General features: G+C 36.1%; 1 long non-coding RNA gene and 1 pseudogene across 1 annotated transcript; one reads left to right on the forward strand and one right to left on the reverse strand.

The window, feature by feature from the left end:
- Positions 1-23,777: 23,777 nt before the first annotated feature.
- Positions 23,778-26,124, reverse strand: LOC111781066 (uncharacterized). Its single transcript, XR_015422292.1, has 5 exons — positions 25,909-26,124; positions 25,738-25,815; positions 25,188-25,535; positions 25,028-25,105; positions 23,778-24,005 (listed from the first exon to the last, which is right to left on the reverse strand). It is a non-coding gene; the product is annotated as an uncharacterized LOC111781066 (long non-coding RNA).
- A 30,298-nt stretch (positions 26,125-56,422) lies between these two features.
- LOC147791432 (14 kDa proline-rich protein DC2.15 pseudogene) lies at positions 56,423-56,833 on the forward strand (annotated as a pseudogene).
- Positions 56,834-72,089: the final 15,256 nt, after the last annotated feature.

The following is a 72,089-nucleotide window of genomic DNA, read 5'->3' on the forward strand; positions in this document are numbered from 1 at the left end:
CGACAACATAGTATGAACAGATAAAAGAAGTAGTAAGATAGACCAGCAAGCATACCAACATGGAGTAGAAATCTCATCAAGGCAGCAAGTCCAACAGATAAAATTTTAATTCCTTAAGTACAGAGGATCATTAGATCTAGCCACCCAGGGATAATCTGCTGTAGCATGCATGCAAAACCAAGTGCACCCTACAAGTATTACTTCCTAAATCCGTGTGGTTACGTACAGGAATGAAACGTGCCCTTTGAAGCTTACTTTTTGGCTAATTAAGAGCCCAAAATTCTTGAAAGTTTGCTAATAGGTCCTAAATCAAGTTAGACTTAGATCAGTATCAAAACGGGGATGAAAAATAGTCGAACGGAAGTCAAATCGGGATAAAAACAGAGTTTCACGCGCTGGTTCAGGCGCTCACGCGCCAGAGGGAGTCACCCACGCGCACATGCACGCGCGCGTACGGACGCGCATGAGGGGAAGGAGTCGCGCGCTGGTTTGTCGCCACGTGGTGCAATGTTGTTGGTCAGCCGAGGTTGGGGTCGTTGGTTCGAAACTGGAAGAACGCGCTGGAAATCTGAATTCTCTTACGCTGACGCATGGCACGAGAAGCTGGGTCGGGAATCCGGGTCACGCACGGGTTATTAGGTCGTGGACTCGGGTAGCGGGCTGCCGGCCTTCGAATCCTGCCCGACGCGAAGTATTTCCTTGAATTTCTCTGCCAATACACGCCGGACACGTGTCCCATCTTTCCGGCGACGCGCGGCCCTCTCCCTGCCTGACATGCAGCCCTCCGTCGTTCGACTTCTTCCTCTCATCTATCCACGTTGGTGAAGACTGGAACTCCTATTTTCGATCTGAATCGATCAAGACTTCCTTCACGGATTATGAGCTCAATCCTCTCTTGATTAACATACTCAAATACATAAGGAGGTGTTAATTACTTTGATTCAAGGGTTCTTGCTTCAACAAAAGCTTGGATCGTTGGGCTGAGGATTAGGGTTGCCTTATCAATACATAAACTCTTGTTAAATAATTTATGTATTTGTGCTCCGGGTATTGATGGATGTTACCGCCCTGTTGAGCTTGTATGATTGTATGCATTGTTAATCATACATAAACTCCTGTTGAATGATTGTGTGAACTTATGATATGATTGATAAGCTGTAGTGTTGTGCTACGCCTATGGTGAACTCTTGTAGGGATTGAGTTGGGTTTAGTTAGGGGATCCTCCTGATGTTACAGTCCATGGTGTCATGAGCGACGCTTAGAGGGAGAGACCCTTTAACCCTGGATTGTTATGAACTTAGAAGTCTTGATTGAGTGAATCTGGAAGCTAGGACTCCTAACTCAATAGTTTTAACTACTCTTGAGATATAGAGAACCACATTAGGACCCCGAGGTGTAGACAGATGACCTCTTAGCCGATAGTATCTGGTTTAGCGTTCGAGTATGCCCCGCTTCCCGTCCTACTCTAGTGTGGTACTGTTGAGCTAGGCGAGACGTCAGTTAGGGAGATGTCACCCTCCCCTTCCTACTCCGGTGTGGTACTGTTGAGCTAGGCGAGATGCCAGTTAGGGAGATGTTACTCTTCCCTTCCTACTTCGGTGTGGTACCGTTGAGCTAGGCGAGACGTGATATGAACCAAGAGACATCAATCATACAATATGCTTCAATGAAGATGTGAAGAAAAGGTTGTCAAAATTATCAAAAGATGATAAGGCAACCCTAATCCTCAGCCCAACGATCCAAGCTTTTGTTGAAGCAAGAACCCTTGAATCAAAGTAATTAACATCTCCTTATACGAAATTTGGATCAACCAAGAGATAAGGCTAGAATTAGATTACCTCTTATGATCGAAGATCTAGAAGAAAGATTTGGAAACCTTGTTCTAAATTGAGTCACTCCACAATCGAACTTGATCAAGACTTGATTGAATGGCTCGGGTGCAATTCTACCACAAAAATTGCTTGAAACATAGAAACGGCAAATATGATGCTCGGGTTTCTAAGGAAAACGTCTCAATTTGAGATCTGAATTACATTCATACACGAATCTGATTTTTACATATAGTCTCCCGACAAAAGACGTTTGTGGACGGGATTCATTCGAGATATTTTTGGACGGGATTTATTCCCGATCCCCTTTAATCTCCACAAAGAATAAGTCAAATTGACCATTTGACTTTTACATAATTTATCAAATTAAACATAGTTTTTTTTTAACAAATGTTGATGTGTTTGAGTGGCTAATGCGGCAGACTTGAAATCAATTGAGCTCTTTGCGTGTAGGTTCGAATTCTGTTGTTGACATATTTTTTTGAATCTTCTTGGCAATAGGTTCATTTGGACCGTGATTCTTATCAAAAGATGTTTCAATTCATGCCACATTGAAGAAGAATGAAGTTTGATTGTTATAAATTTTGGGTGGGTTACAATTTAGAGTTATTATATTTTAAGACATTTTCTTTACTTTAGGTTACATTTACATAATGGCTAATTATGGTCATTAAGGATGAATGTTACAACTTTTGGAATGCCTTTAATAGTTTCATTTTGAGGCTATATAAAGCCATGTATGTTTTATTTGTAAGGTAGACTTGGAAAATGTAGTAAAAGAAGCATGTGTGCTCTTCTTTAGCCAATGGCTAAGTTTCTTTGCAATTCTATGTAGTTTAGGTTGCATGTAGAATCATTCAAGCTCGACATGATCAATCTTTCTTGTGGAGTGATTCGAATCTCAAGCAAGTGTTCTTGCCTTGAGATATTTGATCAACAAGAATCATTCAAGCTAGACATGATCGATCTTGCTTGTGGAGTGATTCGAATCTCAAACAATGTTCTTGTCTTGAGATATTCGATCAACAAGGTAATCCGAATCTTATTCCCCTTGTATTGATTTCCTTATCCTATCAAGACGCCAGTTAGGGAGGTGTTACTCTTTCCTTCCTACTCCGGTGTGGTACTGTTGAGCTTGGTGAGACGCCTGTTAGGGAAGTGTTACTCAGTGGTAGATTGACTACTCTGCATGGGGATCCGTCTTATGGTAAGATGTTGATCACGCGAGTGGGTCAAGGTCGCCTGCATGATGGGTCCGTCCTGTGGAAGGACGTTGACCATGCAGTGACTAGTTCTAGCTGGGTTGTACGAGGGGTATATGTAGTTATGAGGGAGCACCTCATCCTCAAACGCTGAAATACCACTTCAAAGGTTAAGTCCTTCCACCCCGATCTGTGTACTGAGAGTATGGAGACTCTAGGGTCTAGAGTATAGTTGGTGGTTCTCTCCTAAACTTGGATGCGATTAAGAGCCTACAAGTAGGTTGCTTACTAAGTATATTTTTATACTCACCCCGTTTTCCTTTCTTTTTTTCAGGTACCGGTCGAAGTGGGGAGGTGTCCGAGAGCTGCACTGTCATAGAGGGGTGTCGTTCCGGAGTGTCGGTCCCTTGTCGATCTTATAGAGTATTTTGTATTTCATTTTATTCTTATAATTCCTTTTTATTAATTTGAAACAAAACTTTTCTCTATTTTGTTTTAATTAAATGATATTTTTACCTTTTACTTTACTTTACTTTTCTCTTCTTTTCTTTCTGTTTATTTTCGATTTTGTCTTTTTAGTCACGATTTGATTTTTCGAAGGCTAAAAAACCGGGTCGTGACAGATTGGTATCAGAGCAGTCAAGTTTTAGATTCTGTAGACTTTTTCTAGGATAGAGAGTCATACACCTCTGTGACTCAGCTTGACGATACGCCTCGCTGCGACCAGGTATGTAGTCTAACCCTTTTAGTAGGTTTTGATATGATGTAAAACATGTGAACTTGATGTTTGTCTTGGGTTACGTGGTAGCTGTAATTATGCCTTAGGGTGATAAATAATGAATGTTCACTCTATACGTCGATGCTATATTTGAGTTATTGTGAGGAGGCCAAGAGGGGTCATGTTATAACTTACTAGCCTTAGGAAGACAGAGAAGTGATGCCGCTGAGTGCGAAACGTCCAAAGATGTACATGAGACTTTTCCAAGGCTTAGTATGAGGTGAATTACCTAGGACTCAGCCTCCTGTAACCATAAGCCTAGATGTCAAGCATGTCTCCGTAGAGGCCACGTAGGCCTAGACAGTATAGATTTGCCTTGGTGCAAACCACATAGTAGACCCAAACAATATCGTTCTTACAAGTAAGGCGGCCACTGTAAGAATTAAGCACCCCTCAAACAAACCATTTTCACGAGTGAGTTTGGTTAAGTTGGAAGTCGAGAAATAAGATTCACCACCAGAGAGAGTGAAGTTATGGAGGCCATGGCTTCAAGGTTGGTTGGAGTCATCATGATATAAGATCAGAGTTATTGACTTCCATAAGTGAGATGTGCGCTTTTATGCCACTAAAGAGTCATGGGGTGTAGGATATTCGTACTGAAGGATCACGTAATGAATGACAAGTCGCTTTGGACCTTGGTGGAGAGGACCAAGTCCAAAAGCAACCAGTGGTTATCAGGACCATAAACTTGTGTTATAACCTATCCTTTGGTCAGGGCATGTCTGCTCACAAGGTGAAGGACATAGAACTGTCAAGGTAGTCCAGCGAACCTCAGGGTTGAGAACGGCAAGAAAAGAGGTCTAGCTATGGCCATGCCTTCATCGTCTGAAGGAAGAAAGTTCAGATGGGTGTTAGTAAGAACTACCCTTGTGTAGGTTATCCGGATTACAAAGAGTAGAACTCCAGTTTCATACACGAGTGTAATGCCAGACTTGTGAAGCATTCTCAAGTAGAGGTAGAACTTCCAAACAACGTGATTTTAGAAACTACCTGAAGGATAGTGAGATGGTAACTTGTAAACAGGTAAGAATAGCAAAGACATGATATGTCTTAGAGAAGATACTGAACGTAGAATCCTCAGAGTTTGAGGGAGGCTAGCTACCAAATAAGAGTTTTTAGAGAGTTCCCTAGGATCCTGTACAAAAACTTGAAAGGTTAACGTGCTTGAAAAAGCCAGTGATGAGATATCACTATGAGGGAAAATGTGACTAGCTTAGTCATAAAAGACACTACAGGGGCTAGCCTAGGTGAACATAGAGAACTTATGCAAGGATCCTTTACTCCCAAAGAGCCCGTACTTGGCCCAGATGAGTATTAGTACTCAAGCGAGTTACGTAACAGGACGTCTCGCTGAGAAGAAAGTTGGGCAAATGAGAGGAAACTACGAGGCTATTTTGGAGAAGTAGTAAAGAACGTCTTGATAAGGTAAGGATATCACCAGACGAGAATTAAAGAGGTTTAATACCTAAAGCAACCTTTAGAAGCCGCTATGAACATTATGAGTTCATAGTCATGTCCTTTGGGTTAATTAACACCCTCGTAGTATTCATGGAGTTGATGTACAAATGAGGAGTTCTGGATTATGTTCATTAACGACATCCTGGTGTGTTCTAAGTTTGAAGTGGAGCACGAGGAACGTTTTAATTCTACTGAGAACCTACCTGTTATATGCTAGTTTCACGAAGTGCGAATTATGACTGTAAGAGGTGGCCTTCCTTGGACATGTGGTATCTAGTCAGGGAATAACTGTGGACCCTGCTAAGACCAAGGCAGAGCATGAAGATTGCCTGCAAATGATTTTAACCGTGTTGAGAATGCCCCTGTTGTATGTCAAGTTTTGTAAGTGTGAATTTTGGCCGTGAGAAGTAGCATGTTTATGACATGTGGTCTCAAGAGGGGAAATTATTGTGGATCCAGCTAAGGTTGAAGCTGTCATGTGGTGGCCAAGGCTGACAACTATGGATAGAGGTTAGAGGCCTTTTGTGTTTGGCTAGCTACTACAGGAGATTTGTCCAAGACTTCCCAAAAATATCGACAGCGATGACTCAGTTTACCAAAAAGGGGAAGCCCTTTGTGTGGACTCTCTAGCTTGTGAAGAGAGCTTCCAAGAGTTGAATAGGAGGTTGGTGACTACATGAGTCCTCACAATGCCCTATGGAATAGGCAACCTCATTGTGTTCAGTGACGCCTCAACTAAGGGTTTGAGTTGTGTGCTTATGCAGAATTAGTAATTAATTGTGTTCGTTTCTCTAGCCAGTTAAAGGAATATGAGTGGAATTATCCTACCGATGACTTGGAGCTAGCTGTCATGGTGTTTGCACCGAAGACATGGCGGCATTATCGGTATGGTGAGAGAATCAAGTGTACATTGACCACAAGAACCTTAAATATTTTCTTTTCACCGAGAAGGAGCTGAATATGAGACGAAGGAGGTGGCTCGAGCTAGTGAAAGACTACGATGTTAAGATCCTATATCATCCTGGCAAGGCTAATGTGGTAGCTGATACCTTGAGTAGGAATACAGCTCACACCTCTGCGTTGGTCACTCAATAGAGCAAGCTAAGATGAGATCCGATGTGCTGGGATTGATATAGTAGTTAAGAACATCACCGCACAACTAGCTCAATTGACAGTACAGTCCACACTTCGTAAATGCATCATTGATGTAATGTCTATAGATGCCCAGCTCCACAAAGTTTGTGACACCCAAAAAAATCGAGTAACTGTCCATGGTTTTCGAAACTTTTGTGGGGAGTGAGTAGGCATGATGATTTACACTAGAATGTCGAAGAAACGGAGTGTATAATGCAGTAAAAAAGTGTATTAAATCGTACCCAAGTTCGGAAACCCTAAAACGAAACGTTTCAAACACATGCTAAAAAACCGAGTAATTGAACATATTTTTCGAAACATTTGTGGGAGTGATTAGTTATGATGATTTACAATAGAATGCCGAAGAAATGGAGTGTACAAAGCATTGCAAAAGTGCTTAAAATCGAAACCCTAATTCGGAAACCCCAAACGGGGACGTTTGAAACACGTGCTAAAAAACCTAGTAACTGTCCATGTTTTTCAAAACTTTTGTGGATAATGATTAGGCATGATGATTTAGAATAGAATGTCGAAGAAACGGAGTGTATAAAGAAGTAAACAAGTGCTTAAAATCGAAACCCTAATTCGGAAACCCCAAACCGGGACGTTTAAAACACGTGCTAAAAAAACCGAGTAACTGTCCATGTTTTAAGAAACTTTTGTGGTGAGTGATTACGCATGATGATTTAGAATAGAATGTCGAAGAAATACAGTGTATAAAGCAGTAAAAAAGTGCTTAAAATCGAAACCCTAATTTGGAAACCCCAATCCAGGACGTTTGAAACACACCCTAAAAAAACCGAGTAACTGTCCATGTTTTTCAAAACTTTTTTGGGAAATGATTAGGCATGATGATTTAGAATAGAATGTCGAAGAAACGGAGTGTATAAAGCAGTAAAAATGTGCTTAAAATCGAAATCCTAATTCGAAAACCCCAAAACGGAACGTTTGATTACATGTGCTAAAAAAACCAGGTAACTGTCCTTGTTTTAAGAAACTTTTGTGGGGAATGATTAGGCATGATGATTTAGAATAGAATATCTAAGAAACCGAGTGTATAAAGCAGTAAAAAAGTGCTTAAAATCGAAACCCTAATTCGAAAACCCCAAACCGGGACGTTTGAAACACGTTCTAAAAAAACCGATTAACTTTCCATGGTTTAAGAATCTTTTCCAGGGAATGATTAGGCATGATGATTTAGAATAGAATGTCGAAGAAACGGAGTGTATAAAGCAGTAAAAAAGTACTTATAATCGAACCCTAATTCGAAAACCCCAAATCGGGACGTTTGAAACACGTGGTACAAAAATCGAGTAATTGAACATGTTTTTCGAAACTTTTGTGGGGAATGATTAGGGATGATGATTTAGAATAGAATGTCGAAGAAACGGAGTGTATAAAGTAGTAAAAAAGTGCTTAAAATCGAAAAAAATAATGTTTCGTTCCTCCTTCCAACTAACGTCTCGAGTTGATCCATACAAATATATGTGGACCAATTAACCCCGAGTCCTTCAGCGGAAAGAGGTATTTCATTTCCTTTATCAATGATTACTCACGAAAAACTTGGGCTTACTTTCTAAAAGAAAAATCCAAGGCATTCGAGGTGTTTAAAAAGTTCAAAGTAATGATGGTTAAGGAAACTGGTAGACACATCAAAGCTGTACGATCCGATAGAGGTGGCAAGTATACTTCGACGGCTTTGATGGAGTACTGCGAGGAGCAAGGCATAAGGCAATTTTTAACTGCATCGTTCACCCCTCAATAAAATGGTGTGGTCGAGAGAAAGAACTGGGCCATTCTCGACATGGTTCTCTCAATGTTTAAGAGCAAAAGGATGCCGAAGGAATTTTTGGCAGAAGTCGTGCAATGCACCATCTACGTACAAAATCGATGTCCACATGCAAAGTTAGATGATCAAACACCACAAAAGGCTTGGAACGGACAAAAGCCTACAATTTCTCACCTCAAAGTGTTCGGTAGTGTGGCTTATGCTCACGTACCAGACCAACGAAGAACGAAGCTCAAAGACAAAAGCAAAAGGTATATCTTTATTTGATATGATGAGAAGAGAAAAGGATACAAGCTACTTGACCCGATTAGCAAGATGATGATAGTGAGTCACAATGTGCGAGTAAATGAAGCAAGTGAATGGGATTGAAATAATTCGACGAAAGTCAATATAGAAGTAGGAGAATCATCAGTCGCTGCACCAACAAATGCACCAACAGACTCAAAAATTTCCGATGATGAAGATGATGGTGTTAATATAACACATGCGGAAACAATTTGGATCTTAGGCACTTTTAGAACATCAATTATAATAAATAACTAGCATGTTCATAAGTATTAAAACTTAATGAGTTTGAATACTAACCTTTTGTAGTTCAAACTTCTTTTTCCTCACGAACCGGTTTTGAACCACCACTAGTGTCTTCTCCACTATCCTCCGGCCTTAGAACGGGATTGTGGAATCCGGTGAGTGACTAAACTTGGGAGGGATTTTGTATATGGGAAGAGAGTGTTTGTGAGAGGTTTTTCTCAAGGTTTTTCACCAAGAAGAAGAAGACCTTCCATGTACCATGATCACTCTATTTAAAGAGTCATGTTTGCATGTTCATACAAATTTGAGATCACCAAATTTTGACACTTAAAATTTCACTCAAATGTTTGGGATTATGTGGCAAGCATGCATGTTTGAGTTAACCAAATTTTGACACTCAAAATTCCACTCAAACTTGTGGGGTTTATTTGGCAAGCATGCAAGTTTGGTTAAACCAAATTTTGACACCTCAAAATTTCACTAACGTGGATTTTTCTATTAAATGAAGTCAACATTTTGACTTTCTTCATTTTAATTCAACAATTAATTTGAATAATGAATTTCAAATTAAAGTAACATTAAATGATTAATTAAAATATTTAATTAATATTTAATATTAATTCAAATGCCAATCCCAATCAATTCCGACACATAATTGATTAAGATATTTAAATCTTATTTAAATATCTCAGATTCTCTCCTTTTGTTTAATTCGTAAATAAAACAAAAATGCGGTTAAATATATCGTATATATGTAGCGCATATTCCCTAATTTGAATTCGAACACTTCGAACTCACTCGTCACACTTTCTATGGTTTAGTCCGATATGAGCTAGCAGAGGGACCTAATGAACCTATAGATCATGGGCTCCAACAATCCAAGATTAACCGGCTAAACTCATTAACCTTGTTAACCAACATTCGTTAACTACTAGGACACTCCACTATAGCCTAGTAGTTGCACTCCCCTCACTATAGATATATTTCTGTCCATTTGATATAACCATGATTAGTAAGTCGATCCTTCACAGGTTGTTCGTAACTAGAGCTGGGTCAATTTACTGTTTTACCCCTAAAGTTACTTCTTGTTCCTTATGTCTCACTGATTCTCTAATGAACAATTGGTTTGTGGTCCAACCAGTAAACCGAATCCCTCTCAGGCCAATGAGAGGGTGGGGCCCCTTGTTCAAGACCTGAAGTTAGTGCTTAAGGGAACTACCTTTCTTCTATCTCTAAAAGTGGGTAGGAGTGAATTCCATCTTGCACCCCACGTCCCCAGCCATTCACCCAGTCTTACCCCTGAAATGGGAGGCCTATTGAGTCGGCGAACTAGAGCCACTCTCACCCACTCTCACCCATGCCAATTTATTCACATTGAAAGGCGTTGAAGCGAGTCCTACGATACGTCCAAGGAACGTTGTCACTTGGGTTATTCTACTCAAAAACATAATATTACAAGTTAGTCGATTACTCTGACAGTGCTTGGTGCGGAGACATAGATGATCGAAAAAGTACATCGGGTTAAATATTCTTCATGGGCAACACATCATTTACTTGGCTTTCAAAGAAACAACCGATTGTGACACTCTCGACGTGTGAAGTTGAGTATGTAGCAGCATCTTGGTGTGTGTGTCACGCAATATGGCTTAGAAACTTGTTGAGTAAGATGGAGCTAAAGCATCGAGGTGCAACCGTAATACAAGTTGACAACGAATCAGCAATTGAGTTGCTCGAGAACCTAGCCGTGAAAGAAGCAAACACATTGACGTTCGATTAAATTTAATCTGAGATCATGTGAAGGAAGGAAACGCGAAATTGCTGCATGTGGCAAGTCAGGATCAAGTTGCGGACTTCTTTACAAAACCGCTACTAAAAGTGATTTTTGACAAATACAAGAAGACGATTGGCACGACAGACGAAGGAGCATTGAAGTTTATGAGGGAGTTTTGTTGGGAATAAACTTAAATGAAAAAAAGAAAAGAATGGTAGTTTTTTATTTTGTTAAACTTAGTAAGACTTTTGAAATTTGAGTTGTAAGAAGGAAAAGGCCAAAGAAATAAAGAATCATTCCAGGAGAAAATGGGTTATGGGATAGCTAATTTTATATCTTAGAAACCCTATAAATTGATTCGTTTTTATTGTAAAATTCAAGAGGCAGAGAGTAAGAACAAGAGAGAGAAAGCAAAGTGTACAGTGTAATAGAAAAGAGTTTTTCCATAATTTCTTTTGTCCCATTGTCTCTCCCCTCTCGACACCTCCTTCACAGGTTCGTGAGAGTTATTTAAACAAGTTGATTTCAGAACGAGCATCTATTTTCTACAAGTTGGTATCAGAGCGATTGTTATTTTCAACAAACTCAAAATCCCTAATCAAATTCCGGACTTTCATTCCACGAATCCTCTCATCTCCTTCATATTCAGCCTTGAGGTAATCCCAGATTTCCTTTGCTGCTTTGAGAGACATTATTCGCATGAAGATCATTTGAGATACAGTTGCAAATAGGCAAGCTTTTGCCTTTGATTTTCTTGTCTACTTTTCCTTCTGTGCTTTGATTTATGCTACAATAGGATTTGCTGGAAGTGGAGGGACCTCGTAATCCTCTTCTATTGATTCCCAAATATCCAAAGCCTCCAAATAAGTCTCCATACGAACTTTTTACATTTGATAATTGTCTCCATCGAAGACTGGTGGTGCAACAGTTGAAAAACTAGATTCTCCTTCCATTTTGATCTCACAGATCCTTAAGAAGATGACTTTGATACCAATTTGTTAGTGAAAGAATGAGTGATTGAATGGTTAAAGAGAAAATTGTATTATGAAGACCAAGAAAGGTCTAAATATATATAGAGAATATAAAAAGATATTAAAAAATCTACCTATAAATGTGCAGTAACAAACCAGTAAACAAATTAAAACTAAATCAAATAAAAACTAAATCAACTCCAAACTACAAGGAGATTTAATTAGATATTAGCTAATAGCAATCTAAATAAACACGTGATCTTTAACAGTCCAATTGATGATACAAAGGTTGTTTCTCTTACAATTTCATAATTATTTCATCTCTTGCATCATCTTAGGGTTGTTGGTTGCCTACGCACGTTATTTGGTTGTCATAGTCTATATTTATTAAACGAAAGGTCTCCCACATTAAGGTAGTCGTAGTGGGGACCGACACTACTAGAGGCATCGATGGTGCCACTTGTGGTACTCTAGGTAGTGACAAGGCTAGGCCTATACGACCCTAATTTTCCTAATCAAATATAGATACTACTACATGCATGACATGGCTAATACGTGTGGAAAAGTCTATGAAAATATTTTATAAACAATGTCGTGGACTTAAACGTTCATAATAAATTCATTAAAACAATATTGCTATGAACAATATAGCAGAAAATATGATATGAACCAAAAGACATCAATCATACAATATACTTCAATGAAGATGTGAAGAAAAGGTTGTCAAAATTATCAAAAGATGTTTCAATTCATGCCCCATTGAAGAAGAATGAAGTTTGATTGTTATAAATTTTGGGTGGGTTACAATTTAGAGTAATTTAGAGTTATTGTATTTTAAGACATTTTCTTTACTTTAGGTTACATTTACATAATGGCTAATTATGGTCGGTAAGGATGAATGTTACAACTTTTGGAATGCCTTTAATAGTTTCATTTTGAGGCTATATAAAGCCATGTATGTTTTATTTGTAAGGTAGACTTGGAAAATGTAGTAAAAGAAGCATGTGTAATCTTCTTTAGCCAATGGCTAAGTTTCTTTGCAATTCTATGTAGTTTAGGTTGCATGTAGAATCATTCAAGCTTGACATGATCAATCTTGCTTGTGGAGTGATTCGAATCTCAAGCAAGTGTTCTTGCCTTGAGATATTTGATCAACAAGAATCATTTAAGCTAGACATGATCGAACTTGCTTGTGGAGTGATTCGAATCTCAAACAATGTTCTTGTCTTGAGATATTCGATCAACAAGGTAATCCGAATCTTATTCCCCTTGTATTGATTCCTTATCATATCATTTGCTTGAAACTTAGAAATAGCAAATATGATGCTCGAATTTCTAAGGAAAACGTCTCAATTTGAGATCTGAATTACATTCATCTACGAATCTGAATTTTACATAACATATTGTGGGTATTTATAGTCTCCTGACAAAAGACGTTTGTGGACGAGATTTATTCCCGATCCCCTTTAATCTCCACAAAATAATAAGTCAAATTGACCATTTGACTTTTACATAATTTATGAAATTAAAAATAGTTATTTCTAACAAATGTTGATGTGCTTGAGTGGCTAATGCGATAGGTTAAAATTCTGTTGTTGACATTTTTTAATCGACATTTTTTGAATCTTCTTGGCATCAACATTTTTTGAATCTTCTGGGCAATAGGTCCATTTGGAACACCGTGATTCTTATCATACTTCCGTCGAATTGTTCCAATCCCATTCGCTTGCTTCATTTACACGCACATTGTGACTCATTATCATCATCTTACTAATCGGGTAAAGTAGCTTGTATCCTTTTGTCTTTTCATCATAGCAAATAAAGATATACCTTTTTCTTTTGTCTTCGAGCTTTGTTCTTCGTTGGTCCGGTACGTGAGCATAAATGATAAACGCCAACAATGCTGGATTTTGCAAAGCTAGAAGTCCTTCTAGAATCCTTGCAAAACGTTCACAGAGAAAGCGAACTTAACAGATTGATTCCAACCAAGAGCTGGTTAGAAGATGAATGACTCTTAGATCGAACTTGGAATCTATGATGGTCACTCTTAGATACCAAGACAATTCACTCCAGAATTAGCTTGATCAAAACTAATTCAATGAATAGGTTTAAACATCAAACCTAAAGCAAGGTTTGAAAAAGAATAACACCAAAAGGGTATCAAGAAAACACAAAGGTTTTTTCTGTATTCAACCAATCCCTAACATCAGTATTACATGCCTTTAAATAGGTCTAAAAGGTAACCCTAACATAATAAAGTTCAGCCACCAACCACAAATTACTAATAAATGCTATTAAATACAATTGAAGCAAATAAGGCATTAATAAATTTCCTTAATTGGTAATTTTCAACTAACAAAAAGTCTTCTAATTACATTCCATAAATTTCTTTAATTGATAATTCAACTACCAAAGGCAAGTCTTCTAATTACTTTCCAATATTAGCCACCCTATTATTTTCTTGATTTGATTCTTGAATCTTCTTTGTATTACTTCTTGTAATTGCTCGTTCGGGTACATGAAAGTGATCAGTTGTTGGATTCATATTAATAAGCCACACTACCGAACACTTTGAGAGTGAGAAATTGTAGGCTTTTTGTCCGCTCCAAGCCTCTTGTGGTGTTTGATCATCTAACTTTGCATGTGGACATCGATTTTGTACGTAGATGGTGCATTGCACGGCTTCTGCCCAAAATTCCTTCGGCATCCTTTTGCTCTCAAGCATTGAGATAACCATGTCGAGAATGACCCGATTCTTCGACATGCTATTCTAAATCATCATGCCTAATCATTCCCCACAAAAGTTTCTTAAATCATGGACAGTTACTCGGTTTTTTTAGCACGTGTTTCAAACGTCCCGGTTTGGAGTTTTCAAATTAGGGTTTTGATTTTAAACACTTTTTTACTGCTTTATACACTCCATTTCTTCGACATTTTATTCTAAATCATCATGCCTAATCATTCCCCATAAAAGTTTTGAAAAACATGGACAGTTACTTAGTTTTTTTAGGAAGTGTTTCAAACGTCCCGGTTTGGGGTTTTCGAATTAGGGTTCGATTTTAAGCACGATTTTACTGCTTTATATACTCCGTTTCTTCGACATTCTATTCTAAATTATCATGCCTAATCATTCCACACAATAGTTTCGAAAAATATGGACAGTTACTCGGTTTTTGTAACACGTGTTTCAAACGTCCCGATTTGGGGTTTTCGAATTAGGGTTTCGATTTTAAACGCTTTTTTACTGCTTTATACACTCCTTTCATTCAACATTCTATTCTAAATCATCATTTCTAACAATTCCCCACAAAAGTTTCGAAAAACATGGACAATTACTCGGTTTTTTTAGCACGTGTTTCAAACGTCCCGATTTGGGGTTTCCGAATTAGGGTTTGATTTTAAGCACATTTTACTGCTTTATACACTCTGTTTCTTTGACATTCTATTCTAAATCATCATGCCTAATCATTCTCAACAAAAGTTTCAAAAAATATGGACAGTTACTCAGTTTTTCTAGCACGTGTTTCAAACGTCCCTGTTTGGAGTTTCCAAATTAGGGTTTCGATTTTAAGCACTTTTTTACTGCTTTATACACTCCGTTTCTTCGACATTCTATTCTTAATCATCTACCTAATCATTCCCCACAAAAGTTTCTTAAAACATGGAAAGTTACTCAGTTTTTTTAGCACGTGTTTCAAACATCCAGATTTGGGGTTTCCGAATTAGGGTTTCGATCTTAAGCACTTACACTCCGTTTCTTCGACATTCTATTGTAAATCATCATGCCTAGTCATTCCACATAAAAGTTTCTTAAAACATGGACAATTACTCGGTTTTTTTAGCACGTTTCTCAAACGTCCCGGTTTGGGGTTTCCGAATTAGGGTTTCGATTTTAAACACTTTTTTACTTCTTTATACACACCATTTCTACGAAATTTTATTCTAAATCATCATGCCTAATAATTCCCCACAAAAGTTTCGAGAAACATGTTCAGTTAATCGATTTTTTTAGCACGTGTTTCAAACATCCCGGTTTGGGGTTTCTGAATTAGGGTTCGATTTTAAGCACTTTTTTACTGCTTTATATACTCCGTTTCTTGGACATTCTATTGTAAATCATCATGTCTAATCATTACCCTCAAAATTTTCTTAAAACATGGATAGTAACTCGGTTTTTTTAAGCACGTGTTTTAAACATCCCAATTTGGGGTTTACGAATTAGGGTTTCGATTTTAAGCACATTTTACTACTTTATACACTCCATTTCTTCGACATTCTATTCTAAATCATCATGCCTAATCATTCCCAATAATAGTTTCAAAAAACATGGACAGTTACTCAGTTTTTTTAGCACGTATTTCAAACGTTCCGGTTTGGGGTTTCTGAATTAGGGTTTCGATTTTAAGCACTTTTTTACTGCTTTATACACTCCGTTTCTTCGACATTCTATTCTAAATCATCATGCCTAATCATTCCACACAAAAGTTTCTTAAAACATGGACAGTTACTCAGTTTTTTTAACACGTGTTTCAAACATCCTGGTTTGGGGTTTTCGAATTAGGGTTTCGATTTTAAACACTCCGTTTCTTTGACATTCTATTATAAATCATCATGCCTAATCATTCCCCACAAAAGTTTCAAAAAACATGATCAGTTACTTGATTTTTTTTATCACGTGTTTCAAATGTCCCGGTTTGGGGTTTTCGAATTAGGGTTTCTATTTTAAGTACTTTTTTACTTCTTTATACATTCCGTTTCTTCGACACTCTATTCTAAATCATCATGCCTAATCATTTCCCACAAAAGTTTCGAAAAACATGGACAGTTCTCAGTTTTTTTAGTACGTGTTTCAAACGTCCCAGTTTGGGGTTTCTGAATTAGGGTTTTGATTTTTTTCACCTTTTTACTTTTATATACCGTCCGTTTCTTGTTCATTCTATTGTAAATCATCATGCCTAATCATTCCCCACAAAAGATTCTTAAATATGAACAGTTAATCAGGTTTTTTAGCACGTGTTTCAAATGTCCTAGTTTGGGGTTTTCGAATTAGTGTCTCAATTTTAAGCACTTTTTTACTGCTTTATACACTCCGTTTCTTCGACATTCTATTCTTAATAATCATGCCTAATCATTCCTCACAAAAATTTTTGAAAAACATGGAAAGTTACTCGGTTTTTGCATAATGTGTTTCAAACGTCCCGGTTTAGGGTTTCCGAATTAGGGTTTCGATTTTAAGCACTTTTTTACTGCGTTATACACACCGTTTCTTCGACATTCTATTGTAAATCATCATACCTAATCATTCCCCACAATAGTTTCGAAAAACATGGAAAGTTACTCGGTTTTTTTAGTACGTGTTTCAAATGCCCCGGTTTGGGGTTTCCGAATTAGGGTTTCGATTTCAAGCACTTTTTCTTTGTTTTATACACTTTGTTTCTTCGACATTCTATACTTATTTATTATTCCTAATCATTTCCTACAAAAGTTTCGAAAACACATGGACAGTTACTCGGTTTTTTTAGCACATGTTTCAAACGTCCCGGTTTGGAGTTTCCGAATTAGGGTTTCGATTTTAAGCACTTTTTTACTGCTTTATACACTCCGTTTCTTCGACATTCTATTGTAAATCAAATATATGTTAACAATGAGTTTTTGTATATATTGATGTTAGTATGACATAACAATACAACTTCTAAAACATGACAAGACTGTGATTGTTATTACATGCATGCTTTGAAAGTCTTTTAAATTTTACTTAAGATGAAAATGGTTATAAGATAAAAGATCTAAAAAAACAAAAAAAAAGACTTTTATTCAGGATCCCAAAAAGGAATTTTAAAACATAAATTAGATCCTTAAACTTCGATAACATGAAACCCATCCTTGTTTCAAATAAAAACATGTTTGAATAAGATATTAAAAGGATGAAAAATTGAAATATAAACAAAACTCTATCGAAACTCTCTCGCAACTTCTATAGCAATCACTTTGCTGCTTAAGATGTCTTTGCCTTTTACCTAAAAAATAGAAAATATTGAGTATAAAAAATATTTAGTAAATAATCTTACTTCTAAGGTTAGGAGATACAATCATAAACAAAGTCTTAATTAGAGGATTAATGTTACTTAAGGGGTAGAATGTAATAAAGGAGTAAAACAAAGTTCTGAAAAAAAATATACCATAAATAGAAGTGAGTTATTGGATCCAATGGCCTAATTTGCGTTGGATATCAACATCAATTTTTTGAAGGAAGAATCGCCGTTTAAGGAGGTCATCCGAGTAAGTTCTATTCTTGAACCCTCTTTTTGTTCATTGTGTTAATTTTGTAGCAATAGTTCAAATTTGAACTAGGGGATCACGTTTTAGTTTTAGAATTAAATTTTGTAGCAAGCAGGAACTAAAACATGTTATATACCTAATGTTATGTCATGTCTTGTAAAGTAAAGCCATGTTATAGATTATATTATACTAATGATGATGCATGATGAAAGCCATGATGAATACTATGCATACATGTCTCGTATGTGTACTATGACATGAATAAAAGGATAAATGAAATGATTCTTACTATATGTTATGATTTTAAGCCATGGGGACCTCACGCATTTATGTATATCATGTGCATCATGATACATCTTCGTTATGTTAGTACATATGTGTACATTCGATATTTATGTTCGTCATGATATCATGTGGGTCTTTCCCTCCGTGGTGTTCGGCGCGTCAGCACATTTAACCCAACGAGTCAAGCCTTGGGGGTATGTAAACGAGTCCATCCTTAAGGGTCCATGTGCGCATGTGAGCCTTGTGAGAAAAAGTACCACGCATCCAACCCTACCTAGACTAGAAAGAGCCCAATGTCATGTTATATTGTTTTAAAGCATAGGTCCTATCATGTATATATTTGTTTGCATTATCTGACCTCAATAGTAGGGTTACTGAGTATTTCTTAAAATACTAGCCACATACTACCCTTATATTTTAGGTAAAGGTAAAGCACCCCTACACATATGACCGTGATTCTAGAATGGCCATAAAAGCTAAGTTATGATAGTAGTATTGTAGCAGCTCAAAAATAAATAAATAAATAAATAAATAAAAATTATTATAAACAAAAAAAAATATTATTATGTAAAAAAAAAAAAATTAATAAATAAGTAAATAAAAATAATTATTCCCATCTCTCCACTAACTGTAATCACTCTCCCCAATAATCTTTCCTTAACACACCTGACAGTTCCTCTAAAAATGAAACAGAAATGAAAAATGTCAGATTTGAGAAAACTGAATGCCTGCATCAAATTTATAGGAGATGGGTTTGTAGAGATGATCAAGATTTACATGGGAGAGAGATTTGAGATTTCTCTGTAAGTTATATCTCAGATCTTCCTTTCTTTATCCAATTGGCCAAAATAGAATCAGGTTCAATAACAGAAAAAAATAGTTAAATTGGCCAAAATAATTGCTAACGTAATTGAAAAGGTAATAAACAAAAATAAAAAGGAAGGGTTAAACAGATTTAACTTATCAGAATTTCTTCTCTCCGCAAAAACAAACACAAAAAAAGGTTCAGATTTAGTTTGGCTAGCAAGAGATATTTTGCTAGAAAGAGATTTTGCATTTGAAGAGGTCAGTGGTTTCCTTTTATTTTATTTAATGATATTAAAAGTCATCCTCAAACACAGGGGATAATTAAAAGAAGGGAAATACAGCCAGAGACAGGGAGGGAAGATTGTGAATATAATTGAAATTATCTGGAAAATGTTAAAGAGTATTAAAAACTGTAATAGAAAATAGAATATCTAGAAAATTTTAATGGGTATTAAATGGTTTGTATGAAAATAATACTATAACAAACATATATAAATATTTCAAGACCTAACTCAAGCAAAGACTCTAACGTTCACATGAAGTATAACACATGGATCAATATAAATTAGAGAAACAATTTTGTAGAAATTCAAACTCGAAACTGATGTCATGGGCTCACATAGGTTGACTTGGAGTTCAATGGACTTTAATTAAGGATAACGACAGAATCGAACTTTCATTAAGGATATATTCGTGACAACGACTTAAGCTAACCAAGTAAGTGGCCTTACTATCGGCATGGTTATATTTGATGTTGACACGTGCCCTATGGTTCTGCACGTGTCATATATACTAATATGTGTGAATTGTCTATGGATCGATATGCTTCCTATATGTTATGTATAGGTTATAATATCTAAATTGTATGATAATAATTACGGTACGATGTGTTCAAGGATATGTTTGAGATAGGATACAAGAAGGATGCACAAAACGAAATGTAACGATAGGAGTAAAATACGTTCATGAAACGTTATGGTTAGGTTACAAACCAGAGTATATGGATAAGAGAGATTGATGGAAGAATACGGTTAGGTTTAGTTCTTGTGATGAGATGACTAAGGTACGTTCACGTAATGATATGTCTGTGATAGGTATAAGAATGTTAAGGCTATGATAAGTTACAGCACGATATGACTATGAAGTGTTTACGTTATAACTTGTTTATGATATGATACATTGTGATGCAATATGTCATGGTATGATGTGTATATGATGAAATGTTATGTTAAAAGCATAGAACGTTATGTTAGGTCTCTTAAATTGTGTGTATACAGCATGATATGAATGACATGAAATTACAATAAATGGCATGAAATATAACACCGTTAGAATTATGTATGATTTGAGAACTGAAGAATGACAAACGATATGACATGAATGATGAACGATAACTGAAACGATATGAAAATGATATTGATAAGATAAGGAATCACTACAAGGGGAGTAAGATTCAGATTACCTTGTTGATCGAATATCTCAAGACAAGAACATTGTTTGAGATTCGAATCACTCCACAAGCAAGATCGATCATGTCTAGCTTGAATGATTCTTGTTGATCAAAATATCTCAAGACAAGAACACTTGATTGAGATTCGAATCACTCTACAAGCAAGATTGATCATGTCGAGCTTGAATGATTCTACATGCAACCTAAACTACATAGAATTGCAAAGAAACTTAGCCATTGGCTAAAGAAGAGCACAAATGCTTCTTTTACTACATTTTCCAAGTCTACCTTACAAATACAACATACATGGCTTTATATAGCTTCAAAATGAAACTATTAAAGGCATTCCAAAAGTTGTAACATTCATACTTAATGACCATAATTAGCCATTATGTCAATGTAACCTAGTAAAGAAAATGTCTTAAAATACAATAACTCTAAATTACTCTAAATTGTAACCCACCCAAAATTTATAACAATCAAACTTCATTCTTCTTCAATGGGGCATGAATTGAAACATCTTTTGATAATTTTGACAACCTTTTCTTCACATCTTCATTGAAGTATATTGTATGATTGATGTCTTTTGGTTCATATCATATTTTGTCAAAAAGTACTTTCGGTAGCGGTTTTGTAAAGATGTCCGCAACTTGATCCTGACTTGCCACATGCAGCAATTTCGCGTTTCCTTCCTTCACATGATCTCGGATTAAATTTAATCGAACGTCAATGTGTTTGCTTCTTTCACAGTTTACTAGGTTCTCGACCAACTCAATTGCTGATTCGTTGTCAACTTGTATTACGGTTGCACCTCGATGCTTTAGCTCCATCTTACTCAACAAGTTTCTAAGCCATATTGCGTGACACACACACCAAGATGCTGCTACATACTCAACTTCACACGTCGAGAGTGTCACAATCGGTTGTTTCTTTGAAAGCCAAGTAAATGCTGTGTTGCCCATGAAGAATACATAACCCGATGTACTTTTTCGATCATCTATGTCTCCGCACCAATCACTGTCAGAGTAATCGACTAACTTGTAATATTCTGTTTTTGAGTAGAATAACCCAAGTGACAACGTTCCTTGGACGTATCGTAGGACTCGCTTCAACGCCTTTCAATGTGAATAAATTGGCTCATCCATGAACCGGCCTATTATGCCGATACTTAATGAAAGATCTAGGCATGTAAGATAGCGAATGCTTCCCACCAGGCTTCTGTACCTATTTGCATCTACTCGTTCTCCTTCATCGTACTTTGAGAGCTTTGCACCTGGTTCCATTGGTGTAGATACCAGGTTGCAATTTTTCATATTGTACTTTTTCAAAATTTCCTTTGCATATTTCTCCTATGATATGAAAATACATGTTTCTCCTTGTTTAACCTCCAAACCGAGGAAAAACTTCAACAAGCCCAAGTCTGTCATTTCAAATTCTCGTGTCATTGTGCTTTTGAACTCTTCTATCATTTCATTATTGTTAACAATGAGTTTTGGTATATATTGATGTTAGTATGACATAACAATACAACTTCTAAAACATGACAAGACTATGATTGTTATTACATGCATGCTTTGATAGTCTTTTAAATTTTACTTAAGATGAAAATGGTTATGATAAAAGATCTCAAAAAAAAAAAAAAAAAAAAAAAATTAGACTTTTATTTGGGATCCCAAAAGGGAATTTTAAAACATAAATTGGACGGTTAAACTTCGATATAGGCTATAAAGTGTTGTTTGAGAATAAACCGTGCTTGATTAGAGATGCTAGCGGCAAAGACTTGTTCAATGTCTAAATGAAAGGAAAAAGCTTTGCTCTAAATCCGATGGAGAAAGAGCAGATGACTTTTATATCCAGAGCCTGAGATTTGGCACAAAAGACTTGGGCACTTTCATCATCGAGGTTTGTTTTAGATGCAGTCAAAGAAGCTGGTAGAAAGACTCGCTGACATTGATGATGACATTCCTCTTTGCCATGCTTGTAATTTTGGGAAGCAACATAGGCAACCCTTTCGTAAACATGTATGGAGAGCCTCGAAAAAACTGCAGTTGGTTCATACTGATTCTTGTGGTCCTCAACGAACACTATCATTGAATGTATCTTTATTACATTATTTTTATTGATGATCTAACAAGAATGTGTAAGATTTTCTTGCTGAAGCAAAAGTCAGAAGTTGCAGGTGTATTTGGAAATTCAAAGCCAGAGTTGAGAATGAAAGTGCATGTTTGATTCAGACTATAAGATTAGATAATGGCAAGGAGTACACACTTCAGAAACTTTTAACAAGTTTTGTGAAGAGGCTGGAATTGAACATCAATTGACAGCACCATACACTCCTCAACATAATGACGTTAATGAAAGGAAGAATAGATTCATAATGGCGATGATATTTCATCTATTGAAGAGTTTAGATGACCATAAAGTATCTTGTGCATCGTTCATGTTGTAGGATGATGCAAAAATATGTTTCTCAGTTCTAATGGTGGTGTAATCACACGACTTTATGAGAAGAGTATTACTTGAGCATGGCCATATGTATAAAACAATAGGAATTCACCAAGAATTCATGAGGCGAATGAGCTTAGCCTAGCCTCGAAATTTGTCTACATTAAGACAAACAAGATAGAGAGATTCATCATAGACTTGGATGAAGGTGTTTGCCTCGACCTAGGCTTACTCGGTAAAGCTATTCATCAAGATTTTCTCAACTCGACTGTAACGACCTAAAATTTTCTACTTAATTTAATGTAACGACCCGAAATTTTCTACTTAATTTAAGGTCGCTACTGTATACATACCATAAACATTGAATGCGGAAGACTTCATTTAAATTCCATAAAACATAACCTTTATCTTAAAACACAGCCATGGACTTACGTGTTTCGAAAACATCTTTAAAACGACACAACAAAAGACTAAATAAAATGAATAAGAGTTTAAGTTTAAAAAAAACATCATATTCTAGCCTAAGACTAAGAAAATAAATACCACTACCCTATGCATGTGTCATGGTCTCGAGTTGCAATGCCGTCGTCAGCCGTACAGGAATGCCTTGCCTTAAACTGAAAAATGTAGTAGCACATGGCTTTAGTATTTAAAGAAATACTCAGTAAGTGACCCCACTATTGGGGTTAAATGCAACAATCACATGCAATGAAATGATGGGACCTATCTTTCGTTTCGTTTCGTTTTCGTTTCGTTTCGTTTTCGTTTCGTTTTTCCTACGGTGTAATCCTAACAGGTAATCGTGGACGTGTACCATATACTCTACACGCAGCCCATACGTGCGAGTATGGGCTCACCAGCTAGTTTGCACACCGCTGGGCCACTGTCCCTAGCTGGTGGGCATGCTCTGGGAGCCCTTATACCGGGACCCGTTAAAACTAGAACCGTCACGGCAGCTGTCAAGACCGGATTTTTGAGGCTTCAAAAATCAGACCGTGACTCAAAAGACAAGATCGCAAATAAATAAAATTTAAAAGAAGATAAAATGGGAGATGAAAATCTGATAAAATTTAAATCAAGAAAAATGAGTCAACGACACCAAAATTAAATACAAAATTAAAGTCAAATAAGATTTGTTTGGAAAATATTACAAAGGAAATTACAAATGTAAAATGAAACACAAAAGACTCGAAAAGACCGACAAGGGACTGACGCTCCGGAACGACCCTCTCTGTGACCGCATAACTCTCGAACGCTCCTCCACCTCGACCGGCACCTGGAAAAAAAAAAGAAGGGGTAAAAAGGAATGAGTACAAAAAATTATACTCAGTAAGCCACCTACTTGTAGGCTCTTATCGCATCCAAATTTTGACAAACTTCCACGGTCTTTTCCTTTGGCTCTAGGACATCTAGTTCAAGTCTTAGCTCTTTAGGTCTTGCCCCTTGGAACTTGCTCCTTGGGGCTCCTTTGGTCTTCGTCCTTTCATTTATACCCCTAGAGTTCCTTTTATGCTAACCTGTGTTGGACTGGTGACTTGCGAGTGGCTACCTCGGCATGGGTATGAGATTACCTGGGGTCTTGCATAAGAAGTGAGCTGCAACCCCCTAGTCCCATGGAAATCCCCCTGTATTTGGGAGGGCTACCTCCCCTATCCCGTCCAGCTAAACGGTCGATTACGACGTGGGTATCCCGTTTCCCATACTAAACGGCTATCGAGCAGTCGAGTCCTGATCAGGAACCCGCTGGTCCCCCACGAAGCTATAACACCACCCACACACAAGTAGCCTAAGGGTACTCTAGAGGTGGTTTGTTTACCGTGGAAGTTTCTTATGCCCCTAGGGAAGGTTAGGTCTATGCTAGTGACTGGTCGCTCTAACCAAAAACCCCTAGACTTTATCATTCTTGTGAACCGTGGAAATTAACTGAGTGTGCACACAACTATCATCCAGTATCATCATACAAAATTCATGCAAAATAAACATACATGCTCAACGGGGCGATAACATCATACAAAATTCATGCAAAATAAACATACATGCCGGAGCGCAGAGTTCACAAGTTTCCATTCTCCTCTCAGCATGAATTAAACATTTACATATAAAGCCGAAGCTTAAAACATAGTAGCAACACTCAAATAATTCTCATAATATTTCACATAATACATCCATACTCTTAACAATCAAATTATTTACATTCAATCATGGAAAGCTACCACCTAAGGTAATTAAACTAGCATGCATGTATAACCAAGCGACTCCTACAAGTATTTCTTCCTAAAGTTCCGTGAGGTGACTTACTTGATTGACGCGTGTTCTTCGTTTAGCGCTTCTACACCATTAGCGTGTCTACAAATACTGATTTTCTCTATTTAAGTCCTATTTTATATAAAAATAGGGTTAGAGTTGGAATCGGAAGGAAATTCGGATAAACAGAAGTCGAACGGGCTGAAAATAGCACCTCACGCGCATGCACGCGCTCACACGCGCATGGCCACGCGCGAGTACGAACGCGCGCTGCGGTGCTGCCACGTGCCGCCCGCTGAGCGGTCAGCCGAAGCCGAGGTCGTCGGTTCGAAACCGGAAGGACGCGCTGGAAATTTGAATTCTTTTACGCTGACGCGTGGCAACGAGAAGCCGGTTCGGTGGTCCGGGTTGCACGCGGGTCATCGAGTCGCGGACTCGAGTAGCGAGCCGCCGACATTCGAATCCTGCCCGACGCGAAGCATTTCTTTGATTTTCTTTTCCAATAGACACTTGACACGTGGCCCTTCTTCTCCGGCTAGGCAAAGCCTCCTCCTCCTTTCTCCTGCGATTTCCAGCATACGATTACTTTTTCCATTTTCTTTGCATTTTCACATTTCGTTCTACTTAACTCGGATCAACATGGTTCCTTCACAAGATTTGTAGAGCGTATATTCATCTTTAGGGAGGTATTTTTCTTGTAACTTATTTCTAATCCCCGGGATAGTTATCTTCGTCTGAAGATGGCAAGAAACAGCAATACCTACCTCTTTGACGAACGCCGGAACTCCCATTTTCGATCTGAATCGATTCCAACTTCCTTCACAAGTTTTGAGCGTAATCCTCTGTAGATTAACATACTCAAATTTCAGGTTCTAACTCATACTATATCTCACAGATCGGAAGGAAATCCGAGAATCTAGATTCAAGAACTTTACCTTTAGATTTTTTACTCGTTTCTGGATGGTTTTGGACGATCTAAAAGTTAAGAATGTTCTCCTCTAAGTTCTGTGAAGATTTCATGAAGAAGGCTCGGCCGGATTCGGACTCCTCGTGGCTGGAGCGACGGTTACCTCCCTCTCTCTCTCTAGAACTTTCCTTCCCTCTCTAGAATTTTCTTTCTCTCACTATTTATATTCTTTTCTTTCCGCCAGTTTTCCTTCTCTTCCTTTTCCCCTTTATTTTTTTTTCTTTTTCTCTTTTATTCGTATGTACTAAAAAGGAGGGTATAACGACCAAATTACCCTCCCGGGATTAACCTTGACCATCCTTCTAATTTTCTTTCATTCTTCTTTTATATTTTTCTTTAAGTTCTTTTATTTTTCATCATTTTTCTCTTCGGCCTCATCTCGGATTTTAGTCTCTAAGACCTTCAATAAAATCGAGAGAGATCGACTTTAAAGGTAAACTTAGATTTTAAACTTTCCATTGAGGCTCGGGTATTACAGCAGCGCTATGCAAAGCATAACGATCGTTGTCCTGTCATTGGATGTACGCGTCCGTATCCTCGTGATGGGATAGGGGTATCCCCCAAATGTATGAGCACACAATATGCATGAGGTCCCACTAGTCCTACAGTTATCATTAATGAACATAACCCCATGTCACGTTTTCATGCTTACATGTCATTCTCATTCTCATTTCTTTACATATCATACATATTCCTAACGGTGCTATGTTTCATGCAATTTACCGTATTTCATGTCATACAATTCATGCAGTTACATTCAAATATTCATACAAACAAGCCATAATCGTTCAAGGACCACACATCGTTACATGCATTACACATCACATCAGACTAAAAGCATACATTCACGTTCACATAACTACGTACTTAAGCACAATAATCTAGCATACAATGCATCATATCATAAACAAGTCAAAACGTAAACACTTCATAGTCATATCGTTCTCTAACTTACCATAGCCTTAACGTTCTTATACCTATCACAGACATATCATTACGTAACGTACCTTAGTCATATCATCACCAGAACGTATCCTAACGTCATCGTTCTATCAATCTATCACAAACCTATCCCTTTCTACCCATAACCTAATCGTATTCTTTCATCAATCTCTCCTATCCATAGCACTCCGGTATGTAACCTAACCTTAACGTTTCATGAATGTATCTTACTCCTATCGTTACATTTCGTTTTGTGCATCCTTCTCGTATCATATCTCAAACATCTCCTAGAGCACATCGTACCATAATTATTATCATACAATCCACATATTATAACATAACATAACATATAGGAAGCATATCGATCCACAGACAATTCACACATATCAATATATATGACACGTGCAGAACCACAGGGCACGTGTCAACATAAAAAATAACCATGCCGATAGTAAGGACTTACCTGGCTCGCTTAAGTCATTGTCACAAATATATCTTTAATGAAAGTTCGATTCCGTCCTTTGAAATCCGAGTCAACCTATATAAGCTCATGACATCAGTTTCAAGTTTGAACTCTATCAAATTATTTCCCTAATTTACATTGGCCATCTTAAAATTTTGATCTTTTTGTGTTAGACAAAATTTAAAGAAGCTCACTGCCCTCAGATAAAAATTCTGATCTTTCCTGTTATACAAAATTTAAAGGAGCTAAAGGAGCTCACTGTCCTCCCATATTTTCTTTTATTATTAAATATTGTTGAGCAAATCTTTCCTCAATCTCCCTCCCTCTCTCTCTCTCATTTTTTTTTTTTCATTTTGATTATTACAGATGGTAAGATAGGAACGAAGATTTGATCCTAAATTAATTTCTTATCACCATAACTATAAAGGAGAAGGAAATATGAGATAAGATTTTACCGTAATAACTTACAAACTCTGAATCTGCAATCTGTTGAAAGCCATTTTACTTCTCAAATCTGACAATGGTTGTTTTTATGTTTCTTTCTTTTTTGCAGTTGGCTTAAGATGGGTAACTGACAAACTCTGAATCTGCTTGAAAGCCATTTTACTTCTCAAATCTGACAATTGTTGTTTTTATGTAATTCTTTTTTTGCAGTTGGCGTAAGATGGGTAGAGGAGAGATAATTGTGGGAAGGGATGAGAGGTTAGTGGAGAGAGGTGGGAAAGAATTTTTTTTTTTTTTATTTTAATTTTAATTAATTAATTAATTAATTATTATTATTATTATTATAACTATTCTTTTTTATATTCTTTTTTATATTTCTTTATTTCTTTATTTCTTTATTTATTTTTGGGCTATTAGTTGATATTGTAAACGTACCATAAACATTGAATGCGGAAGACTTCATTAAAATTTCATAAAACATAACCTTTATCTTAAAACACAGCCATGAACTTACGTGTTTCGAAAACATCTTTAAAACGACACAACAAAAAACTAAATCAAATGAATAAGAGTTTAAGTTAAAAACATCCTATTCTAGCCTAAGACTAAGAAAATAAATACCACTACCCTATGCATGTGCCATGGTCTCGAGTTGCGATGCTGTCGTCAGCCGTACAGGAATGCCTTGCCTTAACCTAAAAAATGTAGTAGCACATGGCTTGAGTATTTAAAGAAATACTTAGTAAGTGACCCCACTATTGGGGTTAAATGCAACAATCACATGCAATGAAATGATGGGACCTATCTTTCGTTTCGTTTCGTTTTTCCTACGGTGCAATCCTAACGGGTAATCTTGGACGTGTACCATATACTCTACACACAGCCCATACGTGCGAGTATGGGCTCACCAGCTAGTTCGCACACCGCTGGGCCACTGTCCTCATCCGGTGGGCATACTCTGGGAGCCCCTTATGCCAGGACCCGTTAAAACTAGAATCGTCACGGCAGCGTTATGCAAAGCATAACGATCGTTGTCCTGCCATTGGATGTACGCGTCCGTACCCTCGTGATGGGATAGGGGTATCCCCCAAATGCATGAACACACAATATGCATGAGGTCCCCACTAGTCCTACATTTATCATTAATGAACATAACCTCCTATCACGTTTCATGCTTACATGTCATTCTCATTTTCATTTCTTTACGTATCATACATATTCCTAACGGGGTTATGTTTCCATGTAGTTTACCATATTTCATGTCATACAATTCATGTAGTTACATTCAAATATTCATACAAACATGTCATAATCGTTGAAGGACCACATATCGTCACATGCATAACATATCACATCAAACTAAGCAGCATACATAGCATACATTCACGTTCACATGATTTCGTACTTAAGCACAATAATCTAGCATACAATGTATCATATCATAAACAAGTCATAACGTAAACACTTCATAGTCATATTGTTCTCTAACTTACCATAGCCTTAACGTTCTTATACCTATCATAGACATATCATTACGTAACGTATCTTAGTCATATCATCACAAGAACGTATCCTAACGCTATCGTTCTATCAATCTATCACAAACATATCCCTTTCTACCCATAACCTAACCATATTTTTTCATCAATCTCTCCTATCCATAGCACTCCGGTATGTAACCTAACCTTAACGTTTCATGAACGTATCTTACTCCTATGGTTACATTTTGTTTTGTGCATCCTTCTCGTATCTTATCTCAAACATATCCTTGAGCACATCGTACCATAATTATTATCATACAATCCACATATTATAACATAACATAACATATAGGAAGCATATCGATCCACAGACAATTCACACATATCAATATATATGACACGTGCAGAACCACAGGGCACGTGTCAACATTAAATATAACCATGCCGATAGTAAGATCACTTACCTGGTTAGCTTAAGTCATTGTCACGAATATATCCTTAATGAAAGTTCGATTCTGTCCTTTGAAATCCAAGTCAACCTACGTGAGTCCATGACATCAGTTTCAAGTTTGAACTCTATAAAATTATTTCTCTCATTTACATTGTTAAAATTGTGATATTTACTGTTAGACAAAATTTAAGGGAGTTCCATGCCCTCTGATATTTACTGTTTTATTTTTAAATTATGTTTAACAAATCTTTCCTCAATCTTCCCTCTTCCTTTGTAATTATTTTTAAAGAGGTATTATTCAATTTTATTAATCTATTCCTACTTCCAAATCTTCCATTTTTATTATTATTATTATTTTTCTTTTCCGTTAACAGTGTTCTCGATTTCCGCCTCTATTTCATTTTTTCTTATTTCCTTTGTCTTCCTTCTTATTTATAGCTTTTAATTTAATCGATTTATTTGGTTATATTCTTTTCCTATAATTCATATAAAATTACAAGCAACAATTCAGTAGATCTAAATCATTGCAATAATTTAGTAGATCTAAAATATAATTGGTTGTGATTTTCTAAACTCATACAGAATTCTTTCCATTTTATCTCTAATTCAAAACTAAAGAATTGTAACCAAATTAATATTATTTAATAAAATAAAAGGAAGATTTAACATAGGACTACTGACCTCTTCAAATGACATATCTCCTCCGGCCGAACTAAATCTGCTTAAACCTTTTGTTTTTTTCTATTTGTTTTTGTAGAAGGAAGAAATTCTAGGTAAATCTCTTGTTGTTTTGACAGAAAAGGAATTCCCCAATGGTTGCCAGATTTATTTTGAGGGAAGGAGTGGTGAGAGATTGAAGGAAGGAGGAGGGATCACTTACCAAATGTTTTTCTTCTTATATTTTTATTATTTATATTATTATTATTATTATTATTACTATTTTATTTTATTTTTCCAGTTGTTACATCGACCAAGGTGGCCTCAACCTAAGTGATTTATTTCTAGCCTCGATGGCTTAGGCCTCAACCTTGACTCTAAGTTCATCCCTTATCATGGCTTCCTAATACTACATGGGTAACAAATTTTGATTTGTTAACTTATTTGATTCGGTTTGGTGTTTCTCGTATTTCATTCACTCATTCCCACAAAGGTTTAGTTTCTCCTTTAGTTTCTCTTTTAGTCTCAAGTTAATGTTTTATGTAACGACCCTAAATTTCTACATACTTAGAGTCTCTACTAACGTCTCATGTTTATCTCTTAAATGCGGAATATAACTCTTAATATTCATCATAAATTAATGAAAAATTTAAAACACATTCACAACACTTCAAACTACTAGAACACATTTTCGGTCTTACGTGTTTCAAAACATAATGCTAGGATTTAAAATTAGAACAAAAACAATTACAAATGAAATCATTTAAATAATGAAATGCAAACGTCCTATACTGACTTAAGACTAAGAATTTAAACATGTAACTACCCTATGCACATGCCACAGTCTTTATTTTTGATGTCGCCATCATCCGTATATGGGCGTCTTGCCTTTACCTAAAAAACGATATGTGGCACACGGCCTGAGTATTTCGAAGAATACTCAGTAAGTGACCCCACTATAGAGGCCATGTTGATGCAAACACATGCAATCATGCTCTTGGGATCTAGCTGACCTCGAGTCTCCAACAAAATGGATGTGTGCGTATGTAGAGAAATATTATACATTCAACTCTGTCCAGACTAAAAAGTAGAGATTGTTGCATGTGTTTGCATTTTCCGACGGCAACAGTGTGATTACCTACTGAGTATTTTTAAATTCTCAAACCAAAGTGCTATTTTTTTAAAAAAGTAAAACGACAACCATGTAGTGTCACTTATATAGGCTATGGAAATGAAGTCGTGATAGTTGCATTTTCTACTTAAGTTATAGTCCTTCGGTTAGATGTCATCTTTATAAGTTAATTCATTACTGTAAGTTTCATTTTTTTTTTTTTTTTGTAAGATTTCTTTAAATATCAAAATGAGTTACTTAACATTAATGTTTAAAATGTTAATGTTGACAAAAATATCGAAGTCTCGATTTTAAAGAAATGTCAATGTCAATAGATAATTTTGAAAAAAAAAATATAAAAAACAAAAATAATAATAAATTAAATTAATTAAAAATTGACCGTTATGTTCTTTTTTCATTAATATGTCGATATCTAATATTGTCAACCAAATCCACTTTTTAATCATATGGTATAAAAATTGACCTTATATTTAATAAAAATATTAACCCATAATATTAGTAAATTCTTATACGACGATTTAAATATTCTTATAAATTTTTCAAAAGTGCCCACGGACCAGATCCCAGTCGGTTGAAAAAGAGAACAAAGCATTTCTTAAAATAATGTGGAAACCTCTCTAACAGACACGTTTTAAAATCGTAAGACTGACGGCGATACATAACAGGCCAAAGCGGATAATATCTGCTAGTGGTGAGCTTGTGTTATTACAAATGATATCAGAGTCAGACACTGAGCAGTGTGCCAACGAGGACGTTGGGCCCCAAGGGGAGTAGATTGTAAGGTCCCACATCAATTAGAGTGGAGAATGAAACATTCCTTGTAAGAACGTGGAAACCTCTCCTTAACATACGTGTTTTAGAACCGTGAAACTGACGGTGATACATTACCGACCAAAGCAGATAATGATGCTAGCGGTGGGCTTGGGCTGTTATATTGACATCCATATTTTCATTAAATTGAGATCTTTACATTTTCGTCAACATTATCATTTAAAACTTGAGTGTTAATATTACTCTCTTTAATTTTTCGTCATGAAAATTTTGAAGTTAATGGTTTATTATGATTTCATGCAAGTAACATAGGTGAAACAAGATTTGTGGTTTCAAACATATGCATCGTTAAATTTGTAATAAGACACAAGACAAACAACTTTGTTTATTTGAAAAAAACTACGTACCATTATGTTAAATTGCATTGTAATGAAACTATAAAAAGATGGTGAAATTCTGAAAAGATTTCCAAACGCATCATAACACGACATACGACCAAACTAATTATTTAAACACGACATACGACCAAACTAATTATTTAAACACAACATTGAAATGGAAATTGAAGAATAAACAAGTAGTTCAAAAGCAAGATGAGGGAAACTGAGAGGTCAATCTTGAGACCCAAGGTTCTGGCCTTCACCGCAGTGCAAAGGCACACAGTAGCTTCCAAGTCAACAAGGCCTTGGATTAGGGTGCAGCATGGGGATTTTGGTGGTGAGCCGATCACTACGTGCACTAGATCGTCCGGCAAGTCGGCTCAGACGCCGAGCTTGAGGGTGTCCCTAGGGCACTTGGGGAATGATGGTGGCTGCCTTGACAGGGTGGGCTTGTGGGGCTTGGGTGACGGCGGTGGGCAAGGGACATAGGTGGAGCTGACCATAGTGAAGAAGAGGAGGTTGAGGAGGAGGAGGGCAATGAGTGAAGAGAGCTTGGACGCCATTGGTGGAGAGATATTGAAGGGTTTGTAGGTTTGTGTGATGACTTGTAAAGAATTATGAGAAGGGTTACGGTTTTTATTGATGGGGTTTGGGAATTTATTGTATTTTAAAATAAAAATTCTTTATAAATTGCCCCATATGAAATACCCAATTTTTTCATTTACTTTATTAAGTTTTGAGGAATTTATTTGAGAGAGATGAGTTTTTAATTAGTTTTTTTTTTTTTTTAAATATTATAAAAATGTCAAATGGCCTACCAAATAGACCAAATGATGTTTGATAATAAAATATCAAATACTTTTTAAAAGAAATTATTGTGGGTATGTATGGTTGAAGAATAATATTTGATAGAAGCCATTCAAGACAAGTGGGTAATGAGTCAAAGTGGATAAATATATGTTAACCATGAGTTTTTGTATATATTTAGTATGACATAACAATACAACTTCTAAAACATGAGTGATTTAACTCACATGCATGCTTTGAAAGTCTTTTAAATTTTACTTGAGATGAAAATGGTTATAAGATAAAAGATCTTAAAAAAAAAAAAAAAAAAAAAAAAATTAGACTTTTATTTAGGATCTCAAAAAGGAATTTTAAAACATAAATTAGACCGTTAAACTTCGATAACATGAAACTCATCCTTGTTTCAAATAAAAACGTATTTGAATAAGATATTAAAATAATGAAAAATTGAAATATAAACAAAACTCTATCGGAACTCTCTCGCAACTTCTATAGCAATCACTGTGCTGCATAAGATGTCTTTGCCTTTACCTAAAAAATAGAAAAGATTGAGTATCAAAAATATTTAGTAAATAATCTTACTTCTAGGATTAGGAGATACAATCATAAAAAAAGTCTTAATTAGAGGATGAATGTTACTTAAGGGGTAGAATGTAATTAAAGGAGTAAAGCAAAGTTTTGAAAAAAAATATACCGTAAATAGAAGTGAGTTATTGGATCCAATCGCCTAATTTGCGTTGGATATCAACATCAATTTTTTGAAGGAAGAATCATCGTTTAAGGAGGTCATCCGAGTAAGTTCTATTCTTGAACTCTCTTTTTGTTCATTGGGTTAATTTTGTAGCAATAGTTCAAATTTGAACTAGGGGATCACGTTTTAGTTTAAGAATTAAATTTTGTAGCAAGCCGGAACTAAAACATGTTATATACCTAAATGTTATGTCATGTCATGTAAAGGAAAGGCACGTCATAGATTATATTTTACTAATGATGATGCATGATGAAAGCCATGATGAATACTATGCAGACATGTCTCGTATTTGTACTATGACATGAATAAGATGATAAATGAAATGATTCTTACTATATGTTATGATTTTAAGCCATGGGGACCTCACGCATTTATGTATGTCATGTGCATCATGATCTATCTCCGTTATGTTAGTACAAATGTATACTTTCGATATTTATGTTCGTCATGATATCATGTGGGTCTTTCCCTCCGTGGTGTCCGGCGCGTCAGCACATTTAACCCAACGAGTCAAGCCTTAGGGGTATGTAAACGAGTCCATCCTTAATGGTTCATGTGCGCATGTGAGCCGTGTGTGAAAAAGTACCACACATTCAACCTTAACTATACTAGAAAGAGCTCAATGTCATGTTATATTGTTTTAAAGCATAGGTCCTATCATGTATATGTTTGTTTGCATTATCTGACCCCAACAGTAGGGTTACTTATTGAGTATTTCTTCAAATACTAACCACATACTACCCTTATATTTTAGGTAAAGCACCCCCTACACATACGACCGTGATTCTAGAATGGCCATAGAAGCTAAGTTATGATAGTAGTATGCATTGTTTTTCTTCATGGGTAGTTCAGGGTTCTCATCTTCGTACTGGAATCATGTTAATTTTTCTTTTCTAACGTTGATGGTACTTTTTATTTCTTATTTTTAAATTGAATGGGTAAATTCATAGCTTCATAAGAAATATTCTAATGAGTATTTCGTTGAAGAATCGTACGTGTAGTGACACCTCTCATCCAGGTTAGTGAATTTAAGGCATTACCGTAATTTAAAAATAGAGACTATTGTCAACTAATCAAAATTTATTTGTTTAACCTAATAGAAGTTAGGATAATTCATCAAAATTAAAACCATTAATTGAGAGTGACGCACAAATAATCTACTAGTATGATTTGATTGATCGAAAACTATTTATTATCTCACCGACATAATATTTTAATAGATCGAAAATAGAAAGTTTATAATTAAAATATATCATAAAAAGAAAAAAGATGAACTTGAAAAATTAGAAGGCATCACTCCAAGACAATCTAATTAAAAGAAAGTCAAAGTAATGGACAAGCAAAGAGGTGTGTGACACATCCAAGAACTCCACCAATCATATATTGCATAATCAAATATAAAAACATTAATTAGTCAAATTAATGACTTTTATTTCTTCCATTTTTTTATATTCTTAATTTAAACTTTATTCTTCACTGAAACCATAAAAAGTCAAACCTTCATGATTTGTTCCATTCAAAAACATTATATTTCCTTTATGGTTCATTTTTAATCGATTCCAAAAAATCCATATCAACTCTACCAATAGTTTCTCTTTAACTATTCAAATATTGTAGTTTTGCATGTCAATAACTAAACTTAAATTTCTACTAATCATAATTTAGAAATAATGTTTAGGTTAAATATTTATCTTTGTATAAGTTTTTTTTATTATATTTTTCTTTATGATCGAAACAGTAAACGCAGGTTAAGTAAATTGTTGAACAATGAATGTATATGTCAACTATCGATGAAAATGTCATAACGGTTCGTATCAGTTATTTACCTTAGGGACCATTACGACTAATAAATTAAAGTATTAAAAAAAAAAAAAAAAAAAAAACTGAATGAAATTGTCATACAAGAAATTAATACCCATATATTTATTTATTTATTTTTAAATTCAAATCTAACATTATAGTCAATGAAATAATCCAATCCAATGATATATGTTCATTTTGGTTAATATTCTTTATTAATAAGATATGTTTCATATTTATAATTTTAATTTCATGTGAAATAAACTTAATTCTTTTAATTAAAGTAGATTTTAAAAATTAAGAGATGGAATTTATAATTATTTTAAATTAAGTTATTACTACGCATAAGGATCTTGAAACAAATTCAAATTTACTTCTCAATAAAAGAATGTTCACCCTACCTCATGTGTTCCATGTGTTTATGCTCGGTAAGTACATGATCGACAAGACTCTAGTGATATATTATGAGCCTTTGCAGTTAGACAAAAGCTTGAGTAAAGAAAAAAAATATCTATATAGATTTTAGCTCGATAAGTGAAGAAATTGCACATTAGAGACTTCGAGTTATTCCAAGCTTAAGGTGTGTGTTATTCTCAATCTCCATACTATCATTTCTTTTATTTTATTTCTAGCCAACGCCAATTTGGAGAACATGATGAAGAAAAAAGAAAATGGAGGAAGTCGATTGGAGTTAGTTTTGGAACTATTCCTCGACGAGTAGGATAAAACGAACATCAACTCAAGAAATTTATTGAACCCTACACATGTCATTATTATGCATGTTTGCATGTATTATGTGATGCTATGCTATGTTATAAATTACGCTATGTCGTATTATGTTATGTTATAAGCTATGCTAATACGACTATACCATGTTACCATGTTGTGGAATTATATTTATGATATTGATGATATGATGCATAAAACTCCCTATACCAAGCTATGTAAATTATGTTAATTAGGGAAGATATGACAATTATTACGTATGCATGTCTCACAAACTTGTTATGTCATGAATGAATGGAGGTATGACTTGAATCATAAACTTATGTCATGGTTTTAAGCCATGGGGACCTCATGCATTTATGTGTGTCATTTGCACAAGGATACTTTTCCATTGTGATTAATACGAATGCGTACATTACGATATCTATGTTTGTCGTGATATTACGTGGGTCCTTTCTCTATGGTTTCCTATAGCATGAGCGTAAAGTAACCCGATGAATGAGGCCTAGGGAATATATACATGAGTCTGTCAGGTGAGACTATGTGCACGTGGTGGGTCGTGTGTATGAAAGTACTACACTCTGTTTGCACTCATTTACACAAATGAAGCTCTCATTCTCACCTCTCAAATTTTTTAGTGGAGCCCAGATTGGATTTTTTTTTATTCTGGATCGATTAAAAACTAAAAAGATAAAAAACAAACGCAAAGGAAACATATATCCGATCTTGAGCCTGAAGCTCTGATACCAAATGATAAGATAATGAATCAATACAAGGGGAATAAGATTCGGATTACCTTGTTGATCGAATATCTCAAGGCAAGAACACTTGATTGAGATTCGAATCACTCCACAAGCAAGATCGATCATGTCTAGCTTGAATGACTCTTGTTGATCAAATATCTCAAACACTTGTTTGAGATTCGAATCACTCCACAAGCAAGATTGATCATGTCGAGCTTGAATGATTCTACATGCAATCTAAACTACATAGAATTGCAAAGAAACTTAGCCATTGGCTAAAGAAGAGCACAAATGCTCCTTTTAATATATTTTCCAAGTCTGCTTACAAATACAACATACATGACTTTATATAGCCTCAAAATGAAACTACTAAAGTCAGTCCAAGAGTTGTAACATTCATACTTAATGACCATAATTAGCCATGATGTAAATGTAACCGAAATTAAAATAAAAAGTCTTAAAATACAATAACTCTAAATTGTAACCCACCCAAAATTTACAACAATCAAACTTCATTCTTCTTCAATGTAGCATGAATTGAAACATCTTTTGATAATTTTGACAACCGTTTCTTCACATCTTCATTGAAGTATATTGTATGATTGATGTCTCTTGGTTCATATCATTCTCCACTTCTTCAAGAGGATTCGTCCTCGAATCTATTTGTGTAACTTTGCTGCAAAAAATAAGTTATGGAAATACGACAGACCTCACAACACTCTCTCAAGAGTATATGCTCAAGGAATTTTAGGCCACTCTGTTTGCACTCATTTACACAAATGAAGCTCTCATTCTCACCTCTCAAATTTTTTAGTGGAGCCCAGATTGGATTTTTTTTTTATTCTGGATCGATTAAAAACTAAAAAGATAAAAAACAAACGCAAAGGAAACATATATCCGATCTTGAGCCTGAAGCTCTGATACCAAATGATAAGATAATGAATCAATACAAGGGGAATAAGATTCGGATTACCTTGTTGATCGAATATCTCAAGGCAAGAACACTTGATTGAGATTCGAATCACTCCACAAGCAAGATCGATCATGTCTAGCTTGAATGACTCTTGTTGATCAAATATCTCAAACACTTGTTTGAGATTCGAATCACTCCACAAGCAAGATTGATCATGTCGAGCTTGAATGATTCTACATGCAATCTAAACTACATAGAATTGCAAAGAAACTTAGCCATTGGCTAAAGAAAAGCACAAATGCTCCTTTTAATATATTTTCCAAGTCTGCTTACAAATACAACATACATGACTTTATATAGCCTCAAAATGAAACTACTAAAGTCAGTCCAAGAGTTGTAACATTCATACTTAATGACCATAATTAGCCATGATGTAAATGTAACCGAAATTAAAATAAAAAGTCTTAAAATACAATAACTCTAAATTGTAACCCACCCAAAATTTACAACAATCAAACTTCATTCTTCTTCAATGTAGCATGAATTGAAACATCTTTTGATAATTTTGACAACCGTTTCTTCACATCTTCATTGAAGTATATTGTATGATTGATGTCTCTTGGTTCATATCATTCTCCACTTCTTCAAGAGGATTCGTCCTCGAATCTATTTGTGTAACTTTGCTGCAAAAAATAAGTTATGGAAATACGACAGACCTCACAACACTCTCTCAAGAGTATATGCTCAAGGAATTTTAGGCCACTCTGTTTGCACTCATTTACACAAATGAAGCTCTCATTCTCACCTCTCAAATTTTTTAGTGGAGCCCAGATTGGATTTTTTTTTATTCTGGATCGATTAAAAACTAAAAAGATAAAAAACAAACGCAAAGGAAACATATATCCGATCTTGAGCCTGAAGCTCTGATACCAAATGATAAGATAATGAATCAATACAAGGGGAATAAGATTCGGATTACCTTGTTGATCGAATATCTCAAGGCAAGAACACTTGATTGAGATTCGAATCACTCCACAAGCAAGATCGATCATGTCTAGCTTGAATGACTCTTGTTGATCAAATATCTCAAACACTTGTTTGAGATTCGAATCACTCCACAAGCAAGATTGATCATGTCGAGCTTGAATGATTCTACATGCAATCTAAACTACATAGAATTGCAAAGAAACTTAGCCATTGGCTAAAGAAAAGCACAAATGCTCCTTTTAATATATTTTCCAAGTCTGCTTACAAATACAACATACATGACTTTATATAGCCTCAAAATGAAACTACTAAAGTCAGTCCAAGAGTTGTAACATTCATACTTAATGACCATAATTAGCCATGATGTAAATGTAACCGAAATTAAAATAAAAAGTCTTAAAATACAATAACTCTAAATTGTAACCCACCCAAAATTTACAACAATCAAACTTCATTCTTCTTCAATATAGCATGAATTGAAACATCTTTTGATAATTTTGACAACCTTTTCTTCACATCTTCATTGAAGTATATTGTATGATTGATGTCTCTTGGTTCATATCATTCTCCACTTCTTCAAGAGGATTCGTCCTCGAATCTATTTGTGTAACTTTGCTGCAAAAAATAAGTTATGGAAATACGACAGACCTCACAACACTCTCTCAAGAGTATATGCTCAAGGAATTTTAGGCCACTCTGTTTGCACTCATTTACACAAATGAAGCTCTCATTCTCACCTCTCAAATTTTTTAGTGGAGCCCAGATTGGATTTTTTTTTATTCTGGATCGATTAAAAACTAAAAAGATAAAAAACAAACGCAAAGGAAACATATATCCGATCTTGAGCCTGAAGCTCTGATACCAAATGATAAGATAATGAATCAATACAAGGGGAATAAGATTCGGATTACCTTGTTGATCGAATATCTCAAGGCAAGAACACTTGATTGAGATTCGAATCACTCCACAAGCAAGATCGATCATGTCTAGCTTGAATGACTCTTGTTGATCAAATATCTCAAACACTTGTTTGAGATTCGAATCACTCCACAAGCAAGATTGATCATGTCGAGCTTGAATGATTCTACATGCAATCTAAACTACATAGAATTGCAAAGAAACTTAGCCATTGGCTAAAGAAAAGCACAAATGCTCCTTTTAATATATTTTCCAAGTCTGCTTACAAATACAACATACATGACTTTATATAGCCTCAAAATGAAACTACTAAAGTCAGTCCAAGAGTTGTAACATTCATACTTAATGACCATAATTAGCCATGATGTAAATGTAACCGAAATTAAAATAAAAAGTCTTAAAATACAATAACTCTAAATTGTAACCCACCCAAAATTTACAACAATCAAACTTCATTCTTCTTCAATGTAGCATGAATTGAAACATCTTTTGATAATTTTGACAACCGTTTCTTCACATCTTCATTGAAGTATATTGTATGATTGATGTCTCTTGGTTCATATCATTCTCCACTTCTTCAAGAGGATTCGTCCTCGAATCTATTTGTGTAACTTTGCTGCAAAAAATAAGTTATGGAAATACGACAGACCTCACAACACTCTCTCAAGAGTATATGCTCAAGGAATTTTAGGCCACTCTGTTTGCACTCATTTACACAAATGAAGCTCTCATTCTCACCTCTCAAATTTTTTAGTGGAGCCCAGATTGGATTTTTTTTTATTCTCGATCGATTAAAAACTAAAAAGATAAAAAACAAACGCAAAGGAAACATATATCCGATCTTGAGCCTGAAGCTCTGATACCAAATGATAAGATAATGAATCAATACAAGGGGAATAAGATTCGGATTACCTTGTTGATCGAATATCTCAAGGCAAGAACACTTGATTGAGATTCGAATCACTCCACAAGCAAGATCGATCATGTCTAGCTTGAATGACTCTTGTTGATCAAATATCTCAAACACTTGTTTGAGATTCGAATCACTCCACAAGCAAGATTGATCATGTCGAGCTTGAATGATTCTACATGCAATCTAAACTACATAGAATTGCAAAGAAACTTAGCCATTGGCTAAAGAAAAGCACAAATGCTCCTTTTAATATATTTTCCAAGTCTGCTTACAAATACAACATACATGACTTTATATAGCCTCAAAATGAAACTACTAAAGTCAGTCCAAGAGTTGTAACATTCATACTTAATGACCATAATTAGCCATGATGTAAATGTAACCGAAATTAAAATAAAAAGTCTTAAAATACAATAACTCTAAATTGTAACCCACCCAAAATTTACAACAATCAAACTTCATTCTTCTTCAATGTAGCATGAATTGAAACATCTTTTGATAATTTTGACAACCTTTTCTTCACATCTTCATTGAAGTATATTGTATGATTGATGTCTCTTGGTTCATATCAACAACGTTTTTCGTCTATTTTTGTGTCTTATTACAAATTTGACGATGCATATGTTTGAAACCTCAAATCTTGTTTCACTTGTGTTACTTGCATGAAATCATAATAAACCCTTAACTTCAAAATTTTCATGACCAAAAATTAAAGAGAGTAATATTAACACTCAAGTTTTAAATGACAATGTTGATGAAAAATGTAGAGACCTCAATTTAATGAAAATATGGATGTCAGTGTAACAGCCCAAGTACGCCGCTAGTAGATATTATCCTTTTGTAATCGTTATGTATCGCCGTCAGCCTTACGGTTTTAAAACATGTTTGTTAGGGAGAGGTTTTCACATTCCTATAATGAACACTACGTTCTCCTCTCCAACTGACGTGAGATCTCACAATCCACCCCCTTGGGGGCCAGCGTCTTTATTGGCACACCGCTCGGTGTCTGACTCTGATGCCATTTGTAATAGCCTAAGCTCACCGTTAGCAGAGATTATCTACTTTGGCCCCTTACGTATCGCCGTTAGTCTCACGGTTTTAAAATGTGTCTGTGAGAGATGTTTCCACATTACTTTAAGAAATGTTTCGTTCTCTTTTTCAACCGACATGAGATCTCATAGTCCATGGGAACTTTTGAAAAATTTATGAGAATATTTAAACCGTCGTTTAAGAATTTACTATTCTAAACGAGGAAGAGGGTTATTATTAATATTATGTGTTGATATTTTTATTAAATATAAGGTCAATTTTATACAATATGATTAAAAAGTGGATTTGGTGGACAATATTAGATATCGACATATTAATGAAAAAAGAATACAATGGTCCGTGTCAATACTCTCGGTCACGGTCAATGAAAAGCAAATTGTAGAGATAATTGCTACATTTTTCTTTTTCTTTTCTTTATTTATTTATTTAATTATTTATAGAAACAACTTTAATTTTAATTTTGAAAAAGACAATGAATAATTAGTGGTTCACTAAGCTGGGTAATTAATTTTTTTTTTCTAATAATTATTTATTACAACCTTTTCATAATTTTTGAATTGTTATCCATTATAATTCATATTAATTACATCATCATATGCCTCTTTTATCTCGAGTCAATGATAATTATTTTAATATATTTAAAATTGTAAAATAGGTTTTTTTTTTAATTAATTTAATTTATTAGTATTTTTGTTGTATATATTTTTTTTTCAAAATTATCTATTGATATTAACATTTCCATAAAATCGAGACTTCCATATTTTAAACATTAATGTTAAGTAACTAATTTTGATATCTAACCTAAGGGCTATAACTTGAATAGAAAATGCAACTATCATACCTTCATTCTCATAGCCTATATAGTGACCCAACATGGTTGTCTTGCCTTCATCTAAAAAAAATAGCACTTGATTTGATAATTTAAAAAAATACTCAGTAAATAATCACACTGTTGTGAGCGGAAAATGCAAATACATGCAACGATCTCTACTTTTCAGTCTGGATAGAGTTGAATGTGTAATATTTCTCTACACATGCACACATAGATCCACCTAGTAGACTCGTATACGTATCCTCTAAGTCTACTTGTTGGGCTAGCTTAAACTCACGTTGCCAGAAGCTATGGAGGGAAAGGAGCGTGCATAATACCACGACGTACATGATATCGTAGTTTATGTAGTGTAATATATGGAGGTTCATGCATCATACAAAATTAATATCACAACATAGTTCCATAACATGACATAATCATATTATAGTACATCTTGTATCATTGCATAAACATAACATAACACAAAACGCATCAAACAATCATGAAAAATTCGTTTTTCGTACATCATACAAGTCATTCAACCAAGCCAACATTAAAGCCATTTCGTAGGCGAAGTTATTAACGTATTGAAAATTAGAGTACTTTGTTTAAGACCTACCTTGATCGGCACAAATCAAGGGTCTCATCTAGCCTACTTAGTCACAAGCACCCTAATCTAAGCTCATAATTTCTTCCTATTCATCAAGAAAGATACACAAGCAATCATCATGCATAAGAGTTAACACGCAGCAGTTCATGCAATATTAACAAACATGCTTAACGGGAAGATAACGTCCATCTTTACCCGGAGCGTAGATTTCACAAGTTTCCTAACCTCCTCATGCATACATACATTATCAGAGTCTCAATCAAAACAGATTTAATACACATTTCGTATCTAGCTTTCCATAATCATCTCATATTCGCAGTTTCTATACTATTATGCTAAGTCCGGCTAGCTAATTTCATAGGTGGTAGCATGCATGCTTGTTCCTAACGGTTCCTACAAGTACTGCTCGTGGGAATCCAAATGGCTACTTACTTGGTTGACGCGTGCCTTCCCGAGTTCGAGTTTTCTTGACGGAATGGATTTCAACAAATCTGAAATTTCTTTCACGAGTCCTAATTCACATAATAATAGGGTCAGCATCAAAATCGGATCGGAAAACAAGCAAACAGAGACCGAACGGGAAGAAAATCGGTGCCTCACGCGCCCCCACACGTGCCATAGAGGGTCACTACGCGCACGTGCCCCACGCGCTCCTCCCCGCGTAGGTGCAGGTCAGAGGCACCGGGTCGGGCACTTCACGTGCGGTGCGGGTCGGGCCGACCAGGTCTGCGCGCGTGACGCGTGTCCTGCCGGGTGAGGTCGTGCCTCACCAGCCGGTGATCGACACGTGTCGATCATCGATTCCGCCGCTCTCCTCCGTTGCTGACCGACGCGTGGCGGCCTCCACCCTCTCTCCTGCGTTTTTTTTTCATTTTCCAGGTCTCTTCACGTTTCGATCTATTTTCTTTCAACTTTTTTATCTTCCAATTCGTAATCCGATTCGACAAATTTTCTTCACGAATCTTGTAGATCTCATATTCTACTCCTTCGAAACAATTTTCTTAAAATTTTCTAATAATCACAGATCTTATTATTTGAGTTCGAATTCGGAGAAAAAAATACGAGTTCTTACCAAAAATCACGTTTTCTTGAAACTCCGATTCGAATGCCAATCTTGGCCGCCTTCACTCCAGAACTTAACCAGATAGCGCTGTTGAGGGTAAGAGTCCAAGGATCAACACAAAACGTCACTAACACACGAAAATCTTAATGATTTCTCGATCTAGACACTCATGGACTAACCTGAAGTTCTTGGATGTTTTGACGAAATAGGAAGGTGCAATTCGTCAGAGCACCTTGCCTCGGACTATTGACGGTTTAGATTGGGGACTCGAATCTCCGGCGTCCATTCAGATCCGATCTCCTCCTCCTTCCTCAAAACCTTAATCTTCTTCCCTCTTTTTTTCTCTTTTCCAAATTATGCCTCAGCCAAAAGAGACCCCTCAAGTAATAAGGGCAACATGACTGGTTTGCCCCTATTGTGACCTAATTTATTTTTTCTTTTTTTCCTTTTTTTTTAAATACTCGAGCGCTACATGAAGCCTCAAGAAAAGCATCCCAATAAATAGTTCATACTCGCAATTGTGCTCCATACATTAAACCTATGATAATAAGACAAACTATCAAGTTTGAATAGTTCATGACACTATGGGGTTCCGCTGACTTCCAGACGTCGTTATAGATTAGCTTGATTAGAGGGTCCAGGCGAGCGCCTGAAGGATTCACGCTCGCACGTGCGGGTCATGTGTAAAGAAGTACTACACATCCAATTTGTTCGAAATTGGAGGTCACTCCTAGATGAGCTAGAGCTAGATCCCAAGAGCATGTTGCATGTGTTTGCATCAGCATGACCCCTACAGTGGGTCACTTATTGAGTATTTTTCGAAATACTCAAGCCGTGTGCCAAATATCATTTTTCAGGTAAAGACAAGACACCCATGTACGGACGACGACGACATCGGAAACAGATATTGTGGCCCGTGAATAATATAGTTGCATGTTTAAATTCTTAGTCATAGGAGTATAGGACGCTTTTATTTCATTATTTAGATTATTCCATTTTTAATTGTTTTGTTTTAATTTTAAATTCCAACGTTATATTTTGAAACAAGTAAGACCGACAATGTGTTCTATTAGTTTGAAGTGTTCTGAAACATGTTTGTTAGGGAGAGGTTTTCACATTCCTATAAAGAATGCTTCGTTCTCCTCTCCAACTAACGTGGGATCTCACAATCCACCCCCTTGGGGGCCAGCATCTTTGTTGGCACACCGCTCGCTGTCTGACTCTAATGCCATTTGTAATAGCCTAAGCTCACCGTTAGCAGGGATTATCTACTTTGGCCCGTTACGTATCGCCGTTAGTCTCACGGTTTTAAAATGTGTCTGTGAGAGATGTTTCCACATTATTTTAAGAAATGTTTCGTTCTCTTTTTCAACCGACGTGAGATCTCATAGTCCATGGGAACTGTTGAAAAATTTATGAAAATATTTAAACCGTCGCATAAGAATTTACTATTTTAAAAGAGGAAGAGGGTCATTATTAATATTATGTGTTGATATTTTTATAAAATATAAGGTCAATTTTATACGATATGATTAAAAAGTGGATTTTGCTGACAATATTAGATATCGACATACTAATGAAAAAAAATACAATGGTCCGTGTCAATACTCTCGGTCAATGAAAAGCAAATTGTAGAGATAATTGCTACATTTTTCTTTTTCTTTTCTTTATTTAATTATTTAATTATTTATAGATCCAACTTTAATTTTAATTTTGAAAAAGATGATGAATAATTCGTGGCACTCAGCTGGGCAATTAAGTTTTTTTTTTCCAATAATTATTTATTACAACATTTTCATAATTTTTGAATTGTTAACCATTAAAATTCATATTAATTACATCATCATATGCCTCTTTTATCCCGAGTCAATAATAAGTATTTTAATATATTTAAAATTGTAAAATAGGTTTTTTTTTTATTAATTTAATTTATTAGTATTTTTGATTTATATATTTTTTTTTTTTCAAAATTATCTATTGATATTGACATTTCAATAAAATCGAGACTTCGATATTTTTTTGTCAACATTAACATTTGAAACATTAATGTTAAGTAACTAATTTTGATATCTAACCTAAGGGCTATAACTTGAATAGAAAATGCAACTATCATACTCTCATTCTCATAGCCTATATAGTGACCCTACATGGTTGTCTTGCCTTCATCTAAAAAAAATAGCACTTGGTTTGATAATTTAAAAAAATACTCAGTAAATAATCACACTGTTGCGGTGCGAAAATGCAAATACATGCAACGATCTCTACTTTTCAGTCTGGATAGAGCTGAATGTGTAATATTTCTCTACACATGCACACATAGATCCACCTAGCAGACTCGTATACGTATCCTCTAAGTCTACTTATTGGGCTAGCTTAAACTCACGTTGGCAGAAGCTATGGAGGAAAAGGAGCGTGCATAATACCACGACGTACATGATATCGTAGTTTATGTAGTGTAAAATATGGAGGTTCATGCATCATACAACATTAATATCACAACATAGTTCCATAAAATGACATAATCATATTATAGTACATCTTGTGTCATTGCATAAACATAACATAACACAAAACGCATCAAACAATCATGAAAAATTCGTCATTCGTACATCATACAAGTCATTCAACCAAGCCAACATTAAAGCCATTTCGTAGGCGAAGTTATTAACGTATGGAAAATTAGAGTATCTTTGTTTAAGACCTACCTTGATCGGCACAAATGTGAGGATTGTTAAGCTATTCTTAGATATATTTATATTTTAAATCTCTCCTTTCTAGGGTATAGTTGAAGCCTCAATAAAAACAGCCCAATAAATAGTTCATACTAGCAATTGTGCTCCATACATTAAACCTATGATAATTACCCATACTATCAAGTTTGAATAGTTCATGACACTATGGGGTTCCGCTAACTTTCAGACGTCGTTACAGATTAGCTTGATTAGAGGGTCCAGGCGAGCGCCCGGAGGATTCACGCTCGCACGTGTGGGTCATGTGTAAAGAAGTACTACACATCCAATTTGTTCGAGATTGGAGGTCACTCCTAGATGACTTAGAGCTCGATCCCAAGAGCATGTTGCACGTGTTTGTATCAGCATGACCCCTACAGTGGGTCACTTACTGAGTATTCTTCGAAATACTCAAGCCGTGTGCCAAATATCATTTTTCAGGTAAAGAGAAGATGCCCATGTACGGACGACGACGACATCGGAAATAGATACTGTGGCACGTGCATAAGGTAGTTGCTTGTTTAGATTCTTAGTCATAGGAGTATAGGACCCTTTTATTTCATTATTTAGATTATTCCATTTGTAATTGTTTTGTTTTAATTTTAAATTCCAACGTTATATTTTGAAACACGTAAGACCGACAATGTGTTCTAGTACTTTGAAGTGTTCTGAATGTGTTTTAAATTTTCCATTATTTATGATTAATATCTAAGAGTTATATTCCGCATTTAAGAGATAAGCATGAGACTTGGTAGCGACTCTGAGTATGTAAAAATTTAGGATCGTTACATAAAATATTAACTTGAGACTAAAGGAGAAGCTAACCTTAATGGGAATGAGTGAATACAAATGCCAAACCGAATCAAATATGTTAACAAATCAAAATTTGTTACACATGCAGTATTAGAAAGCCATGACAAAGGGATGATCTTAGAGTCAAGGTCGAGGCCTAAGCCATCGAGGCTAGAAATAAGTCACTTAGGTTGAGGCCACCTTGGTCAAGTTGAGAAAATCTTAATGAATAGCTTTACTGAGTAAGCCTAGGTCGACGCAAACACCTTCATCCAAGTCTACGATGAATCTCTCTGCCTTCTTTGTCTTAATGTAGACCAATTTCGAGGCTAGGCTAAGCTCATTTAACCAATTTCGAGGCTAGGCTAAGCTCATTCGCCTCATGTATTCTTGGTGAATTCCTATTGTTTTATACATGTGGCCATGCTCAAGTAATACTCTTCTCATAATGTCGTGTGATTACACCACCATTAGGACTGAGAAACACATTTGTGCATCATCCTAGAACATGAACGATGCACAAGATACTTTATGGTCCTCTAAACTCTTCAATAGATGAAATATCATCTCCATTATGAATCTATTCCTCCTTTCACTGATGTCATTCTGTTGAGGATTTTATAGTGCTGCCAATTGATGTTCAATTCCAGTCTCTTCACAAAACATGTTAAAAGTTTCTGAAGTGTACTCCTTGCCATTATCTGATCTTATAGTCTGAATCAAGCATGCACTTTCATTCTCAACTCTGGCTTTGAATTTCAAAATACACCCGCTACTTCTGGCTTTTGCTTCAGCAAGAAGATCCAACACATTCTTGTTGGATCATAAATAAAAACAATGTAATAAAAATTACCATTTAATGATGTTGTTCGTTGACGACCACAAAGATCAGTATGAACCTGCTGCAGTTTTTTCGAGGCTCTCCATGAATGTTTAGGAAAGGGTTGCCTATGTTGCTCCCCAAAATTACAAGCACGGCAAAGAGGAATGTAATCATTAATGTCAGCGAGTCTTTTTACTAGCTTCTTTGACTGCATCTAAAGAAAACCAAAATGATGAAAGTGCCCAAGTCTTTTGTGACAAATCCAAGTGGCACTAGCTCTTGATATAAAGGTCATCAGCTCTCTCTCCATCGGATTTAGAGCAAAGCTTTTTCCTTTCATTTTGACATTGAACAAGTCTTTGCCACTACATCTCTAATCAATCAATGTTTATTCGCAAACAACACTTTATAGCCTATATCCAAGTTTAACAGTCCAATTTATGTTTTAAAATTCATTTTTGGGATCCTAAATAAAAGTCTATTTTTTTTTTAGAGATCTTTTATCTTATAACAATTTTAATCTTAAGTAAACTTTAAAAGATTTTCAAAGCATGCATGTAATAACAATCTTAGTCTTGTCATGTTTTAGAACTTGTATTGTTATGTCATACTAACATCAATATATATCAAAACTCATTGTTAATATATATTTATCCGCTTTGACTCATTATATATCGCCGCCAATTTTACAATTTACTAGGTTGAGGTTTCCACACTCTTATAAAAAAAAAAAAAAAAATGTTTCGTTACTCCTTCAAAATGATGTGGAATCTCTTAGTTATATTTAAAAAAAAAAAAACCATATTATATTTGTAAAAAATTATTTGTGCTAAAAATAATCTCTAGATTATCATCTATTACCCACTTGTCTAGAAGGGTTCTATCAAATATTATTTTCCAACCATACAAACCACAATAATTTATTTTAAAAAGTATTTGATATCTTATTATCGAACATCACTTCGTCTAGTTTGTAGGCCATTTGACATTTTTATAATACTTTAAAAAAAGACAAATTAAATAAAAACCCATCTCTCAAATCAATTCCTCAAAACTTAATAAAGTAACTGAAAGAATGAGGTGTTTCATATCCAGCAATTTATAAGGAATTTTTGTTTTAAAATACAACAAATTCCCAAACCTCATTTATAAAAACCCTAACCCTTCTCATAATTCTTCACAAGCCATGGCACAAACCTACAAACCCTTCAATATCTCTCCACCAATTACTTCCAAGCTCTTTTCACCCATTGCCCTCCTCCTCCTTCTCAACCTCCTCTTCTTCACTATGGTCAGCTCCACCTATGTCCCTTGCCCACCGCCGCCACCCAAGCCCCACAAGCCCACCCCGTCAAGGCAGCAACCATCACTCCCCAAGTGCCCCAGGGACAACCTCAAGCTTGGCGTCTGCGCCGACTTGCTGGACGATCTAGTGCACTTAGTGATCGGCTCACCACCAAAATCCCCATGCTGCACCCTAATCCAAGGCCTTGTTGACCTGGAAGCTGCTGTGTGCCTTTGCACTGCGATGAAGGCAAGAGCCTTGGGTCTCAAGATTGACCTCTCAGTTTCCCTCAGCTTGCTTTTGAACTACTGTGGAAAGAAGGTTCCGTTCGGCTTCCAATGCCCTGCTTGAAACCAAATCCTTTCATTTCTGTTTCTTGTTTCTTCTTCAATTTTCCATTTCAATGTCGTGTTTAAATAATCAGTTTTGTCGTACGTCGTGTTATGATGGGTTTGGAAATCTTCTCAGAATTCCACCATCTTTGTATAGTTTCATTACAATGCAATGTAACATAATGGTACGTAGTTTTTTTTTTTTCAAATGAACAATGTTGTTCGTCTATTCTTGTGTCTTATTACAAATTTGACGATGCATATGTTTGAACCTCAAATCTTGTTTCACCTGTGTCACTTGCATGAAATCATAATAAACCCTTAACTTCAAAATTTTCATGACCAAAAATTAAAGAGAGTAATATTAACACTCAAGTTTTAAATGACAATGTTGATGAAAAATGTGGAGACCTCAATTTAATGAAAATATGGATGTCAGTGTAACAGCCCAAGTACGCCGCTAGTAGATATTATCCGTTTGGAATCGTTATGTATCGCTGTCAGCCTTACGGTTTTAAATCTTGTTTGTTAGGGAAAGGTTTTCACATTCCTATAAAGAACGCTTCGTTCTCCTCTCCAATTGACGTGGGATCTCACAATCCACCCCCTTGTGGGCCAGCGTCTTTATTGGCATACCGCTCGGTGTCTGGCTCTGATGCCATTTGTAATAGCCTAAGCTCACTATTAGCAGGGATTATCTACTTTGGCCCGTTATGTATCGCCGTTAGTCTCACGGTTTTAAAATGTGTCAGTGAGAGATGTTTCCACATTACTTTAAGAAATGTTTCGTTCTCTTTTCCAACCGACGTGAGATCTCATAGTCCATGGAAACTTTTGAAAAATTTATGAGAATATTTAAACCGTCGTATAAGAATTTACTATTCTAAACGAGGAAGAGGGTTATTATTAATATTATGTGTTGATATTTTTATTAAATTTAAGGTCAATTTTATACAATAAGATTAAAAAGTGGATTTGGTGGACAATATTAGGTATCGACATTTTAATGAAAAAAGAATACAATGGTCCGTGTCAATACTCTCGGTCACGGTCAATGAAAAGCAAATTGTAGAGATAATTGCTACATTTTTCTTTTTCTTTTCTTTATTTATTTATTTAATTATTTATAGAAACAACTTTAATTTTAATTTTGAAGAAGACGATGAATAATTTGTTGTTCACTAAGCTGGGCAATTAATTTTTTTTTCTAATAATTATTTATTACCACCTTTTCATAATTTTTGAATTGTTATCCAGTATACTTCATATTAATTACATCATCATATGCCTCTTTTATCTCGATTCAATGATAAGTATTTTAATATATTTAAAATTGTAAAATAGGTTTTTTATTATTAATTTAATTTATTAGTATTTTTGTTGTATATATTTTTTTTTTCAATATTATCAATTGATATTGACATTTCCATAAAATGGAGACTTCCATATTTTAAACATCAATGTTAAGTAACTAATTTTGATTCTAACCCAAGGGCTATAACTTGAATAGAAAATGCAACTATCATACCTTCATTCTCATAGCCTATATAGTGACCCTACATGGTTGTCTTACCTTCATCTAAAAAAAATAGCACTTGATTTGATAATTTAAAAAAATACTCAGTAAATAATCACACTGTTGCGGTCGGAAAATGCAAATACATGCAACGATCTCTACTTTTCAGTCTGGATAGAGTTGAATGTGTAAGATTTCTCTACACATGCACACATAGATCCACCTAGGAGACTCGTATACGTATCCTCTAAGTCTACTTGTTGGGCTAGCTTAAACTCACGTTGCCAGAAGCTATGGAGGGAAAGGAGCGTGCATAATACCACGACGTACATGATATCGTAGTTTATGTAGTGTAATATATGGAGGTTCATGCATCATACAACATTAATATCACAACATAGTTCCATAACATGACATAATCATATTATAGTACATCTTGTATCATTGCATAAACATAACAGAACACAAAACGCATCAAACAATCATGAAAAATTCGTCATTCGTACATCATACAAGTCATTCAACCAAGCCAACATTAAAGCCATTTCGTAGGCGAAGTTATTAACGTATGGAAAATTAGAGTATCTTTGTTTAAGACCTACCTTGATCGGCACAAATGTTAGGATTGTTAAGCTATTCTTAGATATATTTATATTTTAAGTCTCTCCTTTCTACGGTAGAGTTGAAGCCTCAAGAAAAACAGCCCAATAAATAGTTCATACTCGCAATTGTGCTCCATACATTAAACCTATGATAATTACCCATACTATCAAGTTTGAATAGTTCATGACACTATGGGGTTCCACTAACTTCCAGACGTCCGTTACAGATTAGCTTGATTAGAGGGTCCAGGCGAGCACCCGGAGGATTCACGCTCGCACGTGTGGGTCATGTGTAAAGAAGTACTACACATCCAATTTGTTCGAGATTGGACGTCACTCCTAGATGAGTTAGAGCTCGATCCCAAGAGCATGTTGCACGTGTTTGCATCAGCATGACCCCTACAGTGGGTCACTTACTGAGTATTCTTCGAAATACTCAAGCCGTGTGCCAAATATCATTTTCAGGTAAAGAGAAGACGCCCATGTACGGACGACGACGACATTGGAAATAGATACTGTGGCACGTGCAAAAGGTAGTTGCATGTTTAAATTCCTAGTCATAGGAGTACAGGACGCTTTTATTTCATTATTTAGATTATTTCATTTGTAATTGTTTTGTTTTAATTTTAAATTCCAACGTTATATTTTGGAACACGTAAGACCGACAATGTGTTCTAGTAGTTTGAAGTGTTCGAATGTGTTTTAAACTTTCCGTTATTTATGATGAGTATCTAAGAGTTATATTCCGCATTTAAGAGATAAGCATGAGACTTGGTAGCGACTCTGAGTATGTAAAAATTTAGAATCGTTACATAAAACATTAACTTGAGACTAAAGGAGAAGCTAAACCTTAATGGGAATGAGTGAATAAAAACGCCAAACCGAATCAAATAAGTTAACAAATCAAAATTTGTTACCCATGCAGTATTAGAAAGCCATGACAAAGGGATGATCTTAGAGTCAAGGTCGAGGCCTAAGCCATCGAAGCTAGAAATAAGTTACTTAGGTTGAGGTCACCTTGGTCGAGTTGAGAAAATCTTAATGAATAGCTTTACTGAGTAAGTCTAGGTCGACGCAAACACCTTCATCCAAGTCTACGATGAATCTCTCTGTCTTCTTTGTCTTAATGTAGACCAATTTCGAGGCTAGGCTAAGCTCATTCGCCTCATGAATTCTTGGTGAATTCCTATTGTTTTATACATGTGGCCATGCTCAAGTAATACTCTTCTCATAATGTCGTGTGATTACACCACCATTAGGACTGAGAAACACATTTGTGCATCATCCTAGAACATGAACGATGCACAAGATACTTTATGGTCCTCTAAACTCTTCAATAGATGAAATATCATCTCCATTATGAATCTATTCCTCCTTTCACTGATGTCATTTTGTTGAGGATTTTATAGTGCTGCCAATTGATGTTCAATTCCAGTCTCTTCACAAAACATGTTAAAAGTTTCTGAAGTGTACTCCTTGCCATTATCTGATCTTATAGTCTGAATCAAGCATGCACTTTCATTCTCAACTCTGGCTTTGAATTTCAAAATACACCCGCTACTTCTGGCTTTTGCTTCAGCAAGAAGATCCAACACATTCTTGTTGGATCATAAATAAAAACAATGTAATAAAGATTACCATTTAATGATGTTGTTCGTTGACGACCACAAAGATCAGTATGAACCAGCTGCAGTTTTTTCGAGGCTCTCCATGAATGTTTAGGAAAGGGTTGCCTATGTTGCTCCCCAAAATTACAAGCACGGCAAAGAGGAATGTAATCATTAATGTTAGCGAGTCTTTTTATCATCTTCTTTGACTGCATCTAAAGCAAACCTCAATGATGAAAGTGCCCAAGTCTTTTTTGCCAAATCTCAGTGGCACTAGCTCTTGATATAAAGGTCATCTGCTCTCTCTCCATCGGATTTAGAGCAATGCTTTTTCCTTTCATTTTGACATTGAACAAGTCTTTTGATATGAATCCAACAACTGATCACGTGCATGTACCCGTAGGACTGATTACAAGAAGCAAGGTTAAGAAGATTCAAGAGGCCTATACATTGCATCTTCAAAAGCTAGCTAGTGTACCGGTTGAAACATAGACTTTTGAGCTCAAAAATCTTTATAGCATTAGCATATCAAATCAAGAAGATAATGGAGTGGCTGATATTGGAAAGTAATTAGAAGACTTGTCTTTGGTAGTTGAATTACCAATTAAGGAAATTATTAATGCCTTATTTGCTTCATTTTATATTTAATAGCATTTATTAATAGTTTGTATGAATTGCCTTATATTCTTCAATTTGTATTTAATAGCATTTATTAGCATTTATTAGTGGTGGGTGGCTGAACTTTATTTTGTTATGGTTATCTTCTTGGCCTATTTAAAGGCATGTAATATTAATGTTTGGGGGATTTTGTTGAATACAGAAAAAACCTTTGTGTTTTCTTGATACCCTTTTAGTGTTATTCTTTTTCATACCTTGCTCTAGGTTTGATGTTTTAACCGATTCATTGAATTAGTTTTGATCAAGCTAATTCTGGAGTGAATTGTCTTGGTATCTAACAGTGACCATCATAGATTCCAAGTTCGATCTAAGAGTCATTCATCTTCTAACCAGCTCATGGTTGAAATCAATCCGTTAAGTTAGCTTTCTCTGTGAGCGTTTTGCAAGGATTCTAGAAGGACCTCTATCTTTGCAAAAATCAGCATTGTAGGCGCTTATCATCTTTGCCACTACATCTCTAATCAATCACTGCTTATTCGCAAACAACACTTTATGGCCTATATGGAAGTTTAACGGTCCAATTTATGTTTTAAAATTCATTTTTGGGATCCTAAATAAAAGTCTTTTTTTTTTTTTTTTTGAGAGATCTTTTATCTTATAACCATTTTCATCTTAAGTAAACTTTAAAAGATTTTCAAAGCATGCATGTAATAACAATCTTAGTCTTGTCATGTTTTAGAAGTTGTACTGTTATGTCATACTAACATCAATATATATCAAAACTCATTGTTAACATATATTTATCCGCTTTGACTCATTATATATCGCCGCCAATTTTACAATTTACTAGGGAGAGGTTTCCACACCCTTATAAAAAAAAAAAAAGTTTCGTTACTCCTTCAAATGACGTGGAATCTCATAGTTATATTTAAAAAAAAAAACCATATTATATTTGTAAAAATTATTTGTGCTAAAAATAATCTCTAGATTATCATCTATTACCCACTTGTCTGGAAGGGTTCTATCAAATATTATTTTCCAACCCTACAAACCACAATATTTTATTTTAAAAAGTATTTGATATCTTATTATCGAACATCACTTCGTCTAGTTTGTAGGCCATTTGACATTTTTATAATACTCTAAAAAAGACAAACTAATTAAAACCCCATCTCTCAAATCAATTCCTCAAAACTTAATAAAGTAACTGAAAGAGTTAGGTGTTTCATATCCAGCAATTTATAAGGAATTTTTGTTTTAAAATACAACAAATTCCCAAACCCCATTTATAAAAACCCTAACAATTCTCATAATTCTTCACAAGCCGTCCCACAAACCTACAAACCCTTCAATATCTCTCCACCAATGGCTTCCAAGCTCTCTTCACCCATTGCCCTCCTCCTCCTCCTCAACCTCCTCTTCTTCACTATGGTCAGCTCCACCTATGTCCCTTGCCCACCGCCGCCACCCAAGCCCCACAAGCCCACCCCGTCAAGGCAGCAACCATCACTCCCCAAGTGCCCCAGGGACACCCTCAAGCTTGGCGTCTGCGCCGACTTGCTGGACGATCTAGTGCACTTAGTGATCGGCTCACCACCAAAATCCCCATGCTGCACCCTAATCCAAGGCCTTGTTGACCTGGAAGCTGCTGTGTGCCTTTGCACTGCGGTGAAGGCCAGAGCCTTGGGTCTAAAGATTGACCTCTCAGTTTACCTCAGCTTGCTTTTGAACTACTGTGGAAAGAAGGTTCCTTCCGGCTTCCAATGCCCTGCTTGAAACCAAATCCTTTCATTTCCGTTTCTTATTTCTTCTTCAATTTTTCATTTCAATGTCGTGTTTAAATAATCGATTTGGTCGTACGTCGTGTTATGATGGGTTTGGAAATCTTCTCAGAATTCCACCATCATTTTATAGTTTCATTACAATGCAATGTAACATAATGGTACGTAGTTTTTTTTTCAAATGAACAACGTTGTTCATCTATTCTTGTGCCTTATTACAAATTTGACGATGCATATATTTGAAACCTCAAATCGTGTTTCACCTGTGTCACTTGCATGAAATCATAATAAACCCTTAACTTCAAAGTTTTCATGACGAAAAATTAAAGAGAGTAATATTAACACTCAAGTTTTAAATGACAATGTTGATGAAAAATGTAGAGACCTCAATTTAATGAAAATATGGATGTCAGTGTAACAGCCCAAGTACGCCGCTAGTAGATATTATCCGTTTGGAATCGTTATGTATTGTCGTCAGCCTTACGGTTTTAAAACATGTTTGTTAGAGAGAGGTTTTCACATTCCTATAATGAACGCTACGTTCTCCTTTCCAACTGACGTGAGATCTCACAATCCACCCCCTTGGGGGCCAGGGTCTTTGTTGGCACACCGCTCGGTGTCTGACTCTGATGCTATTTGTAATAGCCTAAGCTCACCGTTAGCAGAGATTATCTACTTTGGCCCGTTACGTATCGCCGTTAGTCTCACGGTTTTAAAATGTGTCTGTGAGAGATGTTTCCACATTACTTTAAGAAATGTTTCGTTCTCTTTTTCAACTGACTTGAGATCTCATAGTCCATGGGAACTTTTGAAAAATTTATGAGAATATTTAAACCGTCGTATAAGAATTTACTATTCTAAACGAGGAAGAGGGTTATTATTAATATTATGTGTTGATATTTTTATTAAATATAAGGTCAATTTTATACAATAAGATTAAAAAGTGGATTTGGTAGTCTGAATCAAGCATGCACTTTCATTCTCAACTCTGGCTTTGAATTTCAAAATACACCCGCTACTTCTGGCTTTTGCTTCAGCAAGAAGATCCAACACATTCTCGTTGGATCATAAATAAAAACAATGTAATAAAGATTACCATTTAATGATGTTGTTCGTTGACGACCACAAAGATCAGTATGAACCAGCTGCAGTTTTTTCGAGGCTCTCCATGAATGTTTAGGAAAGGGTTGCCTATGTTGCTCCCCAAAATTACAAGCACGGCAAAGAGGAATGTAATCATTAATGTCAGCGAGTCTTTTTACCAGCTTCTTTGACTGCATCTAAAGCAAACCTCATTGATGAAAGTGCCCAAATCTTTTGTGCCAAATCTCAGTGGCACTAGCTCTTGATATAAAGGTCATCTGCTCTCTCTCCATCGGATTTAAAGCAAAGCTTTTTCCTTTCATTTTGACATTGAACAAGTCTTTGCCACTACATCTCTAATCAATCACTCCTTATTCTCAAACAAGTAACTGTCCATGTTTTTCGAAACTTTTTTAGGGAATGACGAGGCATGATGATTTAGAATAGAATTTCGAAGAAACGGAGTGTATAAAGCAGTAAAAAAGTGCTTAAAATCGAAACCCTAATTCAGAAACCCCGAACCGAGACGTTTGAAACTCGTGCTAAAAAAACCGAGCAACCGTACATGTTTTTCAAAACTTTTGTGGGGAATTATTAGGCATGATGATTTAGAATAGAACGTTGAAGAAATGGAGTGTATAAAGCAGTAAAAAAGTGCTTCAAATCGAAACCCTAATTCGGAAAACCCAAATCGGGACGTTGAAACACGTGCTATAGAAACCGAGTAACTTTCCATGTTTTAAGAAACTTTTTTGGGGATGGATTAGGCATGATGATTTAGAATAGAATATTGAATAAAAAGAGTGTATAAAGCAGTAAAAAAGTGCTTAAAATCGAACCCTATTTCGGAAACTGCAAACTGGGACGTTTCAAACACGTTCTAAAAAACTGATAAACTGTCCATGTTTTTCGAAACTTTTGTGGGGAATGATTAGCCATGATGATGAAGAATAGAATGTCGAAGAAACGGAGTGTATAAAGCAATAAAAAAGGGCTTAAAATTGAAACCCTAATTTAGAAACGCCAAACTGGGACGTTTGAAACACGTGCTAAAAAACCAAGTAACTGTTCATGTTTTTCGAAACTTTTGTAGGGAATGATGAGGGATGATGATTTAGAATAGAATTTTGAAGAAACGGAGTGTATAAAGCAATAAAAAAGTGTTTAAAATCGAAACCCTAATTCGGAAACCTCAAACCAAGACGTTTGAAACACGTGCTAAAGAAACTGAGTAACTTTTCATGTTTAAGAAACTTTTGTGAGGAATGATTAGGCATGATGATTTAGAATAGATTGTCGAAGAAACAGAGTGTATAAAGCAGTAAAAAAAGTGCTTAAAATCGAACCCCTAATTCGAAAACCCCAAACCGGGACGTTTGAAACACGTGCTAAAATAACCGAGTAACTGTCCATGTTTTTTGAAACTTTTGTGGGGAATGATTAGGCATGATGATCAAGAATAGAATGTCGAAGAAACAGAGTGTATAAAGCAGTAAAAAAGTGCTTAAAACCGAAACCCTAAACCGGGTCGTTTGAAACACGTGCTAAAAAAATCCGAGTAACTATCCATGTTTTAAGAAACTTTTTTGGGGAATGATTAGGCATGATGATTAAGAATAGAATGTCGAAAAAACGGAGTGTATAAAGTAGTAAAAAAGTGCTTAAAACCGAAACCCTAAACCGGGTCGTTTGAAACACGTGCTAAAAAAATCCGAGTAACTATCCATGTTTTAAGAAACTTTTTTGGGGAATGATTAGGCATGATGATTAAGAATAGAATGTCGAAGAAACAGAGTGTATAAAGCAGTAAAAAAGTGCTTAACATCGAAAAAAATGTTTCGTTCCTCCTTCCAACTAACGTCTCTAGTTGATCAATACAGATATATGTGGACCAATTAACCCCGAGTCCTTCAGCGAAAATAGGTATTTCATTTCCTTTATCGATGATCACTCACGGAAAACTTAGGCTTACTATCTGAAAGGAAAATCCAAGGCATTGAGGTATTAAAAAATTTCAAAGTAACGGTGGAGAAGGAAACTGGTAGACACATCAAAGCTGTACGATCTGATAGATGTGGCTAGTATACTTCGACGGCTTTCATGGAGTACTGCAAGGAGCAAGGCATAAGGTGATTTTTAACCGCACCGTACACCCCTCAATAAAATGGTGTGGCCGAGAGAAAGAACCGGGCCATTCTCGACATGGATATCTCAATGCTTAAGAGAAAAAGGATGTCGAAGGAATTTTGGGCAGAAGCCGTGCAATGCACCATCTACGTACAAAATCGATGTCCACATGCAAAGTTAGATGATCAAACACCACAAGAGGCTTGGAACGGACAAAAGCCTACAATTTCTCACCCTTAAAGTGTTCGGTAGTGTGGCTTATGCTCACGTACCGGACCAACGAAGAACGAAGCTCGAATACAAAAGCAAAAGGTATATCTTTATTTGATATGATGGGAAGACAAAAGAATACAAGCTACTTGACCCGATTAGTAAGATGATGATAGTGAGTCACAATGTGCGAGTAAATGAAGCAAGCGAATGGGATTGGAACAATTCGACGGATGTCAACATCGAAGTAGGAGAATCATCAGTTGCTACACCAACAGACTCAGAAATTTTCAATGATGAAGATGAACCACGACAACCCAAAATGCGGAGTTTGCGAGTTTTGTATGACTCAACTAATGAGGTACACCTTGTATGTCTTATGGCAGATGCTGAAAATATCAGCTTTGAAGAGGCGGTGCGAGACACGAAGTGGCAAACCGATTCATCGCAACAACACATGGGAAGTGACAAAATTACCGGTAGGAAGTCAGCCCATAGGTGGGAAGTGGGTATTCAAGAAAAAGATGAATGCTCAAGGCGAGATTGAACGGTACAAGGCGCGACTTGTTGCGAAGGGATACAAGCAAAAGGCGGGAATCGACTATGACGAAGTGTTTGTTCCCGTCGCTAGAATGGAGACAATCTGATTGATCATTTCCCAAGCAGCCCAATTCAAATGGCCGATTTTTCAAATGGATGTCAAGTTAGCATTCTTGAATGGTGTGCTTAAAGAAGAAGTATACCTCGAACTGTTGAGTTATGGAGTCTGCTCCCTGTATTTATAGCTTGGTCAATGGCTATATCCGGTAAAGCTATATATGGTACATAGCTATATATAGTAGATGGTTAAATCTGGTAAAGCTATATTTAGTAGACTGAACCATATATATATCCCGTCCAGTAAAGCTCTTAAATGTACTTTTCTATTCTCTGTACTCTCTTGTTGTACATGCCTGAAGTCATCAATAAAAAATCCTTTTAGCCAGAGTTCTCCTTGCAACTTCTCTCTATCCTTCTCTTTGTGTTCATCTAGATCGAGCGTGTGCGTTGTTGTGCGATCCTAACAACTGGTATCGATCCTAACAACTGGTATCAGAGCAAGGCAAAATTCACCACGATCTGTGAAGATGGAAAGTTCAAAGATTGGAATTGAGAAGTTCGATGGATCCGATTTCGGTTTCTGGAAGATGCAGATTGAAGATTATCTGTACCAGAAAGATCTTCACGAACCTCTGTTGGGGGTGAAGCCGGATACCATGACCACGGAACAGTGGAAGCTCAAGGATGACAAGCCTTAGGGATGATCCGGTTGACGCTATCCAGAAACGTGGCGTTTAACATCATCAAGGAGAAGACAACGTCAGATCTGATGAAGGCGCTGTCAAATATGTATGAAAAACCGTCGGCTATGAACAAGGTGTATTTGATGCGTAGATTGTTCAATCTACAGATGTCTGAAGGTGGACGTGTTGCGGATCATATAAATGAATTCAATATGATCATAAGTCAACTGGGTTCGGTGGAAATTAATTTCGAAGATGAAATTAAAGCGTTGATTTTGATGTCATCCTTACCCGAGTCATGGGATACTGTTGTTGCCGCAATCAGCAGTTCCCGAGGATCTGATAAACTGAAGTTTGATGAAATTCGAGATGTAGTTCTCAGCGAAAGTATTCGCAAACGGGAAACTGGAGATTCATCAGGCAATGCTCTCAGTGTTGATCGAAGGGGAAGAAGCAAATCAAAGAGCTCAAACAAACATGGGCGTTCAAAATCAAAGAACCGGGGAAAATCTCCAAACAAACCCAACGTAACGTGTTGGAGCTGTGGGGGAAAAGGACACTTTCGGACAGATTGTACAAAGCTAAAGAAGAAGCAGAATCATAAATCTGAAGATGATGATGATTCTATATACACAATAGAAGATGCTGAGGATGTTTTAATCCTTAGTGTGGATAGCCCAGCTGAATCCTGGATTTTGGATTCAGGTGCATCGTTCCATTCGTCTCCAAGTAAGGAATTGTTTCGAAATTTCAAATCAGGAAATTTCGGGAAGGTGTATCTTGCCGACAATAAAACCTTGGAGATTGAAGGAAAGGGAGATGTCTCCATACAAACTCCAGCAGGAAATCAATGGACATTACAAGATGTCAGATACATTCCTGGTCTCAAGAAGAACCTGATCTCTATTGGTCAGTTGGATAGCACAGGCTATGCAGCAGAGTTTAGAAAGAGTTCCTGGAAGATTGTGAAGGGCGCCATGGTTGTTGCGCGTGGCACAAAATCCGGAACCTTATACACTACTGCAGAGTGTATAAACATGACTGCTGCTGCTGAGAGTGCTTCCAATTCAAGTCTATGGCACAATAGACTTGGACATATGAGCGTCAAAGGAATGAAGATGCTCACTGCGAAAGGAGCTTTAGAAGGCTTAAAATCTGTTGATATGGGTCTTTGTGAGAGCTGCGTTATGGGCAAACAGAAACGAGTTAGTTTCACAAAGGCTGCCAGAGAACCGAAGAAAGTGCGGTTGGAAATGGTCCATACAGACGTCTGGGGACCATCTCCAGTTTCATCACTTGGTGGATCAAGGTACTACGTCACCTTCATCGATGACTTCAGCAGGAAGGTATGGGTTTACTTTCTGAAACATAAGTCAGATGTGTTTACCACCTTCAAGAAGTGGAAAGCTGAAGTTGAAAATCAGACCGGCTTGAAGATCAAATGCCTGAGGTCTGAAAATGGAGGAGAGTACAACAAATCAGAGTTTATAACATTTTGTGCAGCTGAGGGAATTAGATTAATAAGAACAATTCCCGGTAAGGCAAGACAAAATGGTATTGCAGAAAGGATGAACAGAACCTTGAATGAGCGAGCAAGAAGCATGAGGATTCATTCTGGATTGCCAAAGGCATTCTGGGCTGATGCTGTGAACACAGCAGCATATTTGATTAATAGAGGGCCGTCAGTACCCTTGAAGTTCAAATTGCCCGAAGAAGTATGGACAGGAAAAGAACTCAAGTACTCTCACTTGAGAACCTTTGGCTGTACTGCATATGTTCATGTTGATCCAGAGAAGAGAGATAAGCTTGATGCTAAGGCTGTGAAATGCTACTTCATAGGCTATGGCTCTGACATGTTCGGGTATAGGTTTTGGGATGAGAAAAATATGAAGATCCTAAGACACTGTGATGTGACCTTTGATGAAAATGTCATGTACAAGGACAGAGAGAAGATAAACTCTGAGACTACGAAGCAAGTGGGAGTTGAATTTGAGTGGCAAGAAAATTCACACAGTGATGGTACAACAGAAGCTCAAGAAACTCCTGATCCTATTGCTGAAGAACCAGACGTGGCTGATCCTATTGCTGAAGAACCAGACGTGGAGCAAGTTGCACCTGAACAGGTGTTGAGAAGATCATCCAGAACTACCAGAGCACCAGACAGATATTCAACCTCATTACACTATCTGTTGCTGACTGACGAAGGAGAACCAGAGTCCTTTGATGAGGCCCTACAAGTGGAAGATTCAACTAAGTGGGAGCAAGCCATGGATGATGAGATGAGCTCACTTGAAAGGAATAATACGTGGGTGCTGACTGAGTTGCCTACAGGAAAGAGAGCTCTGTTGAACAAATGGGTGTTCAAAATCAAGGTTGAACCAGATGGCAGAAGGAGGTTTAAGGCTCGGTTAGTAGTTAAAGGATATTCACAAAGAAAAGGCATTGATTATGCTGAGATCTTTTCTCCAGTTGTGAAATTAACTACTATCCGAATTCTACTGAGTATTGTTGCATCGGAGAATTTGCACCTTGAGCAAATGGATGTAAAAACGGCATTTTTACATGGAGATCTAGACGAGGAGATCTATATGCAACAACCCGAAGGATTTGCAGCTCCAAGCAAGGAGCACATGGTGTGTAAGCTCAATAAGAGCTTGTATGGACTGAAACAAGCACCGAGACAATGGTACAAGAAGTTTGACTCCTTCATGAGCAAGAGTGGTTTCCACAGAAGTGAAAAGAATCAGTGTTGCTACCTCAAGAAATACACTGATTCTTATGTGTTTCTACTCCTGTATGTGGATGATATACTAATTGCTGGATCAAGTATGAGGGAGATAAACCACCTGAAGGCAAGCTTGTCTTCAGTATTTGAGATGAAAGATTTAGGTGCAGCGAAGCAGATCCTTGGGATGAGGATTTCTCGAGATAGATCTGCTGGCACATTAAATCTATCCCAAGAGCAGTACATTGAGAAGGTGTTGTCCAAATTCAAGATGAATAACGCTAAACCCAGGACTACCCCCTTGGCAAATCATATTAAATTGTCAAAGGGGCAATCTCCCAAGACAGTTGAGGAACGTGAGCACATGGCATCAGTTCCGTACGCTTCTGCAGTTGGGAGTTTGATGTATGCTATGGTCTGCACTAGACCTGACATAACACATGCAGTGGGAGTTGTTAGCAAGTACATGGCAAATCCAGGGAAGGACCATTGGGAAGCTGTGAAGTGGCTTCTAAGATATCTGAGAGGTACATCCAATACTACACTTTGTTATGGCAATGGCAAAGTAGTTCTGCAAGGTTTTGTGGATGCTGATCTGAGTGGAGATGTAGACTCCAGCAAGAGCACATCTGGGTATATCTACACTATAGATGGAACAGCAGTGAGTTGGATGTCTAAGCTTCAGAAATGCGTTGCTCTTTCATCTACTGAAGCTGAGTACGTGGCCATAGCTGAAGCTGGAAAGGAGATGATATGGATGACAGACTATCTAGAAGAATTAGGCCGGAAGCAGTGCAAGAAGATCCTTTATACAGATAGTCAGAGTGCCATACAGTTGGTGAAAAACCCAGTCTATCATTCAAGAACAAAACACATTAGAAGACGGTACCATTTCACTCGCAGGTTAGTGGAAGAAGGCGATATGTGTTTGGAGAAGATAGAGGGTGCAAAGAATCCAGCAGACATGTTGACAAAATGTGTTGATGTTGGAAAATTAAAGCTATGCAAAGCCCTAATTGGTATGGTGTAGGATCAGTCTCCAAGTGGGAGAATTGTTGAGTTATGGAGTCTGCTCCCTGTATTTATAGCTTGGTCAATGGCTATATCCGGTAAAGCTATATATGGTACATAGCTATATATAGTAGATGGTTAAATCTGGTAAAGCTATATTTAGTAGACTGAACCATATATATATCCCGTCCAGTAAAGCTCTTAAATGTACTTTTCTATTCTCTGTACTCTCTTGTTGTACATGCCTGAAGTCATCAATAAAAAATCCTTTTAGCCAGAGTTCTCCTTGCAACTTCTCTCTATCCTTCTCTTTGTGTTCATCTAGATCGAGCGTGTGCGTTGTTGTGCGATCCTAACAACTGGTATCGATCCTAACACGAACAACCTCCCGGGTATGTGAAAATTGGAGAAGAGAAGAAGGTACTAAAATTGAAGAAGGCGCTTTACGGGTTGAAACAAGCACCATGAGGATGGAATACTCGTATCGACACATACTTCAAGGAGAACGGGTACAAGCAATGTCCCCACGAACATTCACATTATACAAAGAAGAATGGAGGCGATGTGATACTTGTCGCTCTCTATGTCGATGACCTCATCTTCTCAGGCAACAATAATGAAATGATAGAAGAGTTCAAAAGCACAATGACGTGAGAATTTGAGATGACAGACTTGAGCTTGTTAAAGTTTTTCCTCGGTTTGGAGGTTAAACAAGGAGAAACATGTATTTTTATATCACAGGAGAAATATGCAAAGGAAATTTTAAAGAAGTACAAGATGAAAAATTGCAACCCGGTATCTACACCAATGGAACCAAGTGCAAAGCTCTCAAAGTACGATGAAGGAGAACGAGTAGATGCAAATAGGTACAGAAGCCTGGTGGGAAGCCTTCGCAATCTTACATGCACAAGGCTAGATCTTTCATTAAGTGTTGGCATAATAAGCCGGTTCATGGAGGAGCCAATTTATTCACATTGAAAGGCATTGAAGCGAGTTCTCGATACGTCCAAGGAACATTGTCACTTGGGTTATTCTACTGAAAAACAGAATATTACAAGTTAGTCGATTACTCTGACAGTGATTGGTGCGGAGACATAGACGATCGAAAAAGTACATCGGGTTATGTATTCTTCATGGGCAACACAGCATTTACTTGGCTTTCAAAGAAGCAACCGATCGTGACACTCTCGACGTGTGAAGCTGAGTATGTAGCAGCATCTTGATGTGTGTGTCACGCAATATGGCTTAGAAACTTGTTGAGTAAGATGGAGCAAAAGCATCGAGGTGCAACCGTAATACAAGTTGACAACAAATCAGCAATTGAGTTGGCCAAGAACCTAGTAAACCGTGAAAGAAGCAAACACGTTGACGTTAAATTAAATTTAATCTGAGATCATGTGACGGAAGGAAACGTGAAATTTCTGCATGTGGCAAGTCAGGATCAAGTTGCGGACATGTTTACAAAACTGCTATCGAAAGTACTTTTTGACAAATACAAGAAGACGATTGGCATGGCAGACGACAAGAGCATTGAAGTTTATGTGGGGGAGTTTTGTTGGGAATAAACTTAAATGAAAAAAAGAAGAGAAGGGTAGTTTTTTATTTTGTTAAAGTTAGTAACACTTTTGAAATTTGAGTGAAAAGGCCAAAGAAAATATAAAGGGCCAAGAATCATTCAAGGAGAAAATGGGTGATGAGATAGCTAATTTTATATCTTAAAAACCCTATAAATTGATTCGTTTTTATTGTAAAATGCAAGAGGCAGAGAGCAAGAACAAGAGACAGAAAGCAAAGTGTACAGTGTAATAGAAAATAGCTTTTTCATAATTTCTTTTGTCCCCTTGTCTCTCCCCTCTTGACACCTCCTTCACAGGTTCGTGAGAGTTATTTAAACAAGTTGATTTCAGAGCGAGCGTCTATTTTCTACAAGTTGGTATCAAAGCCATTGTTATTTTCAACAAACTCAAAATCCCTAATCAAATTCAGGACTTTTATTCCACGAATCCTCTCATCTCCTTCATATTCCGCCTTGAGGTAATCCCAGATTTGCTTTGCTGTTTTGAGAGACATTATTGGCATGAAGATCATTTGAGATACGGCTGCAAATAGGCAAGCTTTTGTCTTTGATTTTCTTGTCTTCTTTTCCTTATGTGCTTTGATTTTTGCTACAATAGGATTTGCTGGAAGTGGAGGGACCTCGTAATCCTCTTCTATTGCTTCCCAAAGATCCAAAGCCTCCAAATAAGTCTCCATACGAACTTTTCACATTTGATAATTGTCTCCATCGAAGACTGGTGGTGCAACAGCTAAAAAACTGGATTCTCCTTCCATTTTGATCTCACAGATCCTTAAGAAGATGGCTTTGATACCAATTTGTTAGTGAAAGAATGAGTGATTGAATGGTTGAGGAGAAAATTGTATTATGAAGACCAAGAAAGGTCTAAATATATAGAGAGAATATAAAAAGATATTAAAAAATCTACCTAGAAATCTGCAGTAACAAACCAAGTAACAAACCAGTAAACAAATTAAAACTAAATCAACTCCTAACTACAACGAGATTTAATTAGATATTAGCTGATAGCAATCTAAACAAACACGTGATCTTTAACAGTCCAATTGATGATACAAAGGCTGTTTCTCTTACAATTTCATAATTATTTCATCTCTTGCATCATCTTAGGGTTGTTGGTTGCCTACGCTCGTTATTTGGTTGTCATAGTCTATATTTATTAAACGAAAGGTCTCCCACATTAGGGTAGTCGTAGTGGGGACCGACACTACTACAGGCATCGATGGTGCCACTTGTGGTACTGTAGGTAGTGACAAGGCTAGGCCTATACGACCCTAATTTTCCTAATCAAATATAGATACTACTACATGCATGACATGGCTAATACGTGTGGAAAAGTCTATGAAAATATTTCATAAACGATGTCGTGGACTTAAACATTCATAATAAATTCATTAAAACTGTTGGTGTTAATATAACACATGCGGAAGCATTTTGGATCTTAGGCACTTTTAGAACATCAATTATTGTAAATAACTAGCATGTTCATAAGTATTAAAACTTAATGGGTTTAAATACTAACCTTTTGTAGTTCAAACTCCTTTTGCCTCACGAACCGGTTTCGAACCACCACTAGTGTCTTCTCCACTATCCTCCGGCCTTAGAACGGGATTGTGGAATCCTGTGAGTGACTAAACTTGGGAGGGATTTTGTATATGTGAAAGAGAGTGTTTGTTTCAAGGTTTTTTCATCAAGATGAAGAATTCCTTCCAAGTATCATGATCACTCTATTTAAAGAGTCAAGTTTGCATGTTCATGCAAACTTGAGATCACCAAATTTTGACACTTAAAATTCCACTCAAATGTTTGGGATTATGTGGCAAGCATGCATGTTTGAGTTAACTAAATTTTGACACTCAAAATTCCACTCAAACTTGTGGGGTTTATTTGGCAAACATGCAAGTTTGGTTAAACCAAATTTTGACACCTCAAAATTCCACTAACATGGATTTTTCCATTTGATGAAAGTCAACATTTTGACTTTCTTCATTTTAATTCAACAATTAATTTGAATAATGAATTTCAAATTAAAGTAACATTAAATGATTAATTAAACTATTTAATTAATATTTAACATTAATTCAAATGCCAATCCCAATCAATTCCGACACATAATTGATTAAGATATTTAAATCTTATTTAAATATCTCAGATTCTCTCTTTTCGTTTAATTCGTAAATAAAACAAAATTGCGGTTAAATATATCGTATATATGTAACGCATATTCCCTAATTTGAATTCGAACACTTCGAACTCACTCGTCACACTGTTCTATGGTTTAGTCCGATATGAGCTAGCAGAGGGACCTAATGGACCTATAGATCATGGGCTCCAACGATCCAAGATTAACCGATTAAACTCATTAACCTGGTTAACCAACATTCGTTAACTACTAGGACACTCCACTATAGCCTAGTAGTTGCACTCCCCTCACTATAGATATATTTCTGTCCATCTGATATAACCATGATTAGTAAGTCGATCCTTCACAGGTTGTTCGTAACTAGAGCTGGGTCAATTTACCGTTTTACCCCTGAAGTTATTTCTTGTTCCTTATGTCTCACTGATCCTCTAATGAACAATTGGTTTGTGGTCCAACCAGTAAACCGAATCCCTCTTAGGCCAATGAGAGGGTGGGGCCCCTTGTTCAAGACCTGGAGTCAGTGCTTAAGGGAACTACCTTTCTTCTATCCCTAAAAGTGGGTAGGAGTGAATTCCGTCTTGCACCCCACGTCCCCAGCCATTTACCCAGTCTTACCCCTGAAATGGGAGGCCTGTTGAGTCGGCGAACTAGAGCCACTCTCACCCATGCAAATCTAAGGATAATTCCGAATAAACAGGAGTTCATGGTTAGCTCAGGATTAAAACCGAGTTACCTAGGTTATCGAATGAAAAGAAAATCAGTCTCAACAGTAAACGACTTTATAAAGTGAGAGTGATTTTCTTCATGGTCCGATCTTATGCAATACTCATTGCATAGGACGCCCCCACTCACATGTCTCCACATGCACAATTTAGTGATCACATTGTTTATATCATATACAAAAGTGGGCCGCATCCATAGTGTCCCCAGAATAAGGTACTCAGCCTTATCCTTATACTATAGATCATTTTGACTATATACTTGAACTTGATCCACTCTTATGTCTCTACATATAGTTCAAGTAATCATACTATAGCCAGAGTGTTCTTAGTTTATTGGATTTAGATTAATGATCGTAAAGTTCACTTTATTCAATAACAATTTATTACTGAATAAACATCAATAATAACTTTATTGAAAATAGAATATATCTTTGTTTACAAACTATGAGTTTTAGGACATAAAACCCAACAAAAACAATATTGCTATGAACAATATAGCAAAAAATAGCTAATGTGAATTTAAATGAGATAAAAAAAAAAAAAAAAAATAAGGCGATGGCGTGATATAACCTAAGGACTACTAAAACAAACATGAACACAATACCCTAGCTTTGATCTCATGGCCTTCACCGCGACGCCGTCACATCCATACGAGAGTACCTTACCTGTACCTAAGAAAGAAGAGTAACATGCGACTTAGTATTTTAAGAAATAATCCATAAGTAACCCCACTGTTGAAGTAAGAAAAATGCAATCAAATGCAATATGGTGGGACCTATCATTTCATAAAACCATCATGACATGACTTTAAACTCAGTCCAGCAGGGTTGAATGTGTAGTACTTTTATACACACGGCCCACGCACGTGCACATAGTCTCACCAGATAGACTCATGTATATATTCCCTAGGCCTCATTCATCAGGTTAATGCACGCTCATGCTACCAGAAACCACATGGAGAAAGGACCCACGTAATATCACGACAAAAATAGATATCGTAATGTACGCATTCGTATTAATCACAATGGGAAAGTATCCTGGTGCAAATGACGCACATAAATGCATGAGGTCCCCATAGCTTAAAACCATGACATAAGTTTATGATTCAAGTCATACCTTCATTCATTCATGACATACAAAGTTTGTGAGACATGCATCCGTAATAATTGTCATATCTTCCCTAATTAACATAATTTACATAGCTTGGTGTATGAAGTTTTATGCATCATATCATCAATATCATAAATATAATTCCACAAGATGGTAACATGGTATAGTCGTATTATAGCATAGCTTATAACAATACATAATACGACATAGCGTAATTTATAACATAGCATAGCATCACATAATACATGCAAACAGTCATAATAATGACATGTGCAGGGTTCACTAAATTTCTTGAGTTGATGTTCGTTTTATCCTACTCGTCGAGGAATAGTTCCAAAACTAACTCCAAATCGACTTCCTCCATTTTCTTTTTTCTTCATCATGTTCTCCAAATTAGCGTTGGCTAGAAATAAAAGAAATGATAGTATGAAGATTGAGAAATAACACACACATCTTAAGCTTGGAATAACTCTAGGAACTTCTCCATCATCATTTTCATGTGATAAATGTTATCTCTCTAATGTGCAATTTCATCACTTATCGAGCTAAAATCTATATAGACATTTTTTTTTTCTTTACTCAAGCTTTTGTCTAACTGCAAAGGCTCATAATATATCACTAGAGTTTTGTCGATCATGTACTTACCGAGCATAAACACGTGGAACACATGAAGTAGGGTAAACATTCTTGTATGGAGAAGTAAATTTGTATTTGTTTCAAGATCCTTATGTGTAGTAATGACTTAATTTAAAATAATTATAAATTCCACCTCTTAATTTTTAAAATCTACTTTAATTAAAAGAATTAAATTTATTTCACATGAAATTAAAATTATAAATATGAAACCTATCTTTTTAATAAAATGTAGAATATTAACCAAAATGAACATATATCATTGACTATAATGTTGGATTTGAATTTAAAAATAAATAAATAAATATATGGATATTAATTTCTTGTAGGTCAATTTCATTCCGTTTTTTTTTTTTACTTTAATTTATTAGTCGTAATGGTCCCTCACGTAAATAACTGATACGAACCGTTATGACATTTTCATCGATAGTTGACATATACATTCATTGTTCAACAATTTATTAAACTTGCGTTTCATGTTTCGATCATAAAGAAAAATATAATTAAAAAAACTTATACAAAGATAAATATTTAACCTAAACATTATTTCTAAATTATGATTAGTAGAAATTTAAGTTTAGTTATTGACATGCAAAACTACAATATTTGAATAGTTAAAAGAGAAATTATT

Source organism: Cucurbita pepo, chromosome 8 (assembly GCF_057944985.1).
Source record: "Cucurbita pepo subsp. pepo isolate OVF chromosome 8, ASM5794498v1, whole genome shotgun sequence".
Lineage (NCBI taxonomy): Eukaryota > Viridiplantae > Streptophyta > Magnoliopsida > Cucurbitales > Cucurbitaceae > Cucurbita > Cucurbita pepo.